This window comes from Podarcis pityusensis, assembly GCF_964106645.2.
Source record: "Podarcis pityusensis genome assembly, chromosome: 5".
In the NCBI taxonomy this organism is placed as follows: Eukaryota; Metazoa; Chordata; class Lepidosauria; order Squamata; family Lacertidae; genus Podarcis; species Podarcis pityusensis.
Window position 1 is genome coordinate 62,501,026 of NC_138032.1, and position 72,089 is coordinate 62,573,114.

The window sequence follows — 72,089 nt, forward strand, 5'->3', positions numbered from 1 at the left end:
ATTCAAAGGATTTCAGGCTATAGGGATGGGTAAGACTCATTGTCAGCCAGAATAGACCAGGATTCCACAACCTAGTGCCCTTCAGATCTTGTTGGTCTATAATTTCTGACCATTGGTCATGTTGGCTGAGGTCAGTGGGAGTTCAACAATGGGAGGGTATAAGAATGGCGAAAGATGCCATAAAGTCTACTGGACTAGACAGACCAATGGTCAGAATAAAAGAGTTTCTAGTGCTCATATTTATTTCCTAAGATGCTTTTCACTTCTTTCTCCATCTCGTATCTAAACTTTATGCCGCTCACCAAGCCCAATTTCCCACATTTTTCTAAAGTCATGCTGTGGCTTCGGTTTTGTGATATGACAATATTTCACTGTTGGTACTTTTGATAGGATGTAATTTATTATTTTTGATGATCTGTCACAGGTAACCCAGTGAAGAAAATCATTGTTGTAATACCAATTTTGTGTTCCCTCTGCAATTAATTGAAAATGTAGGTCAACATCTACTTCACACTGATTATATTAAATGCAAGGTAGGTGTGTGTGTGCGTGTGTGCGCGTGTGTGTGTGTGTGTGTGTGTGTGTAAGCTGCAGAACAATAACTATTACACATTTATTATGTTTTAAAATAACAGTACTCTTTCAACTCTGGCAACTGATTTGTGAGCGTACAAGGGATTTTTTGATGCATGTAAACATCCCATTTCAAGAGAGCAACATAATGAAAGCACTATTTTTCCTTTGGAGATTCAGTAATTGCCGTGCGATAAACACGCAGGCCTGGGTACAACTAATGAGTGGACTTAAATATAGAAACTAGTAATTAAATCGTGCTTTCTTACCACTCTAATTGGTATTTAATTCATGCACCTGATTTTTCAGGTGTGTGTATGCACTCATTAAACATGACCTCCAAGAAAGTTAGAGATGCCAGAGAGGAAAGGAGGCAGAATGACAAGTCTGGTGAAGTGAAGGTTACCCTTTTCCTCTTGTGCTGGGAAATGCTTCCCTAAGTACTGTAATTACACAAAACAGAAACGGTGGGTCAGCTTCAGGAACTTTTCACATTAGGCAGCATGACCACAGCGCCTGCTACCTCCACTGCTGTTCAAGACTTGTCAGCATTTCTCTTCTAAATCTTTGTTTATAACTTTATATATATATGAAAAATTGCACTCTAGCTGCAAATGTGTTTCGCTCGCCTGCCAGAAACTGTTATTTAAGGTGCTGTTGTGCATGTATTTTAAAAGGCATCCCCCCCCCACCCCGCTTTTGTGCCTTCAGTTTCTCAGACAGAAAAGCAGCTTTTCTGCTGGTGCCCATCTGAGCAGAAGTCCAGGGCCCCAGTTAGCAGAATAAGCAGAAGGATCCCTCAAAACAATGGGGCTGCCTAGCCACATTTTGAAGTAAGTATAGCAATGCGCATTACCATCTACAGAGTTCCAGAGCCTAAAATGACCTAGCTGCACCCTTGGATTTGCATAGCGCTATTTGGGGACATCTAATTTATTGATGGCCTACCAGCAACTTATGTTCTTCTTCTTCTTTTTCCTCTGGCAATTTGGTGGGCCTTTTAGAAGCCATACAGCTTGGATGAAGAGTATTTTGAAGGTTGAGGGTCACATTCCGTTATGAACAACCTTCCAAGGGCTACATACCAATGGAGGGTGGAGTCAGAGGCAAAAACTTGGCAATAGGCTAGCTTCTGCGCGCGCGCACACACACACACACACACACAATCCTTTATTTAGGCAAGCAAGTAACATTATCAGAATTCAAGGACACATTTCAGCCAGGCAAAAATACTCAAGTAAGATGAGAAGCAAGGTTGGTGAGTGTGTGATCTGGGGAGAGGGGTTGTAGAAAGTGGGGGATGGAAAGTGGCCCAAATAGAGTTCCAAGTCTCAGACAGAGGCTCCTCACCCTTGCCGGATTTGACCAAGAGGCTTCCAGTTGCTGACCTCCACATTGCCAACATTTAGAATAAAATAAACTAAATTGAAATGTGTGAGCATCTGGAGTAGGAAGACAAATGATTATTATTATTTTTTTGTGAATGTATCCTGGTTGGAAGGGCTAATGAATTTGAAATTACCATACTTTTCCATGTATAAGACGAGGTGGATTTTTTACTCAAATATTATGTTTAAAATTGAGGGTCGTCTTATACATGGATAGTGTATTGGGGGGACATGGGATTGATTGGTGCCACAAGCCTGATATTGTCTGCAGCATGTTATTGGTAGCTGCGGCAAGGGGTGGTGTTGATTGGCTGTCGCTGCGGCAATTGGGCAGGCATTGGCTGATTCTGCCAGCGATGGGACAGACAGTTGTTGGCTTTTGCTGGGCAATCCTCCCCCCAAAAAGCTCAATAACTCTGGGCAATTTGGAGTCCCAAAAAATAGGGGGCATCTTATACATGGGGCGTCCTATACACGGAGAAAACGGTAACTAAAATATTTATTATTACCACTACAACTGGTTATATCATACACATAATCATTATCTTATTTCCTAGGCCGCAACCCTCAAATCGTTTTGGTAGCACAGACAATATCCCCAGTTAACTAAATACGCTATGCAAATGATGTACCATTAGTGGGGGAATGCTTAATTCACAAACGTATCTTAAATATTACATGCCTGCAAATTACACAGAGCAAAGCTGTCACAAACTGTGCCTCCAAAGAAGAAAGATTCCCAAAGGGAAAATTGTTGTTTTCATAAATAAATTGTGTACACAGGGATCCTCTTGTTCTCCAAATATCCATGTGATTAATCATTAAATATCCTTGTGTTATCAACGCAGGAAGCAAATGCCTTAATATTCTCTTTGTTTCCTTTCCAAGTTGTGGAAAAGGGTGTATGAAATGGCAGCCATCTTCTAAGAAAAAGAAAGTTAACAGAAAGTGTTCCAAATTAGGCCAATGGTGGGTAGAATGCTATTCTGGCTCTTGTAGCAAATCATATGGCCCTGCAGACTAGGGATGCACATATCTGTCTGTTTTGGGTTTTCTCAGTTTTTCATTTTTACAGTTTTAAGTTCAGCTCTCCACATTTCCACAACAATTGGCTTTTTTTTTTTTTTTTTAAAAAGGCCCTCATGACAGTTAATCACAACTTTTATATGCAATTTTGCATAATATGCATATTTTTACAAAGCTATCTCCCCTAATATAATGCATTTTTAATCTTATTCCCCCCTAATATATGTATTTTTACTTGCAAATTACACCAGTGTGTGAATTTTTGTGCACATTACTTGGCCGGGGAACTGAAGGGCAAAAATCACGGATGTGCAAATTTCAAAGGCTGTACAATGCATTGTTTTGGGTTCACTTTTAAATGTGAGCTGAAACCAATTGCCCCTCCATTGGCATTTCAGATTCAGTTGGCATTCAACAGTTAAGCACACCATAACAGCTGGTATAGGGGGAGCTATCTTCTCATTGAATGAATTGAGATGTCTACATGCACAGAAGCTCTGCATGCATACTGGTGAATACATGCTACTGAAATATATGAGTTTCAACTTGTTGTGATTTTGTAAACAGTGAGAGAAACTCATATTTTGGTTTGCAAGCCTGAGATAAGGACTACGAATGATAAATCACCTAGTTCAATTATGACAGCAATGGCAATGGCAAACACGAATCCCACTGGGCTTTCTTTTTCTGGATTTCCTTTTCCTTTTTCTAGATTTCAAAGTTATAGTGTGCTCTCTTTGTTAACTTTTGGCATGAAAGTGTATACCAGCAGCTTTCATCCTTTAAAGAAACTCCATTGGCCATAAAAGCAAGCAAAGATCCCTCTCTTGCAGCATCAAGTCGCTTTCTCTTTACTCCCGATTTTTATTACAGTGGCAACATTAATGAGTTGAGCAGCCACATCTATTCTTCCTCCCACACCATTCTTGGGAACCATTTGCTTTTAGACTAGGTTTGGGATTTCACTTCTGGGCAATGTTGCTTGCAGCAAGCAGGCAGTGGTAATATGTTATGAATCATATTTGAATGGTTTGCAAAAAAGAAAAACCCTCCCATTTTGTTTTATTTGAAAAATAAAATATTAATGTTTTAATTAAAGAAATTGCAACTCTTTAGGCTAGGAAGGCAGAATGAGGTCATGGAAGAGAGACACTTTTAGGACAAATTTTGTCCAGGAGGTAAGAAAGGATCCTCTCTCAGTGGCAGCTGGTGACCACTGGACCTGGTAGGGCTGCTAGAAGGCCATGGAGTGTAGCCAATAAGGTCACATGGGCATGGCCAAATTCTGGTTTTCTCCCCATTCTTCTCTCTTGTAAACTAAACTAAAATATGTTCTACTTTGGTTCAGAAGGAGGTCCCTACTGCCACAGTTGCTTCTCTGGCATGGGAGAAATGTTGTGTGGTCTCCACCTTTTCCAGTTCTTTTCCTGTCCTTCTTTCTAGAGAAACAGTGGACACAGTTTTATTAAAACTTAGTACCTCCAGAGCTTTAGTCCTATGCTCATTTTCATGAATGTGCACACAGTTAAATCATACCTCCTCGATAGTAAACAGGTACCCAGGTCCCTGCTCATTTAATAATGCTTTCTCAATCCTGGTTTTTTTGGTGTGTGTTTTTTAAAAAAACACAATGTGAGTGAGTTGCTGGAAACTTACATTTCACAAGTCATGGATCTGATTCATTGGGGAGACTCACCACAGTCCTGTTGGCACTTGGGAAGTAAAGCACACACACTCATCGGTTTTATTTCAAACCATGCAGGAAAAACAAGTTATGTCATTGTGATTTAATATGATTGACAAGTTGGTGGCATTGTCCACCTATCAAATTTGTCCCATGGAGATGTGTGAAGAAAAGGACCTGGTCTGTCATCCAACTCTGGTTCCCCTCACTTGCGCTTTTACTTCAGAGGGCAGGACTAGAAATAATGGGTAGAAATGGCAAGGAAGCAGATTTTTTTATATAGTCTATGAGAAGCTTTCTAATGGTAAGTGCTGCTGACAACAGAACAGGCCAACTTGGGCTGTATTGGACTCTTCTTCACTGGAAGAATATAAGCAGAGGTTGGACTTCCATCCATCAAGGATGCTGGAGTTGTATCCCTACATTGTAGGCCCTGTACAGAGCAGTGATCTAGGGTAGATGGCATCCAAGATCCCTTGGAGAATTTCAACACTGGACTAAGTTAATGTCCCATAGCAGCATACTGCTTGTGCTAGTGGAATGGCTTGTGCAAGAGAAGGGCAGGGAGCCAGTATTGTCCTTGTGACTGGTTGTGCGACAGATTGCTGTATCCCTGATACTACTGCACCACAAGCTTCCACTAACCCAACTGCTGTGTTGGGTTTCACATTGTGCAACCCTTCTTCTCACCCTTATGTTAGCACAACAGCCCTTGCACTAGCAGTCACAAGAATGTTGAATGCAGGTATAGCTTGGCTCTCCTGCTCAATCACCCCTTTTTGTTTCATATTTCCAAAACACACCAAGCTCTGAACTGAGATTGTACAGAAGACGTCCCCAACCTGATGTCCTCCAGGTGTTTTGAACTACAACTACCATCATCCACAACCAGCATGGCCAACTGTCTAAGATAACACGGGCAGGTCATAGTCCAAAACATTTGGAGGACATCAGGTTGGGGGAGGCTGTTGTTGAGAAATGCATTGGATCTATTTTTATTCCATTCCACTATCATATCTCATTGCTGCCAGGTCTTCAGATGAAAATGCCACAGAAGAGTAGACATCCCCAAATGTTTTCCATCTGTATTAGTCAACCACTGCAAAAAATGACAAGCATGTTATGTAAAACCTGAGGGTATGAAATTACAATGTCAGGGCAGGCAGAACTTTAAACCCAAAGATAAAGGTCTACAGTAGAAGAACCAAATATTTAAGAGTTATTGAGAGGCGTAGAGAAGATGCAACACACAAACACCCCCCCCCCCAAACACTAGGTAATACTATAGAAATGTACCTATAGCTGCAGTTTAACCCAGGTCACTTCTCAAATGTATCCCTGCTGATGAGAATTGTCTGTTTCACGTTATCTCCACTCTCTAGCTTGTAAGAGTTCTGTTGATCTAATGTGCAGGGAATATAAAAATGCTTTGCCTTCTAGCTTCTCTGCATTCCCTTCTTGATACTTTGCCTCTGGGAAGATATAATCTGATCCCTCTAGCAATGCCACTGTTTGTAATCTAATTAGTGCTGACCCCCATTCACACCTGCCATGTAAAAGGTTTTTTTATTTTGACATTGAACATTTCCTCTCTTACATGCACACATAGAGTGTGTTGTGTAGCCTGAAAGGTCACATTTCTACTCCCCCCCCCTAAACATTTGCTGACCCAATAAAAAGACATTGCTTAACTTGTTCTGCAGTAACAGCAGCAGCAACATCCTAAGTGTGGCTACTCAGAAGTAAGTCCCATTGACTCCCAGGGAGCTTAATCTCTGGTATTTGTGCTGAGAAGCACAGCCATGCAGCCCAATTTTAGTTCTCAGTATAATGGGACTTAATCATCTGTAAGAGTGATTATGACTGTAGCCTCAGGCTGCAATATAAAGTGTTGTCTATTAGGTCTTAGAGAAACCAATGGACTTCTTAAGACACAGGCTTGGACTGGAGGGGGGGGTGGAATCAAGGGCTTGAAATCCAAACCAGAGAAGAATTGCTAGCTTAGGCCTTGTGGAATTTCTGCCTCCACCCTTGCCCCATGCAAGCTAAATGGACTGGCTTTGGTCCGTTAGTTTGCATAGTGGTGGGTCAGTGAACTATGCAAGGCTGATTTTTGAATTTGGAAAAGGAATCCAACCTCATTTGAGGACCCATCATATTTCACTCTTGCTGGGTCCCCTTCCCCCAATACAAGACAATAAAGTGATTTCACTCAATTGAATTCTTGACTTATATACTAAATTATATTCCGCCTTTCCATGAGAATGTGCACGAGGCTGCTAACAACATTAAAATGAATGCAAAATAAACTCTCACAATAAAAAAGTCACCATATAAAAATGAGATCAGATAAAAACAAATCAATGAAACAGTGGCCAATTAAAACCAGTACAAGGACACACACACATGCAAGACATAAGTTAGCTAGTGAGAGCAAAGAATGGTCTAATTAAGAAGGGTTGTCAGAGGAAAGTGATGAGAGAGGGATCTAAATGAGCATCCCCTGGGAAAGGATTGTCAGAGCCTAGGAATAGCCATTGAAAAGGCTGCCTCCCTAGTTTCTTGGGAGATTAGAATGTGCACTTGGTATATAGGCAGGAAAGAAGTCATTTCTCCCAAAGATCTTAAAAACCATGCAGCTGTGCATGGTTTGGTCTTTTAGGTATCCTGGTTCCAAGTCATTTAGGGCTTTAATAGAGTTGGAACCAGCTCTTTGGATTGTGTCTGTTATAATAGCAGGTGCTGTCTCCAGTCAGCCATTGGAAGTTTCTGAACGCTTTTCAGATTCAGCTCTGCAGGGACCTTAGCTTTTGGAGGGGGCTAGGAGTCTGGACAGGTGAGATGAGAGGGAATTTTTATGAGTTCTTGGATCATCTGGGTGAGGAATGGGGAATTGTTCAGCAACAACCTCAGCAGTATGGAGGCTAGGAAAGATTTCATCAGTACCCTGGACAGCTCTGTGCAGGTTGGAGGCTACATAAGAGCAGAGCACAAATGTTAACTGAACAAAGCCTTTGTGTCAAAATCTGCTCCTGGGGCTTGGTGGTAGGGAAATCACAGAAGTCTGATGGAAACAGAAACAGGAGCTGAAATTGCGGATGTTCACATATTCATTCAATGTCTGGAATGGGAATCAATCCACCCAAACCCATTGGTATTCACCGTTGTTGCTGCTCTCAGTCCACAAACAATGCGTAGTGGATTACATCCCTCACTTTGCATTACATTCCTTTGCATTGGAATAAATGGGGCAGAATAACATAATGATAATAAAACACACATAACTTACATAATTATGTAAATTATGAAAGTTTTGCAATTTTGCCATGGTGGACCATGAGACGAATAACTGTTTTTGGCAGAAGATGAACTGCTACTGAATGGAAACAGCACTGCATTGCAGAAGGGAAATTGACGTCTCCTTACATTCGTAGCCCAGGGCACAATCTCAGCTTCCCTCCACATATTCATCACATAATATATTTCACATGAATAGGGTTCCAAATACAACTCTATTTGTTTTTCTTGGCAAAGATTATTCTTTCTCCAAACACAGTGATGCCGGCTCATAATTAACTTTTGTACTCTCAGATTGACCCAATAACATTAGAGCATTCATCTTAAATTTAGTAGTCACATCCAATTTCACAGAAAATACCAATAAATCTTTTATTTCAGATACTTTTAAACCATTATTTATTTAGCTGCTTACCCTCGACAGCTTAGTGTACATTTGCAAGCAGTAAGAGATGTCATATAAAGGCACTGAATACCTACATATTAATGCAATCTGTCTGCTAACCAATACCAGAATGATCAGAGCATTAACCATGGAAACATAAAGGTTTGGCCTTCTGAAATATGCAGTTCAGGGACTCAGCAATGCCCTTTTACATCTAGACCTTGATTTAAGAGGCACCGTGGCTAAAAGCTTAGGAGATTGTGTGCCTGCTGCTGCTGCACTTTAGAAGGCTGAACTGAAATGAGTTCAGGGTGAAATGCTTTTCTTCATTTTAGTGCAGAATGGGTTAGGAATGCTAGTTAAATCTACATCTCAGGGTTTTGCTCTCTAAAGAACAAATTAGAATTTAGATCACAGCCACTATTTCATTTTTATGCACAAGAGGGATCTTCTTGGCAGGATCGCTGTGCCTTGAACAGCTGCCTGGCTAGAAGAATTTCAAAGATAGCAGTTTTCCCATCATGGAGCTGTCATTCTGGGAGCTGTGCTTTTCAGAAAGAGAGTCCCCAGCCCACCCTCAACCTGGGATTAGCCAGGGGCACCAACTGCTGGGGGCTGATTCAAAAAATCAGGGGGTAGAGGAGAATGAGGTGGCACAGCTTCAGTGACCAAGTCCTGCTCCTCCTCCTGCCATGGAGGGGAAGGAGGGTTGAAGCAGGTGGCAGCAGCAGGAAGAGGAAGAGGAGGAGCCACCAGCCGTTGAAGCCATGCTTTCGCCATGTTCAGCTCCACATGCTGGTTCTTTCCAATGTCTTGATGCTGCACGTGCGATGTTGGGACATCACACACATGCAATGACACGTGCACAATATCACTGCTGTCCCCATCACCCTCGCAAGTTGGTGCTTCTGGGAGTAGCTATTTCAATTGCAGCTTTCGGTCATTGCCAAAGTTATTCAAGATGGAGCTGCCTATAGAAACTTATCTATTTTTATATTTTTATTTATTTGTCACTCTTTCACCAAGCACTCAGGGCAACATACTAACAAGAAGACCAAAATCCCAAGGGGTGGGAAGGAAATCTACTCAAATCAATTTAGTACACAATAAAACAGAATAGTAGCAGTACGAGAATCACAAATAACTGGGACAAATTTAAAAGGACAAAAAAAAAGCCTAGGCTGGAAAAATGGTAATAAAGATTTGTTTTGGTTTTGGTTGTGCATGTTTATGGGTATATTGTGCAACATATTCATGTAGTAATAGTGCATTCATGATGGATTTATACTGGACCATCCACATAGCATTCAACTTTATTGGTTGCACTGTGATACATCTCTAATGTTGTGCCATCTGGAGGTGAATGTCTGTGCTATAGCACAATAAAAAAGGGACACCCCCCCCCCCAAAAAAAACCCCTATGCAAAATTACAGGATTACAGCAACTTACAATACATGTGTTACGGTATATGTTCTACATGACTTACAAAACACAAATAGCTGATGTGGAAGGGGAGGAAAACAGTGAATTCAAATTATCAGACTAAATGAGGTTCTGATAATGCACATTAAATATTTGCATGCAATTTGGCCTACTGTACACATTTTTTGCAACGGAATTTCCCTTAAAAATGCATTTCAGGTTATTTTCGCTAATATATGCCTTCCTACAGACACACCCAGTATATGCATCTTTGTATAGATTACTTGGCCAAAGAACTGCATTGGAAAACAAATGGAAAAGTATGGATTTCAAAATAATAGCTGTGTTTTTGCTTCTTCCATTGTTCTGAAAACTGTGGATCAGGTGGACTCACCTTTAAATGCAAACTAATTTCCCCCACAATCCTCAGCAAGCTCTTTCAGCTTTTGGCCTTTCTCCCTAGCTATTGGTGCACTCCAATGATATATTCACTTTACTATTTATTGTGGCTCCAGTGAACTCCCACATTAGCCATTAGCCCTCTGCATCCTGTAGCTTTTAGAGAAATACTCCTCTTTCATGTGCTTTTTTTCTCAAACAGGCTTCCATGTGATTCAAAAACAGAAGTTGTGATTCCATTGTGGGGTGAACAAGTGAACATGCAGATGATGGCATGTGTGTGCAGATGAAAGTTTCTCCAACTTTAGAGTTCAGTGTGGGGAAAGAAATGGTTGGGTGAAGATATACCCACCCCTGTTCTAGTGTGCGTCGGAATCTCCGCTCGGCCAAGCCAATAAGGCCTCATCTTCCTCCGAGCTGAGCCTTTGAAATCGCCTCTGACGTGTTTAATGACCTGAGTCTTTGATAACGCCTCAAGCACATTCTATCCAGCAGGGTTCCCAGCACAGGGAAGAGACGAGAGGTTTGGCTACATTGTAAAGAGTTTTATTTCTAAACTACGCAGAACAGAAAAGACATCCTCTCTCTATGAAAGCAGAGAGAAACTGAACAAAGGAACAAAGGAACAAAGGAAACAGGAAACCACTAACGTCACATCCCGTCTCTCTTTCCCGTGAGACTGCAAGGTCTCTGGAATGTAAACAGAGTCCTGTGACTCCACGCAGCTGCTCAGTGAGAAACAGAAACTAACAGTGTGAACAGCAGGGGAAAGGGAACTACTTGGAAATGCAGTGGTGGGAAATGGCCTTGTTGCATTTCAAGCCACTAATGTGAACATAGCCCAAAGAAGATGATCTGCATTCAACCAGAGAGGGATCTTGAGCACCACCCTTCCTCCTCTCAATCAGCCTTCTGAAGCTGTATACCTCAATGGGAAATGACTTGTTGATATTCACCCCATGCTCCATCTATTCTAGGGAATCTCTCTGGCCTTAAACTTGGCAATTGTGAGGTTTGTTTTGCTGGGATTATCGTGCTTTAGCTACAGTGCATATGCAAGGTTGTGATTTGGGGCCTGACACGGCAATAAAAGAAGATAAATGGAAGATATGAACTCCCTAGGCAAAGTGGCAATTAATATGGCAGATTGATGCTAACATAGTGGAATCAGGGACATGTAGAGGAGAAAGGCAAGAAGGAGAGAGAGAGAGAGAGAGAGAGAGAGAGTCCAGCAAACCTTGAAACTAAAGCATTAATATTGTAGAATCTGCATGATCAGGACCTCCATTAGTCAAAACCTCCGATGATTTCCTTCCGTTCCACAGCAGCTACATATTTATATAATCCTACAATGATTGTTTGTTTGTTGTTGCTTTAAAAGCTTCCTGTTTGTGTTTTGGAAGATCATTTCATTCTTCACATTAGAACTAATGAGGTTGTTCTGTTTTATGAGCAATAACATAATTTCTATTACAGCTCTTTCCTCTTATTCACATTATTCTAGCTTGTGTTTCATTATAGAATTAGGCACACTGGACTAGACTATGTTGTTGTAAGGTCAAGCCAGAACCCCACTGAAGTAAATAGGCCTTTCCCGGAATTGGAATTTGTGGATCATTGTGTCTGCATATGGTCCTGCATAAAACAACAACAGTTATGAAAGGCTTTGGGGTGATCCTGCCATTGATTTCAACAAGAAGAGGCTGAGGTCCTTTGAGAGGCCTGTGTTTGAGATCGATGTTGCTCTAAACCTTTCTATAATTCACGAACTCATGAGTTGAATTTCAAGATGTAACACTCAGAGTTAACACGGGAATCATCTGTACTGGGAAATATGACCCTTTATATAATTAACTGTTCAATAATACTTAGAATTCTGACAGTATGTTTCATCTTCAAACAGTTTGGCAAGCTTCATCTAATTAATCCTCACAACTACCCAAGGAAACAGGTAATCTTGCATTTATTATCTTCCTTCGCAGGGGATAATAAATTCACACTAATGTAACCAGAAGAGACTGTATAACAACTTGCTTTAGATGTGCGATATACTACGAGCAAGGAAATTGTTGTTGTTGCTGTTGTTTTATGTATTCATTCCTACTAGGACAAATGTAGTGCCCCCCCTTACCCACACACTTTAATTCCCACAACAGTGCCATTTAGGAATAGCGACTAGCCCAAGGTCACCCCCTTGGCACCCCATACAAAGACACAAATTGCATGTGGCCTTACATTTAATTGGTCTGCGTCTCAGAGTGAAAGGGAGTAGTGTCCTTTCCTGCTTTATCCATTTTAGCTGGGATTGCTGAGTGCACTGAAAGATTGGCTCTTTCCTCCATTCTTGGGCTTTTCCTTAATTGTCTGTCAAACAGAGAAATAAGCACAACCAAAGAGAGCAGCTTCCATTTTGTCAATTATGATTTAATACGTATTAATTGCCTCATCCTGTTCTGAAGATATGCTGAAAATGAAATCCTGTACTAATGATACTCCTGGCTAAGGGGAGAGGCAGGATTCTGTGTGTGCAGGGTGGGAGGAATCTGACTAAGGTGCAACGTAGTGCTACCGCATAGCACTAATTTAAGCCAATTCTGCTTCAAGTTGTGTCCAAAACATCAGTTCTCATTTCTTCTTCTTCCTTCTTGCTCAACATGTTCTGTTCTACTTGTTGCTGTAGCTGGACTTGTGTTTATGTAAGTGCTGTGTTGTCCCTTTTTAGACTACCCATTCTCTTGAAATATTTGTTGCAATGGATTTGTTTTAAGGGCTCACCAGTGTGGGGGCGTTTTCCAGGCCTTTTGTCCGGGCCCAGTCTGACCACCTTCTTTCTATGGGACCTGTATGTAAGTGGCTTCTTTGGCTCTTTCTATCAGCCCATATGGGACCAACATGAGTGGCTGGGCCTGGTGAACTTTAAATTCCTTACCCCTACAGTTATGATTTGTGAGTTCCCACTTAATTTTATTTTGATTTTAAATGTGATTTGAATTGTGTTTTAAACTAATCATTTGATTTTGTGTTTTTAATGTATTATATATTTGGTGTTAGCCGCCCTGAGCCCGGTCTTGACTGTGGAGAGCGGGGTATAAATAATTATTATTATTATTATTATTATTATTATTATTATTATTATTTCTGAAGAAAAATAGGTGCCAGTACACACCATGCCCTCACCACTACCCCTGCCACCACTTGCCTGCCCCACCTGCTTGATCGTTCCTCCCCCCCCACCTTTGCTGCTTCCTCCTATTCCATTGCTGTCACTTCCCATGGAAGGCACAGACTTCCAGAGGCACTTTGGTGTGACCTTTACAATTGCCAAAATACCTTCTGGAAAGGTGACTGACAAACAACCATCAAGAATCTTCCTCGAAGGTGCCATGGCAACTCTGGGAGGCTGTGCTTGCAGCTGCAGGAAGCAGTTGCAATGGAGGAGGAAGCGGCAAAGGTGCGGGGGGGGAGAGAGTGAGCAAACAGGCAAGAGACAGCGGCAAGATGGTGGCAGGGGGAAAAGAGGTGGCAGCACACTATACTGTTGTGTACCGACCAAAAAAAGCACTGGGGATCACCCACACTTCCTCTTTCCTTGCCACTTTCCCTCAGAGAAAACTACTCTTTAGCACTCAATTGGAGCAAACAGCAATTTGGGTCTTCTCCGGATTGACATTTGCTCTGATTTAGCACCAAAGAGCGAGTTTTCCCTGGGAAAGGAGTGGGGCAAGGGGGAAACCGCTCAGAACCCATTGTTTTCTAGACACAGGAGAAGCAGAAGTGTGCATCAGCCCGATATCTAAGCATGTTAAAATTTGTGAAGGTAAAACAGGTCCACAAATCTAGCAGAAGCTTCCTATATGGCAAGAGAACTGATTCCCCATAGGACAGAGTTACAAAATCCTTCCGGAATGTGCCTTTCCAGAAGTGAAGTTAAAAAATAATAATAATGGATTCCTTCTCTCTCAACAAGTAACTAGGAAGGCACTTTTAGGGATTCCTCCACACAAATGTATTATTCAAAATACTGGCATTTGTTAATCAACCTCATAATTATGAGAGGAAGATTATTCCCAAAGAAAGGTGTTTCTATTAATTCAGCACATGGGGATTTTGGAATTTCTGGAAGACAAAAACATAAGAGAAAGTGTGCGCATCACAAGGAAGATCACCACGGGGGGGGGGGTGAAGTAGAGGTGCGGGTGGAATAGTGAACCTCAGAGAAAATATAATGAGTCAGTCTGGGATTAAGCTACCAGATAGTGCTGAAAATAAGGAAGGCAGTGGTGAAGTTGTGCAGACCTCCAGGGTAAAAAGGAACATGAGAATAAATATTGTACTCAAAGAGTATATGGCAGAGGGAGGGTGTGTGTGTGTGTGTGTGTGTGTGTGAGAGAGAGAGAGAGAGAGAGAGAGATTGGGTAATTCAGCTCCTCTCTAATTGCTAAGAACTTCTGAGACACAGAGATGGTGAAAGATACAGAAATGAAGATGCAGCTAATGATTCACCAGAATTAATTAGGGATTCAAAGACTTGTCACTAACAATAGATGCTCTGTTGGTGCTGCATTAGGCAATAACAAAGATCTAAGCACTTTTAAAATGTTGAAACAATGCTGCAGAAATATATATCTAATTATCCCGTTTTGATGGGACCGGGAGTCACAGGGTTTAAGTGGATTTTAAAAGAGCTGAAAGCAAACCAATGCACAGCAGGATGAGCCAGTGCAAATTGGTACACCGGTAGCTTCTTCACTATAGAGTAGCTGCATCATCGCAACTCATATGCTACAAAAAAATGGACACTTCTCACTTCCTTAGTCTTAAAACACAGTGGCAGAGGCGCATTCCACATTCAAAGAGGTCCAAGAGCCTAGCTATGCGAATGTTCGTTATGCATGCTGAATAAGCGGCAGTATTTTCCAAGTATGTTCAGCTTGCCAGCCTGTGATAAAGCCAGCTCAGCCGCTACTTTGCAGAGACACATCACCACCAGATGAAGTGGGGAAAGAAAGCCACAGAGGAATTCTTCTGTTGTTACTTATGCACCCAAAAATCATGCAAGGAACACAAGGTGTTCGGTTTTTTATGATCGGGGGAACTATTTGTATGAATGAACCACAGAAGAATGACAGAGATTTTTTTTCCAGCTTGTGATAAAAGCCCTGCCGCAGTCTCTCTTTTTTAAAAGCAAAAAACATTGAATGTGTAAACTGTTCTTTAGTTTGGAGTACCAATTACTTGCCAGTGACTTTTTGAGTCAGTCATGCCTACCTCCATGTAGCTGCATCTTTGTGGTTGACCACTGGGTCATATTCAATTTACTCAGTGGAAACCCATTGAAATTAAAGAATATGACTAATAATTCTTAGACAATCAATTACATTGACTGTCAGTTTCATTGAATGGTTAAAGTTGCATAAAGCTGCATATAATTAAGACATCGAATGGTATTCAGCTAAATTTAACTCAGAGGAGATGCTTTGAAATTAATAAGTATGACTAAGTTAGGTTAATAAAAATCACTGTGTCTACTCTGAGTAAATCTTAAGGCATGGAAGGTGTTTGAGAATCAGAGAGGGCCTCGCAAAAATATGTTCTGGATGACATGGATGTGGAAATATCCCAGATGTGTGATGCAGTCATATGACTTGCTATCTTAAATGTTATCAAGAGGACTCAAGGAACGGAACACAGGATTGTGGTAGCCACCCTTTGGGGCATATCTAGTCTGGGTCTAATGACTAATCCTCCCTCATGTTTCCACCAATATTAATGTAACAACTAAGTCCATAAGCAGGTTCCCATATTGATGCAGCACTTGGTATAAAATATTACAGGCCATCAACACTGGCTCAAATTGGTATTGCGTAAATGGAACTTGTACAGCAGGCTGGTTTCTAGGTTCCCCATTTATTTCTTTTGATGGCCTTTCATAACTCACTTGTAGTTCTGCTTTGCTCCATCACTCCTGAGTTATGAGGTCATCCATAACTCCTAGAAATAAATGATGTGCCACAAGTTATTGCTCTGTACAATATTACATTAATGTGTGTTACTCATATCATTTAGATTTTCCATTGAAACTCACATAAATTTGTTTACAATGCACCAGTCTATTTACATCTAGTAGAGGAGGTTTTCTAAATGCAGCCAGACATCTGAATGCTCTCTTAGCCTAAAACCAGATGCAGCTATAAAGAGAGATTGGCATCCTAAACCTAAACGCATTGGGTAGAATCCAAGATAGCTCTGACTAATGTATGCAGTTCCTATTGGCAAGTAAGTCTGTGGAACTTACTTCTGTGTAAACATTCACAGGCTAGGAATGCATGATCCGCTCCATAGGTTGCAGTAGGATTTTGTCACAACTAATTTATATTGGATTGTATTAAATGAGAGTTTACTCTTCGATGAATTGTAGTAACTGCTTGAAAACATCAAGATGCAAAACAAAAAACACCTCTCAGACAAACAGGATTAGATTTCAAGTAAATATATTTAAAGTAAGATACCATTGCAGGGAAGTGGGTGGTGCTGTGGCCTAAACCACATCTTGCAAGATGGCTTGCCGATCAGAAGGTTGGTGGTTTGAATCCCTGGGATGGGGTGAGCTCCCATTCTTCTGGCAGGAAGGTAAACAGCGTTTCCATGCGCTGCTCTGGTTTCGCCATGGAGGTCGGCTTATTCATGCTGGCCACATGACACAGGAAAACTGTCTGTGGACAAATGCCAACTCCCTCAGCCTATAGAGCAAGATGAGCGCGCAACCCCAGAGTCATCCACGACTGGACCTAACGGTCGGGGTACCTTTACCTTTTACCATTGCAGGGGCTCATCATAAGGTACTCATCACAGGGGAGGAGACTCTTGAGAGTCCCATGGACTGCAAAAAGATAAAATCTATCCATTCTTGAGGAAATCAGCCCTGACTGGAAGGACAGATCCTGAAGCTGAGGGTCCAATACTTTGGCCACCTCATGAGAAGAGAAGACTCCCTGGAAAAGACCCTGATGTTGGGAAAGACTGAGGGGAGAAGGAGAAGGGGACGACAAAGGATGAGATGGTTGGACAGTGTTCTCAAAGCTATTAACATGAGTTTGACCAAAGTGCGGGAGGCAGTGGAAAACAGGAGTGCCTGGCATGCGCTGGTCCATGGGGTCTTGAAGAGTTGGACACAACTAAACAACTAAACAACAACAAACCATTGCAGGAATGGGGAACATGTGGCTTTCAAGGTATTGTTGGACTACAGTCCCCATCAACCAGTAGTCAGGGATGATGGGAGCTGTAGTCCAACAACATTGGGAAGACTACTAATTCTGCATTCCTGACCAAGAGTAACTGTTTCAATAGGGAGATTGCCTAAGCACACACCATTATTCTTTTGAGAGCTTTATGACATTTGTTATTTGCTGGTTATAATACTGTAAAGTCTAGTAGTCTTCTCCAAGAGTTCTGACCCCATGTCTTGTGTTGGTTATGCCACCTGATCCTATCAGACATAAGCTCCAGTGATTTTGATAGGATTTGCTCTTAAATAATAACCTGAGCATAACTGAATGATCTTAAACACAGTTAATTGATCGGCTTAGGAAACTGGATGGAATCAGACTGAGGCCTTTAGTATATTTATGACTTCAGTATTACAAACTACACAATTGCCTGAGATGGATTCTAAATTTATTTCCTGAGGCTAAAGACCTTTATAACAAGAGAAGTTACCTTTCATGTCACATACGGAATAGTTCCTGATTAGTAAAGTAGCTGCATCAAAATATTGTTACAATATTCATTGGGTAAATGAATATTGTATAAATACTTTTGATGTATTTACTTTACCACTTCTTGAGCACCAAGGATTCCAGGATATGTGCAGTGCAATGTTTGATAGAGAGATACTTTCACACATTCTATATGGAATTCAAAACATGTCTTGCAAGATGGCATTTGATAAGGCCATATGGAAAGTAAATGGCCTCTTTTTCCAACCTACTCCTAGAAGAAATACATCATGATTTTAACATTAAGGAAAGCAATATCATAAAATGATAGCTTGAAGAAGCCCTCAGATTGAAACTATTTTTAAATACCATTCATAAATTGTATTTAAGTTGCTCATAAATGATCTGGAGTCAGGGGCAAGCAGCAAGATAGCCAAATTTGTGAATGGCACCACATTATAGTGAATACTTAGGCACACTGTGAAAAGCTTAAAAAGGATCTCACCAATGTGTGAATGGAGAACCTGGCAGGTGACGTGTATTGCAGTTATTTGTTAAAATCTAACCTATGTTCATTTGCATATGAGTAAGTTCTATTCAATTCAGTGGGGCTTTCTTTGGAGTAGGTGAGTTTAGATTTGTGCTGTAAACTGCTTTTCTAGCAAGAGTAGCAAAAGAGTCAATTTGTGCCCTTGAATTATGATAATGGCTCTTGCTCACCAGGAGGAAGGATGGAGAGATATGTGTAGAACCCTCCTGACTTTGTGTGGCCTGCTATACAAAGTAACAGTAACATCCATTGCATCTGGCTTCACTCACTGCAGGCATGTGGCCCCCAGATGGTTGCCCATGAAGGAATGTGGCCCTCTGGCTGGAAAAGTTTGCCCACCCATGGTCTGTGTTGACTAGCAGCAGTTCTCTAGGGTTTCGGGCAGAGATCTTTCATACCTTGAACTGTCAAAGATTGGACTTGGGGCCTGTTGCCAGCAAAGCATGCATTCCACCACTGAGCTACAGAACTTCTGTGTTGGGGATAATTGAGAAAGTGATTGGCTGAGGGAAATCACCTATATTGTAATGGCATTATGCATAGCAATGGTGAGGATGCAACTGGAATACTATGCTAGACTGAAGTGTGGTTGGTCAAGGCAGTAGCAGCCAATTCCACTGTGTCCACACCATACCAAGCTCCATGCTACCTTGACTTTCCCCTTCTGCCTCTTGGTAACCAGCAGTAATGCTCAGCATTGTGAAGCCAGGTCAGTGATGTGGCCCTGCTGGCCTCTACTGGGCAGAGGACTAGGCCTTCTCCTTGTGGACCAGATGGTGGGACATCCTAAGGCAGAAGGCCCATGTTACTGCCTCTGAACTGGATTTCAGATGCCAGGTAAAAGCTATTATATTTTACTGATGCTTTCTCATTTAGTTGAATCACTCCCTTTTTCCCTACATATTTTTCTTGCAGTGCTATTTTCTTCTGCTCTTGCTATGTTATGTTAGCTTTTTCTTTTTCATTTTAGTGTTTTTAAATTAATTTTTAATTGTATTATATTTTAATATGCTTTTGTAATCTCATTGTCTCGAGGGTGGAAAGGTAGGGTGAATATTTGCTTAATAAATGATAATATAGTTCTGATCAAGCCATCTCAAAAAAGAACATACAGAGCTGGAAAAGAGGTATAAAATGGAAACAATAATCATCCAAAGACTTCGGCACCTTTGCCAAGAGGAAAGGCTTAAGTGTTTGGAGCTTTTAATTTGGAAAAATAATAACTAAGGGGGGAAATGACAGAGTTTCCCCACCTCTGTCTCATAATTAGTTAAGCCACCAAAATGTGGGATTGGTGGGGAGAGGGATTTAGAAAATGAAGTTCCACAGCTTAAAATAAAGCTTGACAGTATCCGGAGCAAAGCAAACAAACAAGCACAGTTCTTCAGCTTGGAACAGAATCTGAGCAGGAGAAGAACTCCTTGCTCAGTTGGTAAAGCATGAGACTGTTAATCCCAGAGTTGTGGGTTTGAGCCCCATGTTGGGCACAAGATTCCTGAATTGCAGGGGGTTGGACTAGATGACCCTCATGGTCCTTTCCAACTCTACCATTCTATGATTCTACCAATAGTGCACTAGTTAAGCTGGCTTGACAGAAGACAAGTCAACATTTGGGAGCAAGTATGGGTGGGTCACGCAAGGGACGCGGGTGGTGCTGTGGGTAAAACCTCAGCGCCTAGGACTTGCCGATCGCATAGTCAGCGGTTCGAATCCCCACGGCAGGGTGCGCTCCGGTCGTTCGGTCCCAGCGCCTGCCAACCTAGCAGTTCGAAAGCACCCCCGGGTGCAAGTAGATAAATAGGGACCGCTTACCAGCGGGAAGGTAAATGGCGTTCCATGTGCTGCACTGGCTTGCCAGATGCAGCTCGTCACGCTGGCCACGTGACCCGGAAGTGTCTGCGGACAGCGCTGGCTCCCGGCCTCTAGAGTGAGATGAGTGCACAACCTTAGAGTCTGTCAAGACTGGCCTGTACAGGCAGGGGTACCTTTAAGTGACTATCCCTCTGCACATCAGCCCACATATACACTCTATCAGAGACACAAAGGAGTTGATGAGTCGAATAAGTAGGAACATATAAAACTTGTCACAAATCATGATCTAGATATGGTGCAAGTGGCAGATTTGTAAGCATATTTCCATGTTCTTTGGGAGGAAAAACATGCCTAGCATTTTCCGGAGTGAGTGTATCCATGCTTTCTGGAAATGGAGCACAGATGCCCTAAAGTGGGGGGTGACTGAGCTCAGGCCGAAGGCCAAATGCAATCCCCCACCCAAATCCTCTAGCCTTCTGGACTGTCCCCAGAACACACACCCCACTCAGCTGGGCTCCAAATTCACCTTGAGTGTTTTTGTCTGGGTGGAATGTGTCCATGATCTGCAAATGCTTTTTGCTTGCCTCATTGGTGTACGTGTGTAGTGATGAATATAAGAGTTGCATCTGTTGCTCTAAGAGGCATCTGTTGCCTCTGGCCATGCCCACTACCTGCACACGGGCCCTGGGATGCAGTCATTGGGCTAAGAAAGGTCCCACCCCTGCTCAGGACAAATATAGCAGCAAGGAATGGATTGCATGCAAGTATACAAAAGCATCTATACACAAAATAAGAAGCTGTATGCCCATCCTTAGGCACTCCAAATAGCACTAACATTTCCAAGGACTGTCATTCAAGCTAGTACAATATATTTTCCCTGTTCAAAAACACTAAACAGTCACTATATATATATGTGGGACACAGGTGGCGCTGTGGGTTAAACCACAGAGCCTAGGACTTGCCGATCAGAAGGTCGGCGGTTCGAATCCCTGCGACGGGGTGAGCTCCCATCGCTCGGTCCTTGCTCCTGCAGTTCGAAAGCACGTTAAAGTGCAAGTAGATAAATAGGTACCACTCTGGCGGGAAGGTAAACGGTGTTTCCGTGTGCTGCTTTGGTTCGCCAGAAGCGGCTTAGTCATGCTGGCCACATAACCCGGAAGCTGTACGCCAGCTCCCTCAGCCAGTAAAGTGAGATGAGCGCCGCAACCGCAGAGTCGGTCACGACTGGACCTAATGGTCAGGGGTCCCTTTACCTTTATAATGCTAAAGGGGAGGGGGAGGAATGGCATCTATAGCATCACAGAGAAAACTTACCATTCTGCTACAAAAAGAAAAAGGATATATTTAGGCCAGATGTCACCTACACGTTTCTAGGTAATTAGCAAAGAGAAATAGCATCAGATAGATACTTTTCTTTTTTTTAACAAGGAAGACTCTGGAGAATAGCAATAATTTAATAAGAGGTACTGTAACTGGCATGACAAGGAATTTCAAGCTTTCTGCCATTCTTTCTTTCCAGATACTTTAGAGGAGGTCTTAAAGTTCTTAATGGCAGATGGCATTACTTATTCATATTTTTAGAAATCTTTTGAAGAAGTTTCCAATGACAAACTTTTCTTAAACCTTAATGATTAGAATCTAAACTCAGACAAGCAAATGAATGAAGATCAAATGTCAAAGGAGACTATTGGTAAAACTGGGTTTTTGTAGAGTGGGTCAATACATACATGACTCAGAGGTAGACTCCTCAAGTGAGCACTGAAGCTTTTGCCTGATATTGCTATTGAACCAACAAAAAATTGCTGCAGAACTAAAAACACCGCTTCCATCATCCCCCTCCCTCCAAATATGATCATTTACTTAGTAGGAGAACATTTCACATGCAGGTGCTTTCAAACAAATGTGAAACATGAAGCATCAGCTGGTAGATTCCCTGTATGAAGACTCTACCATTATGTATATATGCATTGGCCTTCAGAATAACAGATAGGTTAGGGATGTGCATTCATTTTTTAAATGAATGGGGGAAATGAACAAATGAGCCCCATGCATTCATTGATGGTTATAGGCACCGACAAATGGGAATCTGAATGAATGACAATGAAACAAATGAAAATTCATTCATTCCGTGCTTTGCATTGAATATAGTGGTCATTATTCTGTGTACAGTTCACAGAAAGGTCGTTGGGTGGGTGGAAGCAGTGGCGTAGCATGGGGGTGCAGGGGAGGCCGGCCGCACTGGGCGCAACATCTGGGGGGGGCGCGCGCTCGCACTCGCAGCTCTCTGCCTACAAAAATCCACGGGTTAGGGGGCGCAAATTACTTGCCTTGCCCCGGGTGCTGACAACCCACGCTACGCCACTGGGTGGAAGAAAGTAGTAAAACTGACTTATAGGAAAACTCTATCTAGTAAAGATAGCAGTTATGATGCATCTGTATTCCTTTTGAAATTGCCTCTACAGCAGGAATCCTTTGTCTGGAATTTGGCCAGCAGGTGTGGGGGTGAGAGATGCAAGGATAATGCCATTTAATTTCAAACCATTTGCATAAAAAATGCTGACATTACAGTTGACAGTAGACTTGTTGTTTCAGTTACAGGGCATTTGCTTTGCATTAAGAAAGTCCCAGTCGCAGTCCCTGGTATCTCCAAGAGAACAGCACCTGAAATCCTGGACAGCTGCTACATCTCAGTGTAGACAATATTGACTAGAGAGGCCAAAGGTCTGACATAGTATAAAGCAGATCCTATATTCCATAGAGTGCAGAATTGCTGTGGAACTCCATACTGGAGAACCCACAGGGTTTTGCAATACCCCGCCCCCAGCAGCACTTTCTATAGCTGGCAATCCAAGTAAGAGTGGAACCACTGCAATACTGTGGGAATGTTAAGGATAGTAGGAAAGATTATATTGAATAAGTATTATCCTTCCTTCACTCATACTAGTAATTGATGTAGCAATTGATATAGCTAGAAGCTAGTTTGCAAATTCATTTGAATCTCTTAGTTAGGATAATTTCCTGGTGTCCCCTTTAATCCCTCTTGAAAGAATAAAGACACAAGCGTCTTTCTGAGCTAAGTAACAAAATGTTTGCTCACATTTCAGTTCACGATTTGATCCCTGAAAGGCAGGCTTTACCTGGTAGTTACATAAAGAAAGTATGAGTTCATTTCATAGGGAGACTGAACTCATGTGCTGCTGGCTGAGAGCCAGCAGACAACAAAATTACATGAAGACAACAAAATGGCTGCAGGAGAGCAGCAACAAGACGACAGAAAGACAAAACTGCAAGTGAGAAAATGGCTGCATGACTTGGCTCTTTTATAGAGTCAGCCAGAGCCACACCCATCTCCCAGGACACATGCAGGGGAAGGAAGCTCTAGACCAGTGGAACAGGAAGTTACACCGACTGGATGTTGCCCTGCATGTAGCCACTCTAGGGAAATAAGGAATCTTGCATTTGACTATACTAGTGGATTACATCCCACAAATAACCCCCCCAGCCCCCCCCCCCAAGAATACAATGGTTGATAGTATTGAAAAGAGATGGTGGACAACAAACAGAGTCACACTCTCCCTGTTGTCTCTCTCCTGACACCAGTCACCATACAGCGTGACCAGGGTAGTTTCTATACCAAAACTGGGTCTGAATCTTGATTGAAATGCATCTAGAAAATCAGCCTTCTCCATAGCATTGTGGGTTTTATTTTCCATCATGCATATAAGACTATCACAGAAATGAGTATATATCAACTATTCCCAAGGTTCCCTCATTCTCTGATGAGCGATGTACAGTGTGATGATTTCCCAGCATGTTCAATAAGTACGCATTCTTCATACATTATAGAATAAAAGAACTCAATAAGAACATCATTTTTAAAAAAAAGTTATCCTGAACTGGCACCCTAACATGAGTAAATTGACAATGATGCATGCAGTGGTCCTTATTAAAGACATTCTCTCACTGGCTATTCCAACATCCTGCACTAATCTGAGGGCTAGTGTAACTATATGTGCATTTAAATTAATATAAGCAATTTGTTTTTGTTCTCTGGGAAAGGGAGCAACCCAGCTTTGACTCAAACAGACCTTGGACAATGGTTAGGCTTTTGCAATCTGGAGCATGCAAAAGAGACCTATTCATGTTTTGAGAATAAAAATAGGATAGCAAGCCTTTTTCTATCCTCCCTGTTCCTGAGAGCAATTTACATCTGAAAGTACAATGGCAGGATAGGTGGAGACTACTTTCATAAAGGGTTCTTTGGGTGGGGGGAGGAGTCTGCCATACAGACACAGTTTCAAATGGTACCATTCTGCCTGTAACTGGCTTTGTAACACTGCTTTAGAAAACTCAAAGTGTTCAGCATTTTCACTCAAACAGAAGTGCTTTCCTAATCACATCACTTGAGCAGGGGATTCTTCCCACATTGGAAAAGGTTAGAAGTGTTTTAGGATATTATCTATTGAGCTTTCAGTTTAGAGAGTGTTTCAGTTCTGTGAAGTGCTCTGTTATTCCCCATATTACAAAGAGTGAAATGAAGTGGTAGAGTTCTGGGGCAATAAAATGAATGGTACCATTTAGGGTGCTCATTTTTTAATGTCACCCTATGTGAGAAACTCCCAGGAAGCAGAAAATCAGCATAGCAAATGACGAGATGGACTAGAACCTTCATTTTGATGTACTATTTTTTAAAAAAAATTCACAGGAGCTCGTTCTTTATTTTTCTAAATTCAGGGAATTTTTTTAAAAAATGGTATTGCCCAGATGCAGTATTACAGTCATCATACATTATTTTAAAACATACAGTATTTTTCCGTGTATAAGACGACCCCTATTTTGGGGGACTCCAAATTAAGAGAATGGGGGGAGATTGCCCAGAATTGTTAAGCTTGGGGGAGGGCATGCCCAGAGTTTTTGAGCTTTTTTGGGAATTGCCAAAAATCAGTCACCCAACTGACCAATCACCCGCCCAATTCCCACAGCAGCAGCCAATCAACAGCAGACCTTGCCGCAGCCACCAATCACCAACCCAATCACCAATGACAATCTCCTGCTCAAGGCTGCAACCAATCACCCGTCACACCTCTGCAGTATCCGTGTATAAGACGACCCGCAATTTTTAACATTATTTTAGAATTTAAAAAATCATTTTATACATGGAAAACTATGGTATATAGCGACATTCCTATAAGCGGCCAAACTGTGTGACCATTGCTAACGTTTTTCTCTTAGAGCTCATATGCCATCATAAACAGACAAGAAATGTATTTGAAATCAGAGCATTTGTTTCAGACAATTCACTTTTTGTCATCTTGCTCATATTTGAACTGAATTATGAAACTCATGCATTCCCACAGTGTTTCAGCTGTTGAGGTGCTGCAAGATTCTTAAGAGTTGCTGCTGAAAATTTATGTGATGTGGAAAATGCTATGGTCATCACAGCTTGCAAAGAAAGTGATCCACCGAACCCCAGCAGAAAAATACAATTGCATATGCAGTCCATTCAGGATCTCATTCTCTCTCTCTCTCTCTCTCTCTCTCTCTATATATATATATATATATTCAAAGTAAGCAGCAGAGGAGCATGGTTGACAAGCCGCCCAGAAAAAAGTACATTCTTTCAATTATTTCTAGTCACTGATGAATTGGAAGTATAATCTCTTTGGAGTTTGGCAAAAGTGCAGCTGTAGCTTTACTGATTATTGCTGCCAATATTTCTTAGAATTCAACACAGTGGATTGGAGGGAGGGGGCAGGAGTGGGATGCAAACCTTCCAGAGGGTAAGATTGTCAACATCAGGCTTAGTATGCATGGCTTGGCCATCAAACTAAGACAATGGGCTCTATTCTACAGAATTATAGAAACAAAGCCTTAAAACACAGTTCAGTTGTTCTTTTTCTCAGTTTGGATTGAAGCTGCCTTGGGGGAAAATGCATCACAACACAGTATTTTCATAAAAACCGCAGGATATATATGGATTGTAGCTAACATCATATGTGCACCACTTCCCAGCCCAACAGTGGGAGTGCTTTGGATGCAGAGTAAACAGGGATGTGTACTCAGCCAAAGAGACAACAAATGTTCTACCTTGGTAAATGACCTGATTTCTGTATTATGAGGGTCAAAACAATATAAGATGGGGTGATCATGTTATAAGCCCACTCCCAGTATAACTTGTCTCTTTACCCAGGCTTTTGGCTCTTAATTTGAAGGCTGGCATTTTGGCCTCCTTTAGTGGGATGGGACCTGTAAGTCCTGCCTTTTATCCGTACAGTGGTACCTCGGGTTACATACACTTCAGGTTACAGACTCCGCTAACCCAGAAATAGTACCCCGGGTTAAGAACTTTGCTTCAGGATGAGAACAGAAATTGTGCGGTGACGGGGCAGCAGCAGCGGGAAGCCCCATTAGCTAAAGTGGTGCTTCAGGTTAAGAACAGTTTCAGGTTAAGAACGGACCTCTGGAAAGAAGAAAAAAAACCAGAGGTACGACTGTATATAGCTGTGTTTTTAGATTTTTATTGAATGTTCTTAAATGGATTTTAATGTACGTAAGTTACTTTGGGTCACTGTGAGAAAAGTGACTAACAAACTCCACTAACTAATTAACAATCTCAAGTTGAGCTCAGGTAATTTGTACCGAAGTGTGGGTACCAGAGGGCTGGAGGCAGGTCTGAATGCCAGCAAGGAGACCAGACCAGGAGGGGCAGTAACTCCACGGAGTCATATTCAGCTTAAAAGTAGCTTGGAGATGGCAGAGGAAAGCCTGGGAAGAGATGGAGGAGGAAGAGAGAGGGTGGAGGTAGGGAAAAAACCCCAAAGGCCAGGTGAGACTGGCAGAGAGGTGCTTGGGGAGCAGAGAGATGCCACCATCTGTGGAGATGGTGGAGAAGGGGAGCATGGAGGAATACAAAAGAATCGAGGTTGCCAGGGAGCATTTACCACCTGTAGAAACATCTGAGGAGGAGTTTGTTGTCCTAAGGAAGGCATGGATGTTGAACTGCTTGGACTCTGCAGCAGGCTACCTGAATAAGGATACCGAGATTCAGTGCTTTTCTTCTAGGGGGGAAAAAGGTGCCAGTACTGCTTAACCCTTGAGTACCCCCATTAAAAAGCATTGCTGAGATTGGAACTCACTAGCCCCACTTCTCTCATGTGAGCTGTGGTCAGTCACAGGCCACACTGAAGATGCTCCATGGGTGAATGGCAGAGATTCAGTGGCTAAATGTAAAAGAACTCTCAGAGGAAATGCACACACACCAGCTCTAATCCTGCACACAGTGACACTGCTTAAATGCCATTAGATTTGGTAAGGTAAGCCATGATAATGAAATGTGGTCATTCCTCCAAATATAATGGGAACCAAGGAAGGATGTGCGCCTCACAGATGTATTCAGCTGACTGTTAGTAACACAACAGTGAATCAGATGGACCCTTGGACTGATCTTTTACATGTTTAGTGGTGTTTGAATGGCCTAATTGTGCATAGGATTGCAGTGTATGTCATTCTGAATCACCAAAATGATTATTGTGTAATGCCATAAGACGTGAGGTTCTGCCTCTGTAGCAGATCCTGGGCGTGAACCTATTATTATTATTATTATTATTATTATTATTATTAGCCATTGTGGTAGTATGTAAGGATAGGTCTCTCATCATCTCCACGCAGCTTGTTGGAATTCATTATATCCTACAAACTGGTAACATTTTGTGGTTTATTAGCAGGGTACAAATATAAATTGCCCCCTTACTTTAAATCTATTAAATTGCCCTGGGCATTTTTAACTGAGATGTTTAATCTAGACATGTATTAAATAAAATGAGTAAACACTGTTAAGACAAAATCAGGGAAATAACATCTAAGAAATATTCAAGGTGTATGCAGTTCCTGTAATGCATCTTGTAGTAGTGGGATAGACGCATGAGGAGTGTAAGCACCTCAGACGTTTTTCCAGTTTAGAAAAATAGGCTCTAGGGTGCTTTCTCCCATTAAAGATATATTTGTGCCAGTCTTTGACATCTTTTTTGACAACTATTAAAGACATATCAGTTCTAAAGGGCCTTTGGGGACTGAAGAAATGGCCGGCCAGTTCTGTATTGCTGCTGTTTTGCTATTGGGTGATTTTATGTCATATTTTACTGTGAGTAGTAAGCAACTAAGGTTTACCCAGAGTAGACTCAATAAAATTTATGAACATGACTAAGTTAGGTCCATTAATTTCAATGGGCCTCTTCTGAATAAAATCCAGGGACCTTTGGCTGACAGGTGGTCTCATAACAGTAAAGAGGAGAAGGAGGCGTTTCATTCCTGATTTCTGTTATGGGTGTTTGGTACCCACATCTAAATTTCTCCTTGGGTGAATCAGTGGTCTTCTGTGACAGTCTTGCCTGTTCCTGTTGAGACCATGTAAACTATTATAAGACTGTTGTTCATTCTACCACTATTGGTAAATTATTGAACTGCCACATATTCCTCTGCGATACCACTTTATCATATCAGACATACTATAAAAACATTATAAAATTAGGTTCCACATCCAGAAAAGCAGGCTTTTTTTTTACAGCCTGTATTTCAATACAGTATTTGCCTTTTCCCCCCTCGATACCAAAAATGCAAAATAAATGTTACATATTTCTGGCTTCAACAACTTAATTTTACAGGAAAAGACTGGCATAAGATAGGAGGGCTGCTTGGAATTTTGAACTTGGCAATTTGTCATTTTTTATGAAGGGATTGTCTGGCTCTCTCATGGCAAGTACAGAACAACTGCATTTTACATAATTTCCTTTTCCTTTTGCAGAAACACATTGTTGTATCTAGACTGAATCAGTTTGCATAAAGTTTTAAACAGCAGGCTAAAACCAATTCACTGAGAAATTGAGTCTTTAATTATTTTTTTATTGGAGTACCATATAACCTCGATACCATATAACCTTATCCTTTGCTTGGGGTAATTTGATTTTGAATATGTAATCTGGTTTTTCTTTTCTTTCCTGGTTCGTTTGGTCTGACTATTTGTGTATGTTTAAATAGTCAACACTGTAGCAGTTGTATAAGCTAGAATTCTTTATAAGATGACAAAATGGTATATCAGTGTGTATTCATCTGTTTGGGGGGGGGAATAGTTCTTTCTATCTATATTATTAAAAAAACTATTTAAAAATAGGTTCTGAGTGCTCAGTTTACAACCGTGTCACCCAGTTCCAGACCTTGTTCCCTGAAGTGAATGGAGGAAGAATGAAGAGAAGAAATAAAAGGTCCTTCATTTTCACTGGGGATCATTGCCAGTAGTGGACAGCATGGTGGGTCACCAATGCTTACCTGACTTCCACTTGGTTGCATCACTGCTGCTAACAGGAGGTAGAGGGAAGGGACCATGTCAGCGCTGTGCAAGTACACTAGCAGAGCCAGTCTGATGCTCCAGCTAATGCATTAGCACAGCACCAGCCAGTGTGGTGTAGTGGTTAAGAGCGGTAGACTCGTAATCTGGGGAACCGGGTTCGTGTCTCCGCTCCTCCACATGCAGCTGCTGGGTGACCTTGGGCCAGTCACACTTCTTTGAAGTCTCTCAGCCCCACTCACCTCACAGAGTGTTTGTTGTGGGGGAGGAAGGGAAAGGAGAATGTTAGCCGCTTTGAGACTCCTTAGGGTAGTGATAAAGCGGGATATCAAATCCAAACTCTTCTTCTTCTTCTTCTTCTTCTTCTTCTTCTTCTTCTTCTTCTTCTCCCCCTCTCAAGCAGCAGGAATGTGACCAACAAGAGGTCAGGTAAGTGCCACTGCCCTACCATGCCATCAGCAACCAATCACTGTCTTAGAGTGATGGCAAAGTTTTTCCCATTGGAGTTTCCATTCTGGTACTTTACCTTGCAAATTCACGTTGCCAAGAATAGGTCTGAAATGCTCCTCACATCACCACTTTGCACAATCAGTTATGAAACACAACCTGAAGTACACAGCTACAGAACACTCTTTCCTGAGTGATCTGTTAATTTTGCAACAGGAAAACTGCTGAGATGCAGTCATTAAATACTATTTGCCGGTGCTGCCCTTGTGCATTTTATCCTGGTATAAAATGATCACATTTGCCACTTATTAAACTGTAAAGGCTGCAATCCTAACCCCGCTCACCTGGGAGTAAGCCCTGTTGAATTTAGTGGGACTTACTTCTAAACAGACTCGGTTAGGATTGCAGCATGAGTTGTGCTAAACTGCAAGGACTGCAGAACAAGCAGCTTCTGACAGGCAATATGAAAGCATTTCCCCATTTCAACCTGTCTTTTGAAAAGAGGCAAATCATGAAGGAAGGCTTCAGTGTAATTGTATCCGGTGAAAATTAAACAGAGCTGGCACTAGCAGAATTTAACTGATTCCCATTGTGTAATAATAATATGACAGCCCAAAGTTCCGAGGCCTGTCAAAGTGGGAATGAGTACAAAGGACTTCATAACGAAAGGAAAGGTGCTTCATAAGAAAAATCAATTGACTTAATCTATATGTATATGGCATGGAAGCAAAAGGAAGCTTTCAAAATTCTAGATAATCACATTAAACCAGCAGTTTTGAAGCAGGAGTCTATTGATTGCATTGGGGAGTTGTTAAAGGAATCACCTTACAGCCTGGAGTGAGAAATTAGGGCATGTAGATTTCCACTTGCCTTTGTCCTGTATGTATCAGCCGCAGACTAGGCGGCCAACCATAGATATAGAGGTAGACAAGCCCTTGTTGTGACATCCATATCTAGAACAAGTTTAGTAATAATATATGCTTATTACTTTGATGTTGCTCTATATTTTTCCAAGATATTATTATGTTTTTACATTTGTCAGAAGCTGCCCAGAGTGGCTGGGGCAACCCAGTCAGATGCATGGGGTACAATATTATTATTATTATTATTATTATTATTATTATTATTATTGATGGTTAGTTTTTCTACCGGTTAGGATGTGGCTTGGATCAGGCAGATTTGCAGTTAGAAGTGGCCAGCGAGTGTTTTGGTGGAGGTTTTCACAGCTAGCTGGCAAAATCGATACTTCCCTGAAGTATTCCAGAGGCATGCTGTTATATTTGGGAAGGAAATAATATTATTTCTTGTAAAGCACACTGGGAATACAATTGCAGGCCAAATAAAAATACCCATAGCACAAACTTCCTGCCACTCAAAAAAAGTGGTTGGCATTAACAACTATAACAATATAACGCATGAATTCTCAAAACTATCACATCTTCATCCTTGTGCCTTCAACAACTGTATCTCAGAAATTCAACAGCCACATGCAGCCTATGCTGAGGATTCAATGATGGAGAAAAATCTGCCTGCTGAATTTCTGACTATCAAACAGCATCTTTGTGGTAAAGTAAGTAGAACACTATGATCCCCTCCCTCCTCAGATGCTTACACACACACACACACACACACAACTATACCCACAGCAATCTGTTCCTGGGTCTGCTTTAGCTGTTGAACACGACTCTCTGCAATAATGTCCATTGTTGTGCTATACAGATCCTGACAGCTGACAGCATCCATGTCAAAAATTTATTTTGGCAAAATGTATTCACAGTATCTGTCCACATATTTAGTAGAGATAACTAGGGAGAAATATGAATGTATGTTTTCATAATCTTTGCTATCTCCTGATAAATTTCATTCCAGAATAAACAGAGCTGCTCTTTGAAAATTGAGTTTTCAGTGTGGTTCTCCGTTCAAACAAGGTTTACAACCATTAAGGGAAATTGTGCATTTAAGTGCACATATTAGTGCAAAAAGCATACAAAAATGCATTATAGAGGGGAAAATTGATTGCAAAACCTGTGTAAATTAGTCAAAATGATTCATACTGGTGGGAGCACATACATATTGCCTGGATAAAATGCAGTTGACTGCTGCAATGCGCTCTACGTGGGGCTACCTTTGAAGGTGACTCGGAAACTGCAATAACAACAACAAGAAGAACAACAAGAACAACAACAATATTTATACCCCGCCCATCTGGCTGGGTCTCCCTAGCCACTCTGGGTGGCTTCCAACAAAATATTAAAATACAATGGTCTGTTAAACATTAAAAGCTTCCTTAATAGGGCTGCCTTCAGATGTCTTCTAAAAGTCTGGTAGTTGTTTTTCTCTTTGACATCTGGTGGGTTGGGTGCCACTACCAAGAAGGCCCTCTGCCTGGTTCCATGTAACTTGGCTTTTCGCAGTGAGGGAACCGCCAGAAGGCCCTCAGCACTGGACCTCAGTTAATTCAGAATGCAGCAGCTAGACTGGTGACTGGGAGTGGCCACCTAGACCATATAACACCAGTTCTGAGAGACCTACGCTGGCTCCCAGTACATTTCCGAGCACAATTCAAAGTGTTAGTGCTGACCTTTAAAGCCCTAAATGGCCTCGGTCCTGTATACCTGAAGGAGCATCTCCACCCCCATCGTTCAGCCCGGACACTGAGATCCAGCTCCGAGGGCCTTCTGGCAGTTGCCTCCCTGCGAGAAGTGAGGTTACAGAGAACCAGGCAGAGGGCCTTCTCAGTAGTGGCGCCCTCCCTGTGGAACGCCCTCCCATCATATGTCAAGGAAATAAACAACTCTCTGACTTTTAGAAGACATCTGAAGATAGCCCTGTTTAGGGAAGTTTTTAATGTTTAATGCTGTATTGTGTTTTTAGTATTCTGCTGGGAGCTGCCCAGAGTGGCTGGGGAAATTATTATTATTATTCTTTATTCTTATTCTTATTCTTATTAAATGCACATTCCCCAATACTTGTTGGATATTAGGTATATTGACTGGGAAATATGTGCAATTCCCTTTTTTGTGGACAGATTAAGCGCAGCTTCCCCATGAAGTCTGGTTAATGTGCACAAAGACCAGTTGTTTTGCAGATTAACTGCTCAGTTGACATCACCCCTAAAAATACGTACTGTTGTTTCCATTTTCCTGATGAAGACACTGAGGCTTCAATAGTTATATGACAGGCAGAAATAATAATAAAAAAAATGCCACTCTAATGTCACAGGAATGGGAGTGGGATTGAGACTAAGGATGAATGGAAGGTACAGCAAATGAGAAACACAATATTATTGATATGGCGTTGGAAATTCTTAAATACAAGTAAAAGCAGCCTTAAAAAAAAAATCAAAAGAAGAGGAAGTGTCATTCTTTAAAGAGGCATGGATGTGTGTGTGTGTGTGTGCTATGAAAAGATTTCGGGTATTTCACACTCACTAGTTACTTCCTTCAGAACATCATGGCTGTTATTTTGTTAGATTGCTCTGGCTCCCTGCAGCTTATTAAGCACCAGCAGAGTTTCTCCTGCAGTTCTTTGCCCCATCTACCATGTGGATTGGACATCTTTGGGAAATTAAAGTGGAGCGGGCTACAGAGAGAATGACAGCCGCCGATGCCAAAGTTTTGAAATCAATCCATCCATCTTGATTTCTAAAGGAAAGAGAACAGGACATCAAAAATATGAGACAAAAGACAAATGGCTTCCTTAGTTGATCAGAGCAGCACAAACCTCTTTTAGACGTATATTTAGACAGATCTGTGCCCGTCAAAGAAAAGGCAGGCAGAGGAGAGAGCAAAGTGGAAGAAAATGAATTACATTAAAGAGCAGAGCACATTCATAAAGAACAGTAGATGATGACCCCCAGTGCCTAAGTCATTGATCTCTTCCCCACTTTTTCTTGACATTATGCCATGAGCCAAATTAGCTGGCTGTATTTGCTGTTTAACAGAGCACCAAAATACAGTAGTGGCAGTGGTAAGCATAGTAGATTTATATTTAATTGTGCTCTTCTCAATTTTCTGTAATCAGTATGTATTATTGTGACTCAGCTGCAGTGTAGTACTTGCTGTTACACTCATATCACACACACACACACACACACACACACACACACACACACTTTCATTGTAGGGGCTAAAACTAACTCCATCACTCTGTGTTCCTATTTGTCCACTCTACTGCAGCCACCCACTGAGCTGATCAGCAAGAGACGGTACCTTTCCTGAGCCTCCTGTCCTCATTAAGGAAGATAAAACTGTGGCACATCTGAACCAGTCACCATTAAATCCATTTGAAAATGCCTCCTGACAAGGATACCCTGTGCTCAGAATGTTCTCTTGTCCCAAATGTTGAGTTGAACTGTGATTGCCTCCAGACTGCCGGTATTTTGTGGGAAAGTTTCAAGCACACACTGGATACTTAGGTTTGCACAATTAAAACAGATTAAAGTGCTCCCTCACCTTGGTGCAACAAATAACTTTTCATATATTTATTTAAATTTCCCCAGAAACACCTCAAAATACTTTATGAAAACCTGTTTTCCGGTACATATAACACAACTTATAACAATATACATCTGTAAAAATTTTCTTATTCATGGTAAAGGTAAAGGGACCCCTGACCATTAGGTCCAGTTGTGGCCGACTCTGGAGTTGCGGCGCTCATCTCGCTTTAATGGCCGAGGGAGCCAATGGATCATGTGGCCAGCATGACTGAGCCGCTTCTGGAGAACCAGAGCAGTGCACAGAAACGCCATTTACCTTCCCGCCAGAGCGGTACCTATTTATCTACTTGCACTTTGACAAGCTTTCGAACTGCTAGGTTGACAGGAGCTGGGACTGAGCAACGGGAGCTCACCCCATCACAGGGATTCGAACCACTGACCTTCTGATCAGCAAGTCCTAGGCTCTGTGGTTTAACCCACAGTGCCACCTGCTTTATAGAAGTGTATAAAATGATGCACGGTGTAGAGAAAATGAACGAGGACACTTCTTCCTTTCTCATAATACTTGAACTTGGGGCCATCCACTGACACTGAAAGGGTGAGCAGATATTCCGCCTTCTCTCTGTCATGTAACTGTTGACTACTCATATATACTCCTTCTTCATGATTTCCCATTTCTTCCATTTCTTATACATGCCTTCCAAATTTGTCTTGCTTGTTTCCCATACTCTGTGTATTAGGATAGAGCCAATGAAATGTTGAGTCATTGCTTCCAGCTGTTTCTTTCTTATAGTTTTCTGCCATTTAGCAGGTTTCAGTAACACCACTTCAGTTTCCTGTGCATCCATGAAACTATTATTCCCTGTACCTGGTGTTCCCCTGTTGTCTGTAATATTATCTTAATATTAAACCCTCCCTCTCAGGGTTTAATTTAAAGCTCTCCTGACCAGGTTTGTGAGACTCTTAGCAAACATATTCTTGTCAACTGCTGTTGAGGTTCAATCCATTTCTTGCCAGAAGTCCTTCATCAAGAAAGCAGAGACCATAGTCCAGTAAGCCAAACTTGGTTTACTTCCAGTATTTTTCCTTTCTCTTCCTGGGCCGTGGCCTTCAACAGGAAGGGCTGATGAATAAACACCTGTACCTAGAGTCTCAAATCCCCTTGATATACATTGAAGGCCCTGTCTAGGAGTATTGTTTGTACCCACATAAATCAAAATGAAGGTGTTGAGTTCAGTGGGCTTTATAAGACTTGACAACTTCTCTGTCACATCATGAATTTGGCACCTGGAAGACAGCATACCTCTCGGGACATCCTGTTACCTCCGCCCTGTCCCCCTCAGTAGGGAGTCACCCATCACCACCATATATCTCTTCCTCCTCTGGGGAGTGGCAGAAATCATTCTGTACATTGTACATTGTACCTTCCACAGCTACCTCGGTATGTTCTGAGGTCTAAATCAGGTGTCCTTGCTCCTCTGACCCAGAAATGGTGTCCAAGATGAGGAATCAAGTTTTCAGCTCCAGTGACACAGCATGGCTCCTGACAGTCCTGCTTCTGTGTGTCTTATTCCTCCAGGGGTTTGTCTCCTGCAGTGGGCAACCTTCCTCTTTCCTAGGGGCACCCCTCCTGCCCCCTCAACATTGCTGTTCCAGGACAGTCCACTTTGCTCTAGCAATAAAATCCTCATATTGCCCAATGTCTTAAAGTGTGGATAGGCAGGCCTCAAGTTGCTGTACCTTCTCTTCCTGCAAGGCAACCAGCTTACATGTGCAGCTTCATATTTTAAACTCATTTAAATCATAGCACCACCATGACTGCAAAAATAAAACAGAGTCTACTTCAGCGCGGGTGGTGTTGTAGTCTAAACCACTGAGCCTCTTGTCTTGGGCTTGTTGATCGGTAGGTCAGCAGTTTGAATCCCCACGACGGATTGAGCTCCCAGTGCTCTGTCTCAGCTCCTGTCAACCTAGCAGTTTGAAAGCACACCAGTGCAAGTAGACAAATAGGTACTGCTGCGGTAGGAAGGTAAATGGTGTTTCTGTGCACTCTGGTTTCCGTCACGGTATTCCGTTGCACCAGAAGCAGTTTAGTCATGCTGGCCACATGATCCGGAAAGCTGTCTGTGGACAAACGGTGGCTTCCTTGGCTTGAAAGTGAGATGAGGGCCACAACCCCCTAGTCACCTTTGATTGGACTTAACCATCCAGGGGACCTTCAGCTGCCCTGATCCTAAACACATTTTTAACTTGGGAATATGCATCATTTTATTGTAGAAAAGGGTAGTGTATTTTCAAAGCAAAAATATTAAAATAGTTATGCACACAACTGGCCAGCTGCCTCCTGACTATGTGTTAAGAAGGAGGAAGAGGAGGAGAAGGAAGGAAGGAAGGAAGGAAGGAAGGAAGGAAGGAAGGAAGGAAGGAAAAGAAGAGGAAGGAGAGATATGGTAGTGACCAGCATATGCCCCAATGGGCTCTGGCATGCTCATACTGTCCCTGGTACTGAAATGGGACCTGATCCCACCATATGTTGTTCTCTGGGTGTCAAGACTTCAGGGAGTCCAATCCCTCCCATGGTGGTAGTCAAGAAGTAGAAAAACAAGAAGAGTTCTTACCAGTCTTTATTCAATATTCACACAGAGAGAGACATAGAAATGTCATCTCTCTTTGATAATGGTGTTGCTCCCCCTCCGTCTCTCCTTTTCGACGTCACCCCTGTGCTGGCTAATCTGGGCTTTCTGCCTCTGAGCTTTCTGTTCTACTACTTGCAATGGACGCCACATCCTGGGAGAGGGGGGATCAGGAATGCTGTCTGAAGACACTGAATCTGTCGGCTGTCTCTCCCCTGGTTCTTCTTCTTCCTCCTCCTGCTCACCCCCAATATTTCCCAGCTTCTTCCCTCTGCAGCCTCTGAACTATGACCTTCTGCAAACCGCTATACTATGCAGAGGGGGGGGCGGACCCCACCATTCCTCTTCCAATGTCCAGTCCCTGACATTGGGTGGTAATTTGGATGTCCCCTGGATCGGAGATCCCGGACTTTGGGTCTGAGATCCAGGCCTAGCTGCACCATTGAATGACAGCAGTTTCTTCTATACCCTTTGGCTTGAACACAACAGTCACAGCTGCGACCTTAAACGAAAGCTCTAAAATATAAGCCATATCATTTCTTACTCAGGGGAGGCCATTTTGCCATTACCCACATTTCTAGAGAGCAAAACCTAGTTTTCCTTCTATTGATGTCAGAGAAAAAGCAAATTATTCCCTGTCGTCCTGGATTTGGAATCAGCCATCATGATTTGCCATACATGATAAGTTCACATATTCACAACCCTCAGGCGTGATTATTTCAATTATCTGGACTGAAATTGCTGACATGTGCAATGCTACAATTGTTTTGGGACCAGAGTGCATATCATACCGGCACTCGCTCTGCTGACTCTCTGAGGAATATCGCATCAAATTCAAGGCCTCATTCCTCATCCTTAACCTGTTTCATCAGATCGGCCCTGATTATCCGAGGGACCGACTCACCTGTGCCATGACAATATCTCATGACAGCTCCAGCCCACTGCCAGACTCAGATATGAATTCTGTAGCCCTGGAGTCATCAGACTTCTTGCCTGCAAAATCTGGAACTCTGTCCCTGAGGAGGAAAGTGTGGGCACATACTTCAGATGTAGCAGGCGAGCAATTGAAAGACCTCTGGCCCTTCAGATGTTGCCGATTCCGATTCCTGTCATCCATGGCCAGCATGGCCTTTGGGCATGATGGGAACTGTAGTCCAGTAACAACAGGGGGGCACAAGGTCCCCATGCCTGCTGTAATGAAGAGCTTTGATTTCACAGATAAGTATTGTTCCATTACTGCACTAGGAAAGGGATATTTTATGACCTACCTGTAATATTATTTAAACACAGACCCACTGGAACTTTGGCCACAATTACCCCATGAAATTGAAGCACATTTAAAGCACATGGCTTCCACCAAAGAATTATGGGAACTATAGTTTAGCCCTCACGTTTCTCCAATTCCCAGCACCCTTAACAAAACACAGTTCCCAGGATTCTTTGTAGGGAAGCCATGACTATTAAAGTGGTATGAGAGGGTGGATGTGACCTAAGAACAAATGCCTGGGTTGGCTTTTTCTGCCTCCCTCCCAATCCCTTCTGTGCTGTGACTTTTAGATTGCAAGCCTGAGGGCAGGGTCTGCTTTGTTATTGATCTTTGCAAGCTGCTAAGGGAGGGGGTTTTTTGGCTGAAGAGCAGGGTTAAAATGCTTCAAATAAATAAACGATGGATGCAATTTTCTTTTATCAGGCTCAAGTTAAAATATAAATATCCACATCATTATTTTAAAAATTCATAGCCCAATATAAAGGAATGAGCAATTTAAAAGTTTCTGAAAGTTTATTTCTGAGCAGGGCATGCTGCCTTAGACCAAACAGACACCTAAATGCATATACAGGGGTTGTTCTTTAATAATGACTTCTTATTACTAAAAAAGAGTTATGAATAGCTCATGGACACTGATGATATAGCATGAATATAACAAATACAATATTTATAGCACAGCATATGAAATCACATCTAAAACTCATTTGACTAAGTTTCTGATTGCAGTTTTGGGGGCCAAAATAATATGTTGTGGATTAATGTGAAATAACCTGGTGGTATATATTCCTTGTGATATATTGGGGTATGTGGGAATAAAATACCATCTGATATAACCAAGTACAAGCCTCAGTAGCATTTTATTGACACTTGGAAATGGCAGTGCTCTTACTGACTTGCTGTCAAGATGGGCTGCTGTTGGGCTCATAATTGGTGTCTTATGGAGAGAGAACATGAGAAGCCCTCCCCCCCAAAAGAGCCAGGGCACAAGATCTCCAGATTTAGGCATGGACAACTGGTGGCTCCTGGGCCAAGAAGGCACATCTGCAGTGAGCAAATGGGTGGAAGGGTGTGGTGGGATTCTGCTCTGCCATATGTCTTTCACTCCTCCAAGTAGTCATCCTTTAAAGCTTGTTGTCAAACCAGCATTCTAAGCCAGATGCCTGGAAACTTTGGTCCCCAGATCTTGACAAGAGTTAGTGTGGTGTAGTGGTTAGAGTGTCAGGCTAGGACCAGCTATGAAGCTCACTGGGGTGACCTTGGGCCAGTCACTGCCTCTCAGCCTAACCTACCTCAAAGTGTTGTTGTGGGGATTCCATGAGGAGGGGAAGAACCATATACCCCTTGTGCTCCTTAGAGTAAAAGGTGCTTGCCCAAGGTTTGTGGTACATCTACATAAATGTTGGCTTACTTCTTCAAAACATGCATAAGTGTAATCCAATCTTTTTTTTTTTCAGCCTGCCATCCATTCAGATGGGGAAAGACCTGATATGTACCTGTATATATGCCCTTCAAATCATTTCGAGTTATGCATATTTGGTGCTCAGTATCTGTCAGTATCTGGTCAAAAAAAAAAAAAAAGACCCCATCTCATCATAAGAAGTGGCTTTTAAAGAGCTTTTTCCCCTCAACTTAATGTCCAGAGATTGGAGGGGTGGCTGGGTGTTGCAATTGCTGCCATGTCAACTTGCAAGGGATTAAGTGAATTTTCACAAGCAATTAGCTTCTGGAGATACCTGTGAAAGCAAGTAGGCCTTCTGTGTGCTGCAGTAATTGAGAATGGCAGGTGCCGAGGTGAAGGTCAGGTATCATGCTGCTAAAATGCAAGCAATCTGTACGTACCTACCAGTGATGAGTGGAAACAAAATTACATTCTGGATATAACGGCAGGCTGCATAGTTTGTTTTAAACTCAACAGTGAAACAAACAGCTATGGAAAGCCAAGCTGCCTGCAGTAATTGGCAGAGAGCCAGATTAAATGATGGCAGACTGCCTTTCGTGACTAGGAAATGATGACTAGGAAAGCCCCATAATCCAAAAGGTGGGTTTTTTTAAGAAGCAGTGTTTGGAAAAGCTTATGTGTGCACATAGGAAATGTGCACCTATTGTATTCAGCTGTTTGAACATTAAGCACACTACTTTTTTCGCTGTGGGGGGGGGGTGGCTTGGGGAAACTGTCTGTCTGTATCCAACAAAGAGATGTTGGAAAGGTATTTACATCATGCAAGATCCAAAACTTTCTGAAACAGACAGGTTTGGGGGCTCAACAGTTGAGAAGGGTTAACCTCAAGTAGGGATGAAGAAATCTGTCAGTTTTTGTTCTCTAGGTATCTCTTTTTTCCAAGTTTAATGTAGAACTTTCTGACTGACGCACAATTTCCCACTATTCATTTTATGTGCAGACTGTTCAAATTTGTGAGTTTCTGCTGGTGGTGGTGCCACCCCTTATGCGTTTCCGGTACTATTCAAAGGCCTACTAATTTTCTTAGGCTTTTTGATGAACTGTTGAACCACTGAGTTTCTCTTGAAATGTTAATGTTTTACAGATCTTTCTTTGTTACCAATGTGTATGGTTTTAATTCATTGTGACTGGATCCTGTTCTGGGGTTCCTTTGTAGTGAAAAGCACACAATAAAAAAATCCAGATAGATAAACAAACAAATATATCCTGACTCTTAAAATCACAGAGATTAGAATAACGTTTTCACACGTAAATACACTCACACTAGTGCAACTCACAACTGTGGGGGGAACATGGAGGAAGATTGCACTGCAGAAATATGAAGGGGAAGAAAGAACCCAGCCTTTCACATCTTTGACTATATGATGGAAAGAGCAATAGAATATTAAACATACGATGCATGCTACTTGCACTGTTTCTGACCCCTTTCCATTAGCATTTCTTGTACGTATAATTAAAAGAGGATACACTGCAAAGTACATTTGCAGTTCAGGAATGGTCGACGTTCTCTTGCTACTCATGTCTAAGTACTCAGAAAATACAGTTCTGGCTGTGTGTTGAATATAGGAAAACATTGATTTTTCCAGTTTCGACCTCTGTCACTGAGACACTCTGAAATAATTCCACAGAGAAAATCTAGCAATGTGTATATTCATCACAGCCTGACACATGCTGGTAATATTTGTCAAATCATTTATGACAAATGTTACAATACGTTTTTCAATACATTTTCTAGACAAATTACCTTTCTGATCTGACAGGGCTAAATACAATCAAGTAACTAGTTAGAGAATTTGTTCAAATTTCACAGAAGAACACTGTACTAAGCACAGCCTATAAATCCAAGCACATGGAGGCACTTTTGGAACTGATGGAAGCTTCCATCCAGGAGTTTGAAAGCAGCTGCACGTGTGTCATGGCTGAGCTGTGAGCAGCAGTTGGTGGTCATCCCAGAACCAGGAGCTGTGGAAAAAGTCCAAAGACAGGACCAAAGAGCAAATCTGAACTGAAAGACAGACCAGGAGGCCGGATGGAGCCAGACCCAAAGGACAAACCAGGAAGCAGGAGCAAGGAGCAAGCCAGAAGGCATAATAAACACTAGAGTTCAGGAAGGCCTTGTTACCCTCTTCCTGTCCTTCCTATCTAGATGGACCCAATGGCCATCATGGATAGATGGGTTCAGCCCAGCACCCAAAGATACCTAACTGCCTATGCAGGTGGTTCAGCAGGCAATGGCTGGCTCACTGCATTGGGCAGGTATTTACACAAATGAAAAAGCACCCAGTTCTAAAGGGGGGGGGTTGTTGGGAATTCAGTGGGGGAGGAAAGGGTTAAACACATGGGAACCCCATCCCATGTGCCACAGATCCATTCCTGATTCTCTGCTCTCTCTGCCCCCACTTCCCTCTGCTGCTTCCTATTTAGAGTTGGAAAAAGCACCATGAAACTTGAAGTGACACTTATGAAAGTCACATGTAGATTGTTCATTTGTTCACCTTGTTTTGGTTCTGAGAGCAATCTCTCCATCACCTGCTCCAGGAATGGGTAAGGCAAAGGTAAAAGGACCCCTGACCATTAGGTCCAGTCATGGCCGACTCTGGGGTTGCGGCGCTAATCTCGCTTTACTGGCCGAGGGAGCCGACATTTGTCTGCAGACAGCTTCTGGGTCATGTGGCCAGCATGACTAAGCCGCTTCTGGTGAACCAGAGCAGCGCACGGAAACACCATTTACCTTTTTGCCGGAGCGAAACCTATTTATCTACTTGCACTTTGACATGCTTTTGAACTGCTAGGTTGGCAGGAGCAGGGACCGAGCAACGGGAGCTCACCCCCTCGCAGGGATTCAAAACCTTCTGATCGGCAAGCCCTAGGCGAGAGCCTAAATACATGGTAGGAGGACCCTGCAGGAGTCATTGGAGAGATCTCAAGACAAGGAAATGAGGACAAGGTTGTTTAACCTAGTGCATCATCCTAAGGCCACAGTCCTCTAGCGTTATCCCAGGCCTATGCTTTCATAAAGCTATAGAGGTTCTTAGAATCAAAGAGCAAGCTGCATGGTCTGACTCAGTTAAAGGCAGCTTCCTATGTGGCATCAAAAGAAACTCTGGATACAGTGTTTGGGAACAAACCAGGTGTTTTCTAGATTTACATGCTGGAATGATGACCTCTGTTTCTAAGTAATTTCCACCAGGAAATTGATTCAGGGTTTTTTTGGGGGGGGGCGTTTAAAGGAAGATTTAATTCTTTCTAGGTCACTAAAACTTCAGCACAATCTATCAACGTCCATCATAACCTATTTCATATTGCATAAATATTCCGTCATGACAACTGCTCTTTTCCAAATGAGAATTGTGCCTCTGTTTTGTTTGTATAGTGAAGATTATTTGGGGGGGGGGGGATAGGATATTTCTGATTTATTCTTGTGTTTATACAAACAAACAGCATCAGCAATAGAATGCAAGGAATAACTTTGCTGACCGTGTAGAAAAAAAAATCTAATGGGAGAAGTCAAAGGAAGGTGGATTAAGGATATGGGATTGCTAGTGTTGCAAAGCTGACCCTTACAGGAAAAACTCTGTAAGAAAGCAAATTAATTGTAGCTATTTTACCACTCCAAAAATATGGCAGGTTTTATTATTTAAGACATTTTAGTTGAGTAGGTTTCTTTTACTCCTATAATGCTGCAGCTTGTTGGCATATCGCCATGGAAAAATTACTTAAACATATTTGCAAATGAGTTTACAGAGAGGTAAATCTACTGGATTAAATAGGACAGTTATGCACATGTTTACCGTAGATTATATCTGTAAGAAGCACATTTTGAGAATATTTGTTGTGTGTTTCATATTTCACAAATGCAACTTTGGGCATTTTATGATTGTGCATTGACATTTGTAGCAACAATGGGAACAGAGTTAAGTAGACCTTGGGTATCTGAAAAGGTCCAGTGGATGATAAACTCAAGGGCTTGTTGGCCATTTTCCAGTTTACAAATTCCCAACAAATGTTGTCTCTGGGTTCCATTCTGCACTGGACCATTTCAGGCAAGTTTTATTGGGTTGTCACCACATGGGTACAGGCATATCTTCCAAGTATCCACTGAACTGGAGTGCGGGAAATGGGACCACACCTGCTGGGCACCTTCCAGCAGCGTGGTGTAGAGAGCCAGTGTGGTGTAGTGGTTAAGAGCAGAGGACTCATAATCTGGTGAACTGGGTTTGATTCCCCGCTCCTCCACATGCAGCTGCTGGGTGACCTTGGGCCAGTCACACTTCACTGAAGTCTCTCAGCTTCACTCACCTCACAGAGTGTTTGTTGTGGGGGAGGAAGGGAAAGGAGATTGTTAGCCGCTTTGAGACTCCTTAGGGTAGTGATAAAGCAGGATATCAAATCCAAACTCCTCCTCCTCCTCCTCCTCCTCCTCCTCCTCCTCCTCCTCCTCTTCTCCTCCTCAATGTGCTGCATGCACTGGCCATATTCCTCAGCAGGGATGCATTCAGTGTTGATGAGAAAAGGCTCTTTCCTAAGGTGGGGCGAGAGAGAGGGTGCCGGCTGGCCGCGCCGCGGTTAAATCACCGATGGCCACACCCATCCTGAAAGCTGATTGGTCGGGGTTGTCCCACAGGGAGAAGAACCCCAGCAACGATGATGGGGCCAGCATGACGCAGGGAGAGGCGGCATCCCTCCGCCCCTTAGGCCGGTAAGCTGTTGTGACCTGGCTGCCAGGCCACTGCCCACTGGGAAAAGGTGAGTGGACTTCTCACTGAATGATGAATGGTAACATTCTCAAGGAATGATAAAGAGATAGGCCAATATATAATACATTGTCTTTATTGTACAATATACAAAAGAAGTGGGTTGATTGCATTAAACAGCACAGTATTTTAAACAGGAACCTATAGGATATGGGATAAGTTTGCGGCACCTTTGAAGGCAGTAGTAAAAGCTATATTAGGTCAGTACAAAATATCTGTAGCTCTTACAAATGCTAAGAGAAGCGAGGCAGCTTCTGTCCCATAAGATTAAGAATGATGGTAATTTACTTCAGTGCAGTGCATTGAAATATGGACAGTGAGATTTATCATATTTCATTGACAAGGATTTCTCTCATTGGTGAAAATTGTATTTTCAAAGGCATTTGCTTTTATCATTATTTATAATATTGTAATATGAATACCTCATCTAATAAAGTCAGGGTGTTTACTCCAGGACTATAAAAAGGTAGCATGAGTTAATTCAAATGACAGTTATTCTAGTGAATTACCATACGTCTGACAGGGGGAAAAAGAAACTGATAACTGTTAGTGATGGCCAAATCTCTCAGTTTCAATTTCTCTGTTTCTTATTTTTCCATTGTTCAGTTTGTCATATTTCTGCATCAGTTTGTAAATTTTTTTATAAAAAAGCTCTCATGAAAGCCGACATTTTAATGCATATTTGTACTAATATACGTATTTTTCGCTCTATAGGACGCACTTTTTCCCCTCCAAAAATGAAGGGGAAATGTGTGTGCGTCCTATGGAGCGAATGCAGGCTTTCCCGGGCTTTTTGCAGCTCCGCGCCACCCTCCAGACCCCCGCGCGAAGCCGCGCGGGACTCCGGAGGGTGGCGCGGAGCTGCCTGCGCCCCAGGGCTTCCTGCAGCTCCGCGCCACCCTCCCGATCCCGGCGCGAAGCTGCGCGGGGCTCCAGAGGGTAGCGCGGAGCTGCCTGAGCTCCAGGGCTTTTTGCAGCTCCGCGCCATCCTCCAGACCCCCGCGCAAAGCTGCGCGGGGCTCCGGAGGGTGGCGCGGAGCTGCCTGCGCCCCAGGGCTTCCTGCAGCTCCGCGCCACCCTCCCAATCCCGGCGCGAAGCCGCGCGGGGCTCCGGAGGGTGGCGCGGAGCTGCCTGCGCTCCAGGGCATTTTGCAGCTCCGCGTCACCCTCCAGACCCCCGCGCGAAGCCGCGCGGGGCTCCGGAGGGTGGCGCGGAGCTGCCTGCGCCCCAGGGCTTCCTGCAGCTCCGCGCCACCCTCCCGATCCCGGCGCGAAGCTGCGCGGGGCTCCAGAGGGTAGCGCGGAGCTGCCTGAGCTCCAGGGCTTTTTGCAGCTCCGCGCCACCCTCCAGACCCCCGCGCGAAGCTGCGCGGGGCTCCAGAGGGTAGCGCGGAGCTGCCTGAGCTCCAGGGCTTCCTGCAGCTCCGCGCCACCCTCCCGATCCCGGCGCGAAGCCGCGCGGGGCTCCGGAGGGTGGCGCGGAGCTGCCTGCGCTCCAGGGCTTTTTGCAGCTCCGCGTCACCCTCCAGACCCCCGCGCGAAGCCGCGCGGGGCTCCGGAGGGTGGCGCGGAGCTGCCTGCGCCCCAGGGCTTCCTGCAGCTCCGCGCCACCCTCCCGATCCCGGCGCGAAGCTGCGCGGGGCTCCAGAGGGTAGCGCGGAGCTGCCTGAGCTCCAGGGCTTTTTGCAGCTCCGCGCCATCCTCCAGACCCCCGCGCGAAGCCGCGCGGGGCTCCGGAGGGTGGCGCGGAGCTGCCTGTGCCCCAGGGCTTCCTGCAGCTCCGCGCCACCCTCCCGATCCCGGCGTGAAGCCGCGCGGGGCTCGGGAGGGTGGCGCGGAGCTGCCTGCATTCCGAAGCCTGGTGCGCACTGAAGAGCGCGTCCGGGCTTCGCGCACCTCTCCACAAGCCTGGGGAGACCGGCTCGGTTCCCTAGGCTTGCGGATAGCAGGCTGTTCTGGGGGCTGGGGTCGGGGAAGCTCGGGCTTCCCCCGCGCCTGCCCCGTGCCTGGGGAGGGAATTTTTTTTCTTTATTCCCCCCCCCAAAAAATAGGTACCTTGAACGCACCTTGTTTTAGAGGGAGAGAACAAGAAAAAAAATTTTTTCCCTGTTCTCCCCCTCCTATGATCCGGTGCGTCCTATGGTCCGGTGCGTCCAATGGTGCGAAAAATACGGTACTCGTTTTCACAAGGTATGTGCCCCAATATACTTCAATTTTGCTCGTTAGTTTTTCCAGTGTAAACATTTTAATGCACTCTTTCCTCTAATATATAATTGCCCCCCCCCCACACACACACACAAGATTTGTTTGGAGAACTGCATTGCAAAATGCTGAGAATTTCAGTAGCTGTATTTCAGCTCATGGATTATTTCTGTGCAAATAAGTTAGGTTCACAATAATATACAAACTAACCAAATTTCTCCCACATCCTTAAAACAGAAATTATCAAATGGTGGTCTGCAGATCACAGGTGACTTGCAAGCATCATTCAGGTGAGCTACAGAAAAGTTGCAGAACAGCTGAACATATCTGTATTTGGCCCTGTCTTTTCTGATAACAGAAATCAAGGCTATTTGGACCATCCAGCAAGCTATGAATGTAGGACCTGGGATTTCATAATATGGAACTGGAACAGTCTACTCTGGTCCATTGGGGTGGAGTTTGACAAATGTTGGCATGGAGTCTTCTTTTTAGAGGGAGAGGATATTTGTAATGACTTTCCCATTTGTATCTCTCCCTCCCCTCCTCTATTAAGGCAGTTTCTTAACTTCCCCGCATAACACTGCTCTGTAAATTGCCTTTGGATTTAAACCTTCTGCATTCCCCTTTGCTTAATTTATTGTTGTGCTCTACTAGCAAATTGCATTTGATTTTGAAAGCACACAGATACCGTGAAGGCTAAATCAAACACTGTTTTGGATGGTAGCAAGTGACAACTACCATTTTTAATTTTTATTATTTAAAAAAGATATAACAAGTAAACCACTTGTGGGAACAAGGGTTGCCCCACTTCGGCCCAGAGCCCCTTGCAATTTTTAATTACCCATCCTAGCTTAGAGACTTTTTTCTCACCTCTAGCCACCTCTCCCCCATCCCTTCTGGCTGTGTTTTCCAGGAAAAGGTTAGTGCATCTCAGATACAGTTGAAAAAGTTAGATAGGTCATTGATCAGCAGACTTAAGCCCACCCCACCCCCAGCTTCTGTTTTTCTCTGCTATTTTTCTCTATACAATTGCCTTGCTTTCCCCATAAACTTTTTCCATATGAAATATGATACTGTCAAGTTGAAAATAAAGGCAAAAATAGAAATATGACAATGAGCTTTTAAAAAAATAAAATCAAAAATAAACTCAAATGGATAATTTATAAAGTTGAGATGCAGCCTTTGAATAAATAACCTTTTTTGAGTAAGGACATTTCAAAGCAAAAGTGCATTATCCAATTTTGCTTTACTGCTGAAGTGTAGATGTGTGTGTTGATAAGAGCCTTCCATAAAGAATCTTTTATACCAATGGCAGACCGTCTTGCTTGGAAGAGCAAGTCTCTGCAATGAGTAATATACTGCATTTTATTCAGGTCTCACTTCATTACATGGATCAGATTGCTAGCTTCTGATCCCATCAAACACACTGTCGCCTACCATCCAAATCACAGGCCTTTTGGTAATGTGAAAATGCAAGTCAGTTTTAAGTTCTCTTTGGAATCAACAGAAAGACTAATGATGCTCAGAAGAATAATTTGTGGTGGTAATTCTCATCTCTGTACACTTCTCCCATGGATTTTTTTATAGACAAAACACAGATTGTGCAATCACTGAAATTGCCTTCCTTTTTAATCATTTTGAGCTTTAAGTGTTTGAATCATTAAAGTTTTGTTCACTTTCAAAGTCAGAGAGAGATCTTAAAATTGTCTCTATGCTCACAGAGGCAACTGTTGGGAGGAAACTGTCGGACTGAACAAATATTACAATGAGTTTATTTCACAACTGCTTCTAATAAATCAGGTTTTCTATTAATCCCAGTTAATTTTTTGTGGCCTGGGATCACACATTGGTTCTGAGAAGATGGGATTTTCCAGAGTTTCCATTAGCACAGTTAAAGTCGGTCTGCATAAGGCAGGCATGTCCAAAAGTCTGTTATGGGGGCCTAATCCAGCCTGCCAGTTGGTTTAATCTGGCCCATGTGGCTGTTTATTTCCTGGGGTAAAAAAAAGAAAAAAAACACCTCAACAACTCCAACCCTAAAAAAAAAGCTCAACAACTTTGGTCGGCCTTTGGTCGTCCCCCACGGCCCTTCACTTCATCAAATCTGGCCCTCTTTGAAAAACGTTTGGACACCACATAAGGCAAGTAAAATGAAATCACCATTAACATCCCACCCCAGTTAAAAATGTCTTTGGCACTATAGATACGGTCTGCCTAGCTTCTAAATCCTGCTAGTTATAACTCTAAATGTCTAACAAATCAGTCAATATTCACTTTCTTTTTAAGTATACGTGTTGAATCTCTTATTATCCATGCTCCCGTATCTCTCACCCCGAATACTTACAGATGCAAGGGGGAAATTTGAAATATGAGGTTAACACAAGCAGTGAGTGTCAAGGCATTTATGGGATCCAGGTGTTTAGTTGGGGAGTGCACAGGTTCCAAGATTTGCATTGTATCTGTACATTTCATGAAATTCTGATGCATTTCTGAATCACTCTGTGCTCTCTCCAGTTAGATCTGCTTCAGAATCCAAGTTATTCTGGTCAAAATGAAGCTCCACATTCCTCATTCACTATAATGGGGAATCTAAATACAGCAATAACTTTTTTCTCATTGGACAAAGTGGGTAAAATTTACAGGCAAAGAGTGGACTAAGTCTCCAAATTGCAAACAAAAACGTCCTGGGGCATTTTGTGGAGGACATAAAAGGGATGAAATTTCCTCTGAAATTCCTTATGAGGTGGGAGTGGGGAGTCATCTCTCACTTTCATATCTTAAAACAATACAGAGACAGCTGCTTGGTGTGCATTCTTGCTTATACATCTTTTAAAACTTTGTAACTTCATACCTTCCTTTCTAGTGCTTGTTTGTGCCCTCAAATAGGCCTTGAAACATAGGTCTTGCCAGAAGAGTTCTGAAAAGCTCTGTTGTTTTTGTTAAAGCAGAGTTGGGGGGAGGGGCGGGGGGAACTTAAATGAAGTTTTAAAACTTTTTTTTTAAAAAAATCACCCACTGCTTTGCTTTAACAAACAACAACAACAGCCCAGAACTCTTTAGTACTCTGTAGGCAACATTTTGGACAGCTTCACTGCTTGCAAAGCCCATTGACCAAGAGACACGGAGAGTTATAGGAAAACATAATGGTATAAGGCAGGTTGTATTCCCCCATCTGCCCCATGGCTCCAATCTGTGGTCCCTGGCTCTGGCCCTCTGCACTGTGCTGACCAAGGCTCCATCCACCTCACCTTGGATCCACCCCTGAAGCAATTTAGGGGTGGGGTTAAGGGTTTTTTTAAACGCTATTTTCAACATATGGTCAGGAGGTGGAAAAAGTACATACTGCATCTCCGCCCACTTCCCAGAGCAGGTGAGTTCAGTCCTGCAGGGTGCTGCTCCCTACACACTTATTTATTTGCAAGTAAAGATTACAAATATTATTACTGAGCTCTTTTTTCTCGTTTCAACTTTAAAATTATCAAATTAAGTAATGGGTGACTCTAACTTTGGTCATTTGCAGCAGGACTTCGCCTTCCTTTTCTCTCCTCTGGAGCAGATTCTGAGGCCTTGCTCAGAGTGAAGGCCATTCTGCTGATGCACAGAGAGAGCAGTGGATCACAGCGCCATTTTGGGGGGGAGGGGAGGGGAAGAAATGAGAAGCTGAAAGAACCTTATTTCAGATTTGTTTAAATATTTCCATATGGCACCTCATCTATTTTGCTGCTGAGATCATCAAGAGGGGAAGAAAGATGCTGTGAAAATTCTTTTGTTCCTCAGTAAAACTCACCGACTGCTCTCCCGTAATGAACTGAAAGGCCCAAAGTTGAGATTTTCAGGGTCCCTCAAATTGCTTTTACTATCAGGAACTAAAATTAGACCACTGAAAGTTCCATGCTACCAATATACTTCAGCACAAAAGTGATCTTCCCTCCAAGTTAATTATAATGTGCCCTGAATGTTAATGGATAATGTGGGAGGCCATTTGCCACTTAACAGAAATGCTGAGAGACGATGCTTTTCAGAATGCCAGCTTTCTAAGACTTAGTTGTGTGTGTGTGGCGGGCAGGGGTGCCATTATTATTTGCTTCTCTGTGGCTGCAGAATGCAGCTTAATTGCAATTCTATTTGAACTACAGGGACGGCTTTTTTTAAGAAAAGGAAAACAGAAAAAACAGGCAAAGTGCTAATTGATTTAAGATTCTTCAATGCTTTGGGGAAAATGCTGAGAAGTGTTCAGGGAAAAGTATGTGTTGTTTTTGTTTTCTTGAAAAAGCCTAGTATAAACAAGTGTTTAGTTTTAGAGTGAAGTCTTCTATAAGAAGAGCCCTGATAGGTCAAACCAAAGACCCATCTAGTCTAGCATTCTGTTCTCTCAATGGTCGGCCAGGTGCCTGTGAGAAGCCCTAATAAAGAATCATTTTGATAAGTACTCCCTTGAGTTATCTGGCATGCATGAGGTCTTAGGAGAAGCATAGCAGCTGATACTCCCAGTGTATAGTCAAGGAATGATGCTCATGCTGCTGTTCTCGACAATCAAGGAAGCTTGTCCTGGGCTCTAGAGTAGAGATCGCAGGAGTGCCAACTTGGCCCCACAACCATGGGTGCCCAGGGCCATGGGTGCAATGCTGCGTGCATGACCCTGGCACCAAAATTTGTGGGCGCATGGTACTTTCATAGGGAATTTTGCAGGTGCTCGGGCACCTGGGGCCTCAGAGTGTTGGCACCTATGAGGGGTGGACAGACCAAAGGTGGACAGACCCATGGACGATTAGGTTATCAATGGCTACTAACCATGGTGGTTTTGCTCTGCTTCCATGGTTGGAGGCAGGAATGCTTCTGAATATCAGTTGCTGGAAAGCACAGGAGATGAGGAGACTGTTGCATTCATGGCCTGTTTGTTGGCTTCCCATAGAGAAGCTGGCCTCTTTGAGAACAGGATGCTGGAAGAGATGGGCCATTTGAACCAGCAGGCTGTTCTTATATATGTTCTTAGGTAGATGGGGAGTTTCTACAGGTAACAGGCTTTGTGGAAGCCTGGTAACATGGATTTCCCTTTTCAAATATTTATTTTTCTGACCTGTGGTTTGACAGTTGCAGAAGGACATTTGCATCAGCCTGAGCTAAGCAGCAACCACACAGTAGCAAATGGGATTCCATTTAAGATATACTATTAATAGAGAAAGCTGATTCTCCCCATAATTAATATTGCCCATTAAAATTTGATGGTAATTTAATGGTAATTTGATGGTTACCCTAGTGCCAGTTATTTATTATCCTTAACATTTCTTAGATGCAGCTATTTAGGGTTGCAGTATTTCAAAACACAACAAAAGTTGTTGTGAATTTAAGCTTTTTGAGCTGTTTCTGCTGCTTTTCCCATCGTGTTTCCACACATTCGGGTTTTCCCTGAAGTTTTGCCAATTTGGCAAAAATCCACACACACCCTTACACCATTTTTACACCCCAAAACCAGGACATGTCAGGAATATTTCTGACGTATGGCAAGCCTAAGCTATCAGAATCACTGGCAAAAACCTGGAGGGTTAGGGTTGATGAGATGCATTTTTGTACAGACGCTGAATATATGTGTGTTAGTGTAAGTGCCTTAGGTTGCACATAAACAAGGGGAAAGAGGGGAACTAAGCTGGTAAGTAGATGCTGAGCTAGTAGGCTTTTGGGTCTCCTATTTCCATAGATTTGCAAACAAGCTACTTCCCCACACTATAGGAAATGCCTTGTTGATAATGCTTACTGCCATTTTCAATGAAATTCATGATGTCCCAAGCCCTTAGGACGGATTGGGCTATAAATCTAAATATCTTGTGTACAGAGCAGCAGAAGTGCTTGTCAATGCAGCTTCTATTGTGGCTAAAAACCAGGATGCTATAAATGCAAAAGAAAATGGCAGTGTGACCAAGATCCAAGTTTAATTTCAGAGTAGATTTAATTAAGCTATAATTGGCTCCAGCACTGTAATCAATAAGGAAGAGGCAGCCAGGCAAAGGTCAGTGAGTTTTTAAGTAATATTTTCCCATATCTTTGATGGTGTAATACGTGTGGAAAGAAAAATGATCCCATGAACAGGGTATGAGACAAGATGACAGGAAACCTTTCATCCTTGCTTTGTCTCAAAAGTTGTGAGTGACCTTTAAGATCCTCACCTCCTCCATTTTTCATCCGTCTGCCTTTGTTAAGTTTAGAGAAGGCAAAAAAGGGGGTGCCATATTAAATCAATGCTATGGCTTCAATGGGGAGTCATGTGCTTTAAATGTGTGGCTCTGTGCATGCACATAGTTGAGTTGATGTTATGGACTGTTTTAGTGACTGAAACAAAACCACTTGTAAAAAAGTGGTACAATGAAAACATGTTGCTTTGAATTTCACTTTACAACTTTAAGTAGTTCCCTGTATCTCAGAGAAATGAAGCCAAAATGACTGATGAACATCTTATAGCCAGAGGATATTTATAAGAAATCTGTTTCTTGAAAGGCCAGAGTGTGTGTGTGTGTGTGTGTGTGTGTGTGTGTGTGTGTGTGCTGCATTTTGCTGCAGCCAGAAATAAAGAGTTCTGTATCACCTTAAATAACATGCCAAGGGGGTTCACATCTACTTCAGTAGATGACAGGCGAAAATGACATTATGCTTTATGCGCATGTGTCCAGTGGGGGGGGGATGGTTTTACATTGTGAGATTAACACTGCAATCCTATACACACTTACCTGGGAGTGTGGCCTATTGAACTCAATGAGACTTACACCTGTAAATACATGCATAGGATCATGCAGTCAAAGATAAAGGGATATATCTTTAAAGGAAGGATAGCATACATGGGTCAGTGAATTGAAACAAACAAGATTCAGTCAACAAGATAATGTCTGCTTTGTCTTTTAATCACCTTGTAGAGTAGATCTCCTCATTCAACCCATCTCTGCCTACACCTTCACTGCCCACTTCATACATCTAATGTAAAGACACAGACTCTTACATAACAATACTGATTCCACCATAGGTTAGTCTTTAAGGTGCCATAGGAATCTTGGTTCCATTCAAGAAATTATTTGGTGAATAAGGGTCACGTCCAAAGGTGCCTTAGTACCTGGATGGGGAACCTGCAGCCCCCGCAAATGTTGTTGGACTCAAATTCCCATCATTCTCGCCCATTGGCTATGCTTGCTTGGACCAATGTGAGTTTGAGTCCCACAACATCTGGAAGACCGCAGATTCCATTTCCCTTCCTTAGAAGAAAAGCATTTCTGTTTATGCAAGTTGGAGTATCTCATTTTCACTGAACTCCCTTCCTCACTCAATCCTCCTATCTTCCCTAAAACGTTGCTTCTCAGGGTTGGGGAACCCTCTGGGGGAAAATGAGATATGGCGAAGAGTGCTGCAAGTAGGGACATAATCTTAGCAAAAATCAGGTGCCTCAACTTGCATGGCAAGAAGTGCTTTCCGCTAAGGCAAAACCTCCATTTTATACAACCACTATTGTGATGCACCTCTTGTGGTTTGTCATGCTTGATCGCAACTTGGTGGTCAATTTTATCTGCCAACACCCACACACAACGTAGATACTTAAGGAAAGTTGGGGAGGATTTGTGAGATTTTTTACACCCATAGTAGATTGAACTGAAATGAACCATAACATTTCACAACAGTTTATTAAAGGAGAAGTGTGGATTCAGCTTCAGAATACTGAGCAAGCAGTTAAGAAGATGCATCAGCAACCTCTGTAGCACAGCAGAAACAAAATTTAAGCGGCATCGCGCAGTACTATGTATCACCTAAGGACTCATCACTGGGATTTATATTGCAAGTTAAACTATTTTAGTGTGAACATTATGAAAACACACAGCTTTCCACTTGCTGTTCAATGAAGATAGCTAGTATATGCTTACCCTGTCTACTACTACAACAACAACAGCCCCTAACTGGTAGAAATAGAGCCCTGCTCAAATTTGGTGATAATTGAATCAGTGCAAGCTTGAACAAGGATGGTGCCGCTAAGGATTAAAGCATTGCTAGTGTATCTCAGGAGAGCTGCGATCGCATATGTTTGAAATGAGAAGTGATAATGAGTTTCAAGATCTTTTGCTTTCCTCTTCTGGCGTAAGCAACAGTCCATCACACTGTTTTGAATGATAAGTTTTCAGCATTCGCCTACAATCAAAGACTTGGAACAGGAGGGATGTTCTAATCGGAACTGATTCCACAGCTCTGGCAAAGTTAATAAAATATCAACTTAATTTGTTTTTGCAGTGAGGTTTTCCTTCTGGTGTCAGCTCCCTGATCGTAAACACTGTCTAAGCAAACCAAGTCTGACTGTTCAAAATTGTTATGCTAAAATATTCCTTAATGAAGCCAGCTATTAAGAAAAAGCTCTTCCGATTTTGCATCAAATAGGTTTCCTTTAAAATGTGTATACTTCTCACAAACTATGATTCAGGGGTGGGTAAAATTTTTGCTCCTACAGAACACAGGACTCTGGGGTTGGGTGGACTGGAGAGCTTAGGGTGCTTGGAGAGCTGCAAACCAATGGACCTCACCCACAGAGGGCATGGCTGGCACTGGTGGTGAGAAGGCCATTCGTGCGCATTCACATATGCACTCATTCTCTGACCCAGTGGTAGAACACCTGCCTTGTATGCAGAAATTGCCAGGTTCATTTGTCCCCATAATAATGGTACTGCTCTATTCTGCTTTGGTCAGACTGCACATGGAATACTGTGCCCAGTTCTGGGCAGCACAATTTAAGAAGCATATTGACAACCTGGAACGTGTGCAGACAAGAGCAACCAAGATGATCAAGGGTCTGGAAGCCAAGCCTTATGAGGAACAATTGAGGGAGTTGGAGATGTTTATCCTGGGAAAGAGGAGACTGAGAGGAGATATGATAGCCATCTTCAGATATCTCAAGGGCCGTCACATGGAAGATGGAGCAAGCTTGTTTTCTCCTGCTCTGGAAGACTAATACCAATGGAGTCAAGTTACAAGAAAGGAGCTTCTGACTAAATGTCAGGAAGAACTTTCTGACAGTAAGTCCTGTTAGACAATGAAATGGACTCTCTTATAGGTTTTTAAGTAGAGGCTGGATGGCCACCTGTTATGTATTCTTTAGTTGAGATTCTTGCATTGCAGGGAGTTGGAATAGGTGACCCTTGGAGTCCCATTCAACTCCACAATTCTATGATTTGATAATACCCTGTCAGACTATTTTCAATTGATTTGTTTAAGAATATAAGAAGAGCTCATATTTGTTTATTGATACTACAGCAGCAATGGCTGACCTAAGTGTACACATGGAAAGCCATAGAAGTAGGGGGTGCCTCACTCTTTGTAGATGGGGGAATCCTCTCCACACACAACAGAATCCTCATGTAGCATGAAGAGCTAGAAACCCCTCAACATATGAGGATCTGCACTATGTCCAAAGACCCTCTGGGAAATGTTTCCACTTCCCTGTTCCTTAAGTTGTGTGAATCTTAATACATTTTTCAAACTATTGAAATCTTCCATCCATTTAATAATGTTTCCTCCCTTCAATCTAACATCTAAGCTCTGATTAATTTCATATATATAAATATATATACGTGTGTATGTGTTTTAAACAACACCTTACAAAACATGTCATTCTAAAAGATGCTATTTCCAAGTGATGATTTATTGTTCTAATACTGTACACTATCTGAGAACAGTTGCTGTGATAATAGATGGTTGTAATATATCATCCAAGTGGCATTATCAAGAACGTTACAGAGACAAACTTATTTTACATTTTAATTGAGCTTTAACTTGGCAGTTTAAAAATATGTCATTAAGAAACACAATTATATTCACAGCTGCACTAATACAAATATTGAAGGGCTTGGAGCTTTTCCAAGCCATTTGTAGTACCCCCAAAAACCCAACATCTGTTTCTCATTTAATGGCTGCCAGCCTCACATATTCCCTGAGGGTTGGGTTTCTATCACTGAGATATTGCATTTCCCTAGTGCTCAAATCCATATTTTTATCATAGAAAGAATGTAGTCCTCCCCTCCATTTGTCAAAGGAAAGGGGAACCTCAGGCCTGGGGCCCTCCAAGCTGCTCTATCTGGGCTTTACTACTTCCAAACATGTAAAGCATGCAGAGAAGAACCCTGTTACTACATTACGTGAGAGCTCTTCCACTCGCTTTTACTGACTCTTAAAGGGGCCATGGGCCAAACTGCAGATAAACAAAACCTGCAAGCCAGCTGCAGTTTTGCCCGCGGCACCTTTAAGAGCAGCTTAAAGTAGTTTTGTTTCAGACATTGCAAATTGTGGACAAGATGGACTGTTTCAAGAAGTGGCAGAGAGATATTTCTAGATTTGTCTGGCAGGGCAAGCAGCCCAGAATAAAATTTAAGATATTAACTGATGCAAAGGAAAGAGGTGGATTTGCCCTGCCAGACTTTAAACTTTATTATGAATCAGCAGCTTTTTGCTGGTTGAAAGAATGGCTACTTCTTGAAAATACAGACATTTTGGATTTAGAAGGTTTTAACAACGTATTTGGATGGCATGCATATTTATGGTATGATAAGGTCAAAGCACATAAAGCATTCAAAAATCATATTGTCAGGAAAGCACTGTTTAATGTTTGGATAAGATACAAGGATTTATTGGAAAATAAAACCCCAAGGTGGTTGTCACCGATGGAAGCGAAAGCTCTGAAAAGGCTCAATATGGAGGCCAAATGGCCGAAATATTGGGAAATTTTGGAACAAGAAGGAGACAAATTGAAATTGCAGAGTTTCGAGAAACTAAAAAACAAAGTGAGAGATTGGCTTCATTATTATCAGATAATGGAGGCATATAATTTGGATAAGAAAATTGGCTTCCAGGTGGAAAAATCAAAACTAGAAACAGAACTGTTAGAACCCAAAACTAAGAATTTGTCAAGAATGTATAACTTGCTGTTGAAATGGAATACTCAGGATGAAACGGTGAAATCTGCTATGATTAAATGGGCACAAGATGTTGGACATAATATTATGTTTGCTGACTGGGAACAGTTATGGACCACAGGTATGAAGTTTACGGCATGTAATGCCCTAAGAGAGAATATTATGAAAATGATATACAGGTGGTACATGACACCAGTCAAGCTTGCAAAAATCTATCATTTGCCCGACAATAAATGTTGGAAATGTAAAGAAACTGAAGGTACATTCTTTCACCTTTGGTGGATGTGCCCAAGGATTAAGGCTTTCTGGGAAATGATATATAATGAACTGAAAAAGGTATTTAAATATACCTTCTTGAAGAAACCAGAGGCCTTTCTCCTGGGCATTGTCAGCCAATTGGTGCCAAAGAAGGACAGAACTTTTTTTATGTATGCTACAACAGCAGCAAGAATACTCATTGCAAAGTATTGGAAGACACAAGATCTACCCACTTTGGAAGAATGGCAGATGAAGGTGATGGACTATATGGAATTGGCAGAAATGACTGGCAGAATCCGAGACCAGGGAGAAGAGTCGGTGGAAGAAGATTGGAAGAAATTTAAAGACTATTTACAGAAATATTGTAAAATTAATGAATGATAGAATGATGTTGGATAGTAATTAAGTGGTTTCCAGCTGTAATGCTCTAAGAGAATATGAAAAAAAAAGGGTTATAAATGGGTTAAAATCTAATGGTAAGGATTTGCTGAACCAATAAATTGAAGTGGAATACAAAAAAGGGAGGTACGAGGAGGTCCGGGAAACAAGCTAAAGGAAAATAAGTAATAGAAAATATGTGTGTTTTTAACTGTTTTTATTTTGTATTTTTCTTTTTTCTTTTTCATTTTCACTGTAATATTTCAAAAAACCTTAATAAATATCTTATAAAAAAAAATAAAGTAGCTTGTAATGGGGAATTTGGGACTCTGCATGGCAAAGTGATGAGCCGTGGTGGCTTAAGGATTTTCATGAACGTTCTGGCATTTTCGTGACAATTGAAGACTATGTCAGAAATCTGCTGGTGGAGATAAGTGTGATGGAAGCGAAGGAGGAGGGATGTTTGAAAGATCAGACTAAATCTGCAAGACTCAGTTCAGACCCTTACAAGGGTACCAACAGCAAGAGTTGGTGTATCCAATCTGCTGCAATATTGCAAACAGTGCTGAGTACTAGGCTCAGGTAACCAAAGTTTTTTAGGCTTTGAACAACAGGTGTACAGTCCTTCTATTCCACTGGCTTGTGACAGAGCAGGACATCACTGTTTCTCATTATATTTTGGCTCACACCAAGAATTTGGTGGATTTAGAGAGAGGGGCAACTCTATTTTATCTGATACAGTGTGCAGCAGAAAGTTATGATTAAATAGGCCACAGTAAGCAGGTACTGTGGGAGGGAAATGATGAGAGTAATGGTGGGCACCAGGAAGCATTGGAAGGATGAAGAGAAGCTTGCCTGACCCTGGCTTGGGGGTAAGGAGATTTGGAGTCAACACCGGGGCAACCAACTTGTTGTGCCCTAAGTTTACTACTCTTACTTGGAGGTAAGAACAGGGGAGAAATTCAGTTAGGTTCACATTAAAGGCAGCCTTTTAAATTTGCACTTTCTGGGGAAAAAATACACAAACTGAATCACTGTCAAAAACCAAGTGTGTCAAAATTCACGCTTCTCTGAATTTTTCACTGCACTTCTCTGAGAAAGATATGTGTAATGCACATATTAGGCTAAAATGTGCATCAAAATGTATGTATCATTGAAAATGACATTTAAAAATGCATTATACTGGGGAAAATTGCTTTGCAAAAATGTGTATCGTGGGATATATTCACATGAAAATGCTGGTGAATTTTCATGAGGGCATTTTAAAAAGAATAACAAACTAATGTGAAAATATGAAGAACTGAACTGGGGATTGTAAAAATTAGAAACTGAACATGACCGATTCACCCATTGCTACTGGGCACTGACTGACCGTGTATAATGTGATTTATTCCCATGCCAGTGTATAGAGGACTGTACTCTTAATACGTTTCATTTCCAACATGATTTTCCCCTTAGAAACATTACAGCTTTTCTAGATGATGCTATTTGTGAGAACAAGGCTTCACTAGGACAGGTAGAATGTTTCACCATAGTACAATCCATTTTGTCTAAGTATATGTCCCTGTGAGGAATCCCCCAAAGGGAGAAAAGTAAATATGAATCTAATAAAACTAAGTCATGTTGTTGAAATTTAGGAGAAGCCAACAAGAAAGTTGCTGTGTGTGTGTGTGTGTGTGTGTGTGTGTGTGTGTTATTGGTATAATGAATGGATGGCAAAGCAATATAAGAAACCCATTTCAGTCTACCTCTCACAAGAAAAGCTATTCTTATTAATTTAGAGGACTCCTAATTTAACTCAACAGCCTTTGATACGGTAATAAAAAATACCATAAAAAATTTAAAATGAATCTTTCCAGAGGCATTTTTCAAGCAATATGTTAAAATAGGACATATTTTATAAAAGTCATCCAAGTAATTCTGATTACATCTTAGAAATAAGAATGAAAACTATATACATACTGGGCAGTCATTTCCCAGGAGCTCCAAAGGCATTTTATTTCAAGCTATTATGAAAACCGACCCACTAATGCAAAACATTGTATAGTATGCATAACAATGGTACTAAGGATTGGCAGCAGTTAGTGAATGCCTGACCTCAGCAAGCGGGCGGGAGGAGAACTCGCCATAATTCACACTGCACTCTAGGCCATCTTTTTAAATTTGTACATGATCCAGTGTTTAAAAGCAAGTTAATATTTGATATTATGCATCGGGATCAGATCTCAGAGCAAAAACCTCAAAAGGTACTACAAAGGAAGGAACACAAGACATTACATTCTGTATGCAGGGCAATTCCTAAATATAACATTAATATGTTATATTTAGTGATATTCTTAATGGGATGGGTCTGGGTCAGTTCTGGCCACTGCTCATAATGCTAAGCCAACCACAGTGGATGGCACTCTACAGAGTTGCACAAAACAGACACATTGCTGCCCACATCTCAGCTTTTGTAGGGAGCCAAAAGCCAGCTAAGGCAGATCGCACACCTTCTTGACCATCACTGAGGATAGTAGAGTTTATAATCTATAATAAATACAATCGTACTTGATTTCTGAACAGCTTAGCTCTCAAACGTTTTGGCACCCGAATGCCACAAACCCAGAAGTGACTGTTCTGGTTTGCTAACTACTTTTGGAAGCCGAACATCCAATGGGGCTTCCATGGCTTCCAACTGGCTGCAAGAGCTTCCTGCAGCCAATCGGAAGCCACACTTTGGTTTCCGAATGTTTTGGAAGTTGAACGGACTTCCAGGACAGATTCTGTTCGACTTCCAAGGTACAACTGTAATTGGAAAGTCAACAGAGGGTGAAGAAAGAGACACAAACCTAAGGAGACAACATGAACCATAGCCAATATCAAGCCCTAAATAAGTAATCAGAATGTTTAACTAGACTAGGGTTTTTCTTTCAGAGTTCCAAACGAAGCAGATTCCATGAAAATAATTCAATCACAGGGATATATACAGTTAGTGGTAATCATTGATGGCACTGATGCCTAGAACATGTTCCCTACACAAAACTTGGAATATGTTTATAGCTAAACTTACACTCTAGGAACAATGGATAAAATAAGAGACAGTTGGCATGCCTTTTCCTTACCTTCTAAATCTACCCTTGGATGTCCTGAAACCTTTCTTTGGAGTGGCAGGTGGGAGAAAAACATCAGAAGCCGCTAGGAGAAAATTAAAACCAGGAAAAGCATCAAATACAAAGAGGAGAGATTATTACACTGCTAATGTATTAGAAGTCAATTAATTATGGTTTATCATTTTTGCACAGTCTAATCAATAACCTGTTTAACAGAGCCATCTGTGTCCATGCTGACACACATGTGTGTGTGTTTGTTTGTTTGTTTGTTTGTTTTGAATGACCGCTCCCCACATCAAATGGGGGTAGTCTTTTGAATGGTCGTGTGCAGCCCCCCTGATCCCATGTGGCTCCCGGCAGTACAGCCTGGATTCACACACACACACACACACCCCAGGCTGGACACCTGGAGGTTGCCACCTACCTCTGCCAGTTATCCAATCCCAGCTGGAGAGATGTTGCCAGGAGAGAGTTGGCCAGGTAAGGGGAGGGACTGCCCTGCCCACACAATAGAGGGTGGAACTTACCTGGAAGTTCTCAGTCAGCTCCAGAGCTTCTCCCACCCCGCCCTCCCTCAGTTAAGCCTTCTTTTGCAGGTTAACCTCTTCTTCACAGGTACATGGGTGCTGCTACGTTATGGTCGCTGTTAAAGGGCTAGAAGGAATTTTCCTGCATTGGCAGGTTTTGCCTTTCCCGTAGCAAAACGTCACAACTTTGGCAGTTTCAGGCCTTGGGAGGAATCCTTTAGTCTATCTTCCCTAAATGGGGGGGGGGGCGTGAAGCAGTGACCCACACACCCCCTGCAGTGGTGATCCCAGGGTTCCCCGTTAAAGGGGTTCTTTTGAGGGGAGGCATTGGCCATACGCTCTCCCCTGCGATGGCAGCGAAATGGGGGGCGGGCTCTCTGCTTGAACAGACGTTCTCTAGAGCCAGCCCAATCCCCTCTCATTTTGGATAACCCTGATGTTCCCCAGATCCCCGGCCGGGGACTGGGAGGGATAAATGTCCAGTGCCTAAGCCAAGGTCTCCTTACATCTGAAGCTTTAATAAAGTTGTGGCCAATTTTAATCCCATAAAACATTGTCTTGAGTGATTATTCCACTCGGGTGTTGCCCGGGGTTGGGGGGTCTCTGCCTGTCCACACAAATATGTTTTATTAGTTTTTACAAGTTATTTTTAAAATCCAGCTAACGTTTTTATTTGTTTACAATGGTTTCCTAAGTAAGTTATGAATTTTCCCCATTCCATCTTCTTGATTCCTGAGTCTCCCAGTCAGTTTTGCCATTTCAGCATAGCCCAGCAGTTTGGCTTGCCATTCTTCCCTAGTTGGGACTGTTGGTTCCTTCCATCTTTGGGCTAGTAGCATCCTTGCAGCTGTTGTCGCATACATCAACAGTCTTTTCTGGTCTTTTGGGATGTCAGAAGCTGTAATTCCTACTAGAAAAGCTTCTTCTTTTTTGACATTTTAAACATTTTTTTCAATTCATTATATATCAATTTCCAAAAAGACTTTGTTATCTTACATGACCACCACATATGATAAAATGTATCCTCCTTCTCTTTACACTTCTAACAAATATTTGAGCTTATTCTATACATTTTAAATAACTTAGTAGGAGTCAGATACCGCCGGCACATCATTTTCATATAATTCAGTGTACAACTTGCTGTAAATTTCAAATCTGTTCTCCATAGCCTCTCCCAATCTGTCATTTGTATGTTATGTCCTAAGTCCTTTGCCCAGTTTATCATAACCAATTTAACCTGTTCATCCTTTGTATGCCACATGTGTTTTTCTTTCAACCCTGGACACTCAGAAAAGTCTTCCGTAACAACTGAAAGTAGGCATGGATGATACAGTCAATTTCATATTGGTATTATGAAATCACTTGCCTGCAGGATGCTTCCAGATGTAACTGGCTTTTTTGGGGTGGGGGGAGAATGGAAGGGCCTGTTTTGTTTCATCTACTTCTCCCTGAATATGGTGCACCATGACTTGCTGTTTTTTGTTTTAGAGTGTGCACTTTATTTGATGTAATATTATATGCTATAATTAGATAAACAATGTGTCATGTTTGCTAGGATGCTGAATTTGTACCTTCATGTGGCTCATTGGAGCTGCTTAACCTAACAGTTTCGTACATGGCAAGATGTTATATATGTGGCTATAAAGTAAAGCACAAAAGTCCAACAGGCAAGGTAAGCTTCATTATTACTTTACTACTTCCACAACTGAAAGTGAGCAATCCATTCAGGGCTCTTGGCAGATAAAAGTTGCCAAACAGAAAAGGTCCAGATAAGCTCCAAGGTGAACACAGAAGTAGGGATGATGTATTTCAGGAATATAGCTCGTGTATTTGGAGGAAAGAATCCATAGTTTAAACTATAGTCCTCCAGCCTAAGATTTGGCAGATTATTTCATATCCGCTTGCGAACCTCAAGTCAAGTCACATAGCACCCAAGGCCAGGCAAGAAAAATTTTCAAGCTTCTCTCCACTTCTCTGGCAGTAAAAAATACAATAAATAAATAACAATGCACTGTGCTTTGGTGACACCCAAAATCAGTGGCTTGAGGCAACTGCCTCACATAGACTAATGTTCTGGCCAGCCCTTTCAGTAGTGGACTTTCACATTACCTTCATCATGGTCCTTGTAAGTGGAGATGCCAGGGACAGAACCTGGGACCTTCTGCATGTACTGAACAGTGGGAATTGAAGTCCAACAGTACCAGGAGGGGTGCAAGTTTCCCATCTCTGCTTTGAAAGGATATCTAACTGGTATGTAAAATCAGTAATCCAGAAAGTCTAAAAAGTCTGCTATCTCTCCATAAAAGTCAACAGTTCAGTTGAACAATTCATTCAGGCACCTTTTATCTTCATCTTTGATTGGTGTTTGTAAATTAGAAAGGGAGAAAACAGCTGAAGTGAGGACAAACACAACTTTTACTTGTATGCATAATGCAGTTGTTGTCAGCATCGCCCTAGAGCCAGTGCACCAACTGGACTCTTGCACCTCAACCCCGACTGGGCTAGGCGAGCTGGGTAGCACCGCCAGAGACCTCCTTTTCCCACAGGAACAGGTCACAGTGCTGTGGACTCACAGCTTAGAGCTGAGAGCACCGGATTCACTGTCTCAATAATACAGTCGTTGCGCAGCAGAGTTTTGCAGAGTCTTGCAGAGTATAAACCACTCAGAGAGCAGCTCTGTAGAATATCTTCCTTTTATTCTGTAACTACAACTATGATACAAAACTATATACAGAGCTGAATATTCTAAGCATAAATCAATGCTACACTGAGAGTCTGCAGCTGCTCTTAGCAGCAATCTTATCTCTAGGATCTCTAACACTCTCACTCTCTCCGATACACTGACTGACTGACTCTCTCTCACACACACACACAGATACGTTGCTGGGCAGAATAAGTAGATAGGCAGGACACGCCTCCTCCTCTCTGGAGAGTCAGCAGAGACCATCAGGAGATGATCAGGAGATTCTTGTGTATGGGAGGGGTGAAATCTCCTCATCCTCCCCCATTTCATCCGACCATTTCAAGAATCTTTAACATAACTGCAATTTGCACATACACTCCAAAAGTTGTTCTCTGCTTACAACCTTGGTTAACATATCTGCAGGTATCTCTCTCCCGGCATATAAAACACTTTTACAATACCATTGAATAAGCAGCTTCTGGAAAAATCTTCACACACATTTCTTCCTTTCAAATACAAATTGACATTTCTAATTAGGCAGATTTGAACAAACCACTTTCAGAACTCAAATACACGCTTTCCTTCAAATATCAGGTAAGGAAATAAATAAAGCGTTTTGTGCTATTACTCTCAGCACACTTCATGCTAGGTTTAAAAACTCCACCAGAGTTGCTCGTGACCGCAGTCTTTGCAAACTCTTCAGAAAACCTTTTCGGTGGTACACCCTTGGTTGTTCTTTCGGATCTGCGCAAAACTCTCTGATCCTCTAGTTCTGGTGCTTCCTCCTCTTTGGGAGAATGGGGAGCTAAAGTATATGAAGCTGCTAAGTCTGAGTCAGCATCAGACTCACCTGAGGCTTTTGGGCTCTGATAATCTGTGCCATCATCTGGAACTACATTGGCATCAGGATTATCACCAACAACACTTGCCTCCCTCTTAACTTTCTTTGCCCCTTTTGCACCATCATCACAAATGGGATGGCACTGAAAAACGCCAACTCTGTCCCATTGTGGATTGTCATCAATACTCCTGGTCAGCCTTATGGTTTTCGTGTCTGTGATCAGAACACGATAAGACCCTTTCTCATATCCTAGGAAAATACCATGTTCTCCACGCTTGCTCAGTTTGTCACCCTGTGAGGTGTGCACCCAAACCTCTGAACCAAAAATTTTAAAATGCTTTACACATGGCTTTCTTCCGTGAAGCATCTCATATGGGGTGCAATTTACACTAGACTGGTACCTCCTGTTATACACATGACAGAAAAACGAAAGAGCTTCAGCCCAAAAAGGATTGGGCAGCCCTGAATCATGTAACAGTGTTCTGATTCCTTGCTGCAGGGTCTGGTTTACTCTCTCACATAAACCATTCTGCCAGGGTGATCTGGGCGTGGCCGTCCTATGCTCAATGCCCTGTTCAGAAAGAAAACTCTCAAACTCTTCTGAACAAAACTCTCCACCCCTGTCTGTGAAAAGACAACGTACATTCTCATTATGTACATTTCTGAGCCATTTACAAAACTGGCGAAACTTGGTAAAGGCTTCAGACTTTTTCTGCAGCATATAGATCCAAACATATTTCGAATAGGAGTCTATCAGAACCATGAAAAACCTTGAATTGCCTCTAGAGAGTGCTAGGGGCCCCACTAAGTCTGCATGAATGACTTCATATGGTTTCTTGGCCTCTCTCCCAGACTCTGTACCTTTGGGAGCTTGCCTTGCCTTACTCTCAGCACAAGAAACACATTTCATGTGGTAGGGACATTCTTTCAACTTCATACCCTGAACCATATCAGGCATTTTTGCCACAGCCTGGAAATTCAGATGACCATAAACGCGATGGTAATAATGAATACATTGGTCATGCAACTTCTCATTCTTATCCACAGATAAATTGCAACACTCTTTCTCAGTTGCTTCTGCAGTGCCTGTACCTAAAACAAAAGGCAATTGGTACAATCCATTTACACATTTTGCATACAAAATGAGCTTGCCATCTCTAAGAATTTCACAGCGAGATTTAGCAAACACCACCTTAAACCCTTGACGATCAAGCTGGGAAACACTCAACAAATTGTCCTGAATATCAGGCGCATACAGGACATTCTTAATAGTTGCATTCAGGCTCTTTAAGAACACAGTTCCCTGAGCCATACTTGTGAGAACTGTCCCATCTGCTTGATGAATTTCTTTCTCTTGCTTCTCAAGCTGAACAAAGAGATTCTTATCTTTGGCCACATGGTTTGAACAGCCAGAGTCGACCACAAAGAAACTCCGCCCACGTTGACTGGAACAGCGAGAGATCAAGGCCTTTGAAGTAGCAGGTGCATGGGGATTTCGTCCTCCTCCCCCTCTGCCTCTGAAGTTTCCCTTCTTCTTTGAAGACTTCTTACACTGGAAACTCAAATGGCCTTGTGCTCCACACGAAAAGCACCGCTTCAATTTCAAAGCTTTAACAGCAGCAGTTTCACTTTCCCCTGCTGAAGACTCAGGCACATTTTCAAGCATATTTTTAACAGCACAGTCCCGGCTTTCTTTAACAGCCTGTCTGCGATCCCACTCATTCAAGAGCACGCTAGACACATAATCTTCTGTTAGCCGGTCAGAAGGCATTGTGGAAATCTGGGCAGCCACTCCATCATAAGACTCATCTAGGCTATTGATCATCAGCATTGCAAACACAGCCTCTGAAATAGCCAGGTCTCGCTGAACAAGGTCCTGTCTGAGACGCTTTAATTGAGATAGATGGCTAGGCAAATCACCACCTTTCTCCAACTGCAGCCTGCACAGCTTCTTAAAGAAAATCACACTGGAACCAGCATTTTGTCTAAGATGCATATCTCTCAACTTATGCCAAACAGCTTGTGCAGTCTCTTGACCCTCTAAGTTCACCAGCAAGTGGTCTGAAACACTCAAAACAATTGTCCCTCGGGCTTTCATATCTGCAGCATGCCACTCAGCCCAATCATCATCATCCTTATCTGGAGGGTCATCTTCTATCGTGTGAAATAGCTTTTCCCTCTGTAAAAGCGCTTTCATCTTTACTTGCCAAACTGCATAGGTTTCAGGCGTGAGGAGAGGAAAGGACAGAGCCATCTGGCCAGAATGTGCACAGGCCATGTCTGCTATTACTTAGAGCAAGACACTTCCCTCGTGCAACACAGATAAAGCCTTGATTCCCTCAGCCACTCTCTCTCCCACTCAGAGCGCAATTAACAGGCAAACAGGGATGCTATCTTCTTCCTTTGGCAGTCAGCAACATACCTCCATAAATCAAGCAGCAGCAACAGCAACAGCGGCAGCTTGAATACTCTGCTCCAAAACAGCTCTGCTTCTGGGCACCGCAAATCAGTCCAGCATGCAGCATCCGTTCCACCGTCCGGCAATCAGCAAAAGAAACCTCTGGCGACTGGGACGACTGGGACGCCTGGGATGACTGGAACAACGCCAGGTCAGACGACTGGAACAACGACTGGGCCCATAACCGATGTCAGCATCGCCCTAGAGCCAGTGCACCAACTGGACTCTTGCACCTCAACCCCGACTGGGCTAGGCGAGCTGGGTAGCACCGCCAGAGACCTCCTTTTCCCACAGGAACAGGTCACAGTGCTGTGGACTCACAGCTTAGAGCTGAGAGCACCGGATTCACTGTCTCAATAATACAGTCGTTGCGCAGCAGAGTTTTGCAGAGTCTTGCAGAGTATAAACCACTCGGAGAGCAGCGCTGTAGAATATCTTCCTTTTATTCTGTAACTACAACTATGATACAAAACTATATACAGAGCTGAATATTCTAAGCATAAATCAATGCTACACTGAGAGTCTGCAGCTGCTCTTAGCAGCAATCTTATCTCTAGGATCTCTAACACTCTCACTCTCTCCGATACACTGACTGACTGACTCTCTCTCACACACACACACAGATACGTTGCTGGGCAGAATAAGTAGATAGGCAGGACACGCCTCCTCCTCTCTGGAGAGTCAGCAGAGACCATCAGGAGATGATCAGGAGATTCTTGTGTATGGGAGGGGTGAAATCTCCTCAGTTGTTTGGAGGGAAAGGACTGGATGGGACAAAGCAGCTAAGCTAGTTTCCCAGCAGGTCGAAATCCGTTGTGAGTTACCTCATAACTTATGTTTATTTAACCACCTTAAAAAGGTAGCAGAAATGGGAGGTCATCTGGGAAAAAAGACTTTGGCAATCCCACCCACCACCTAATCCAATGTGTTTTTACTATACACAGTTTTTGCTTTACGTGATATCCCCAGAACATTGAGAATCTCCGGTATTCCATTTTCATATTGAGTCAGCAGAGGAATATGTAACCCCAAAGATGAAGTAAGCAGCCGAGCTCACATTGTATGTAGCAGATTAGAACAGCAAAAGGTGGCGGGGGTGGGGGTGGGGGGAGAGAGAGAGAGAGAGAGAGAACACTATGCAGCAAACATTTGGGCTGGAAATGCTTGTCTGAAACTTCTTGATGAATGTTTTGGTAATAATGAACACAATCACATAATGAAATCAGGAAGAAAGAGCAAAAATGATCTGACTTAATTGGACAGGGTTTTTTCCACAACTAATTATCTAATCAGTTCAACTGCTCAGCCCACTGGGTAGACGGCACCTGGAATCACAAGAGGGGGGCAGAATGAGTTGGAGATGAGAAAGGATTTTGAATTTGGAAGATCAAATCTGCTCAAGTGCAAAAGTGTGAGAGAATAAATAAAGCAATAAATCATGTGCTGCAATTTTTTTTTTTTTAAAAAAAAAAGGCTAGGAAAAGTGATTTATATGAATATGCATTTGCTCCTAATTCAACATTTTTCATAACACAGCTTATTCATGGGTGTCACTTGTAGCATATGGTAATGAAAGGAAAGCAGCCAGGAGAACTCAGTGGAGGATGAATGGGGCACTGACCCAACAACCTCAAACTACCCTGAACCACAACACAGAAGCATAGAAAGCCATGTCCCAGGAATCAGTTGCTATATGTCAATGAGAACTGAAAGCTCATGACACATTTCTAAATATCACATCTGCAGGGGGGGAAACAAGCCAGATCCATTAAATTAAATAGCCAAATGCTTACCTTGTAAGTTGTATTACCACTTTCAAAGATCCTCCCCAAATGTTGTGGATTGCAGAGAAAACAATACTGGTATCATATATTTTCAAGTAGCCCAATGAATTAATTGGGATGGATCTGACTAATTTAGTTTTGCCCTTAGGTCCCTTTTAAATCAATGTGACAAGTTAGTTTTGACCAGCTGAAGTCCCATTGATCTCCATGGGACCAATGTGCAACTAATTAACCAACCCAGTAATCTGACTAAAGAATTAGTTGTTTCTATACTGAAGCCTAAACAGCAATTCTGAGAAACTGGCCACACGTTACAAAACTGATCAGAACACAGGAACAGGGAATAAGCAACAGCAGAAAAGGAAGAACACAAAACAGGAATAAGAAATATTGACTGGTTGGTGCCATCGTGGTATTTGTGCAATATACAGCAGGGGAAAGAGCTTTTTGCTGAACGAATGAAAACTAAGATTCTTTAGGAACAACTGATAGATACTTAATGTAAGGACAGGAATAGGATTTTTAGAAATACATTCTTCCTGACTAGACACTGAAGAAAAGGCTATTCTACATAGTACACATCCAGCATCAGTGAACCATGCAAAAGCATTTGGGGTGCAAGGAGAGGGAACCAATAAAAAAGAAAAACATTTCCAACAACGGACAAATCCTTCATGACAAACTCAGTAAAGCAAAAGAGAAATTTATCCCTAGTTATACAAAGTATTTGGACAAAATGTCATCCTCTTCCAAGGATGATGAATAGGTTTTTGCAACGAAGGGGGAGGGGACACACAGAACCAAGCGATGCAGGAGGAACTCAGAAACCTTCCCATGAATTTTTATATAACCACAACTGTGCCCTTTTCAGAAGTCTCTTCTAAGAGCACGTTATCAAGCTCCATGAACTCCACATGACCCTCTCTGGGTAGTTCAGATACCCTTTGGGGAGCAGGAAGAATGTTCTTCACACTCAGGTGGCACATTGTTGACGTAAAGGTGAACAGCTTCAACATTAAGGGGGATTAATCCTATGGGTTCTACAGTACATGTAAAAGCAAAAAAGGTAGGATAAAAATTGACCTTCACTGTTGGGCTGTGCCAACAATTTCTTTCACATTTCTCCTCCCCTGCCCCCAACCATCCTCCATCAATTAATGGAGAAAAGAAACTGCGCTTTAAATTGTTGATGAAATTCTGGTGGGTGGGGTGCAAAGTAATTTGTTGGGCTTCTCTTACTTTTGAGGGGGCCCAGGTCTGTTTGTGGGCATCCTTTCTTTCATTCTACAAAACATCTCATCAGTGGACTGTCCTCTGCAGCCATTCCGGGTTCCCAGGAGGACGTCATGAGGTAGCTGCTCCCATCAGGCTTCCCAGGTCAGGAAGTGTGGGCAACTGGGGAGGCTGCAGAGTGCTGGAGGAGCGTTTGATGGAAACAAAATGCACAAACCAACCTTGGCCACCTCACAATGAGAATGTATGCTCAAAATCCTGTACCCACGCAAATCCTAAATTCTAAAGTGCTGTTGAAAAACAGGACAGAAATCAGCGCAGCACCACTTCGGTTACTTGTATTGGGCTCAGATGCCATGTAGACATGTAGAACCCCTAAGTTATAAACATAAGTATAGTTAAATCAATCTACAAGGCTGTTGCAGCATTTTAAAATGAACTATGAAATATTCTTAAAGATGAAGAGATGCCTTTTTTTAATGATATGGCACAATTAAGTATACAATGGACCCTCCGGATACGAACTTAATTCGTTCCGGAGGTCCGTATGTACCCCGAAAAGTCAGCATCTAGAGGCACCGCTTCTGCACACACAATAGAGTGCTTCTGCTCATGCATGCGTGGTGAAACTTCCGGGTTTGTATACTTCTGGGTTTGCCGCGTTCACAACCTGAAAGTTATGTTACCCGAAGGTAACGTAACCCGAGGGTCCACTGTATTATTTTTGCTGTTTATCCTGTTTCACATTGTAAAATTGACCCAAGAAATATGGGTTCAGGTCTCGTTGCTGCCATCCATTGCTTGTGTACCTTTGGCAAATCCCTCTCCAAGCAACAGGATCTGCCTGTAAAATGAAGCTTGAGTGAAGTAAATATATAAGTACTAAAATATAATGAAGTTGATAAAGCACTCTTTGCATCCAAGAAATTGTTAAAATCAGCAACAATTGCATTCTTATCTGTGGAGTACAGAGATGAAAAGGTGATGAATGGCTGTGATCTCACAGGAAGCCTCTCTTCTCTGAGTCCAATTGTCTGTTCACTGGACAACACTGGCTTCTATTGCTCATTATATATGTATTTGCTTTAAGGCACCATAATGAGTTAATTTGTGAC